The sequence below is a fragment of the Apodemus sylvaticus genome, chromosome 7 (genome assembly GCF_947179515.1).
Source record: "Apodemus sylvaticus chromosome 7, mApoSyl1.1, whole genome shotgun sequence".
Classification (NCBI taxonomy): domain Eukaryota; kingdom Metazoa; phylum Chordata; class Mammalia; order Rodentia; family Muridae; genus Apodemus; species Apodemus sylvaticus.
Genome location: NC_067478.1, coordinates 14,281,635 through 14,353,495, shown reverse-complemented (window position 1 = coordinate 14,353,495; position 71,861 = coordinate 14,281,635). Strand labels below are relative to the sequence as shown.

Genomic DNA, 71,861 nt, shown 5'->3' with positions numbered 1-71,861 from the left:
AGAGAGACATACTTTTTAAACTATGCTCTCTACTGTTTCAGATTGAAATTATCTTGAGGACTGCAGACCCCACCATTGGCTTTGCTACCACGGAGATGGAGGTTAGAATGTTAAGCGGTCAGCAAAACCAAAGCAACCTGAAGAGGGGATGACAGGCCACATGCAGGCCCTAAAAGAGCCAGAGGCCTTCTTTTGTTATACTTCCTCAGTTTTCTTCTTTCTTTCTTCGTTCCTTCCTTCCTTTTTCTTTTTCATTTCTCTTTCCTATATTTGATTTTGAGACAGGGTCTAACTCTCTAGCCCTGACTGACTATCCTGGATCATGATATATAGTCCATGGCTCAAACTTAGAGATCTGTCTGCCTCTGCCTCCCATGTGCTGGGATGAAAGATGTGTGCCCCAATGCCTGGCTTTGAACTTTCTGTTTGCAAGTTTGCTGAGGCAGAGGATGGCCCTGGCTTCTTTCTCTGAGTGACTGATTAGATGTTCAAATGTAGAAGCTGTTATAACTCTTTATAACAGACATGAGGCATTCCTACCCCAGATACCTTAACAGTGGATATTTTCCATTCATGATGGAGATCAGATTAATTTTACAATGTGTAATTGTTTAAGTGTGTGTGTGTGTGTGTGTGTGTGTGTGTGTGAGAGAGAGAGAGAGAGAGAGAGAGAGAGAGAGAGAGAGATATTGAATGAGAGAGAATATAATCCTATGATCCAGGGTGGTCTAGATTTCATTGTGGAGTTTAGGTTGGCCTCAAACATGAAATCTCTTGCCTGCAGAAGACAGAAAAGAACATTTGACCTCCTGGTACTGAGGTTACAGAAAGTTGTGAGCCACCATGTGTGTATTGAAAATCAAACCCAGGTTCTCTGGAAAAGCAGCCAGTACTCTTAACCATGGAGCCCTCTCTCAGACCCCTAAACAGATACTTTTTCTCATTGTATTTAAACCAGTATTTCAATAATGGACATCTGGGAAACGGACCATCAGGTGACCAGTAGAGAGATAAGCTGAAAAATATTTTCTGAGGCTCTGAGATTCCCCACACAGTGTGAGCTGAAGATGGTGGTCGCAGAAGCTTCCTGAGGACCATTAACAAGTGAGATGAGATGGGGTATGTGGGAAAAATACTCTGTCCCAGGCTTATTCTTTGCTTATCTAACAGTGCTAGAGCCCTGTTCTCTGCCAAGGCACAAGAAGACAATCCAACCCCTTGTCTCTGCCAGTGCCCAGCAGCTGCCCTGGCATCCCTGGACTTGAGAACCATCACATTGTTCTCTGTCTCTGCCCCAAGTCCTGTTCTCTTCGTGGTATACATCCTTCTCTGCTGTGTTGTATCTAACTAGGTAGCTCTGGTGACCTAGGCTCACTATATAGACAAGGCTGGACTTGAACTCACAGGGATCCACCTGTCTCTGCCTGCTTCAGAGTGTTGGGAATAAAGATGTGAACCACCATGCTGATGACATAAAACGGGAAAGAGGAGGTTGTCCAGAGCCTACTTAACAGATGGTGGGCATTAGGGAAAACAGTGGGGGTGGGGAGTGAATTAGAGCTTTCTTCAGTCCAGACCTCAAAGTATCAGAGATGCAGCAGCCGCCACCAGCCTTGAGCTTGAAGGGACAAAGACCAGCAGCTAGGGTGTGTGGAAGACTGCAGCTGAAGGAGGGATGACACCCAGGCACTGCATCTAGGAGGAGGAGGAAGGTGGCTGCTACAAGGGGATGCTGGGAAATAACGACCCAGGCTGCTCTTCCCACTGGCCAGACTTCTTTACACTTTTCTGTAAGCTCCAGGGTAGGGAAGTCTTCCTGGCATGGAGGTCAGCTCTGCAATACCGAGCAGGGTGGAAAGCAGCAGGAAGGGCAAATGGTCAGCAACCTGAGCACCTACTGTGCTCCCTCTCACACCAGCCCATAAGTGTCTAGCAGGATTTCTGTGTGAGGGCGTGGTTCCTGCCAGAGCAAGAATTGGCTCCAAGCCGCCTGGCTTCCGGGACCCTCCCTTTGCCCCATCCCTGGTTCTTGGGAGGAGCCACACATTCTACCTGGAGAACCTGGGACATTTCAACTTTCAGGCTAATAGTGTGTCTATGGCTGGGATCCAGTGTGACACCAAGCTTCAGGCTGTGGAAAACAAGTTTTTTCTTTTGCTTCATCGCAGAGTCAAAGACTTCAGTCAGAACAAGGCATAGGCCACTCCAGAGATGCAACAGCCGGCATACCTGCCTGCCTCACACCCACCGAGGGACATGGCAACATTTGGAGACCCCTGTAGAGTGACACTTCATTCCTGTCTAACCCAGGTTCCTCTTTGTGTTTGAATGTAATGGCACATGTATGTGTGATGTGGCCATGTGTGCTTGGGTAACACAGAAGCTCTGCCCTTGGAGGAAGTGTGCCCTGGTCAAAAGTCCCATGGACTCAGAGCATAAAAAGTGGGCTTTCACTGCACAGTGCCCACACAGAGAGAACAGACTTCTCACCCTCTGCTTCCTCTCCTATAAGTCATTTCCTGACTACCTGCCAGAGAAGTCACCATAGGAAAGCTGTTGCATGTGTGGGACCCTGCTGACCGGCTGGCTCTCCATGCCCAGGGGCCAGGCCTGCTGGGTGATCCACTCCACACAGGTTTCTTGGAAGAAAATGAGGAGAAGAGGAAAGGCAGAGAACAGAAGCTGTAAGTTCCACACTCGCCCTTCCTGAGGTGGAAGGTGGTAATGGGAAGGCAGAAACTGAGAGCCAGAGGACTTGGGTCCTTTCTGGGACTCAGTGTCCCCATAACAAACTACATAGGGAACCTTTCTGCCATTAGGGCCTCTCTGTCATAAGATAATTTTGTAACTGAAACAGAACATTAAAATCCAATCTCAGTCTCTCTCTGCCACCCTTTGCCTCCTCTCTCTGTCTCTGTCTCTGTTTGTGTCTCTATCTGTGTCTGTCTGTCTGTCTGTCTGTCTCTCTCTCTCTCTCCTCCCTTTCCACCATATTTCTGACTTCATATTTAACTCCACCTGCTTTTTAATCCATTGTCATCAAGTGAAGTATATGTGTGGTTTGGGGTTGTTTGTTTGGTTATTGACTTGTTTTTTGAGACAGGTTTTCTCTGTGTAGCCCTGGCTGCCCTGGGACTAACTCTGTAGACCAGGGTGGCCTCAAACTCAGAAATCTATCTGGCTCTGTTGGGACTAAAGCTGCACACCCCACCTTTTTAACAATCAGTGTTTTTGCTGATCAAAAGAGGACTGTGTACAATGACCCTAGCTCGCCTGACCATTGTATAATTTGCCAGAATCTATGCACAACCTGAAGAAAGAACCATCATGAAAAGAATAATCACTGTTTTGTTCTTGAGATCTGCAGAACTGAAAAATATATATGACCAGTGATTGGAGTCACATCTGCATACCTGTCACCTGATATCACACATGACAAGACACCCACCCACCCTGTCTCCAGTCACCTGTTTCTAGAAAATAATCAGCTTCCTGAAAGTGTTGGCCTCTTACTGGCCATGTTTTGACCAGCTAGCTCATCAATTGGTACAATTCTTTGTCATGCACACCTTGTCCCTTGCCTGGTTGGCTCTATCAGGCTCTAGGCAGAATGTGACACAGTGTGTCACAGTGCACTTGTGTTCAAGGAAACTTGAGGGAGTCAGTTCTTGTCTACCACATGGGTCCTGGGCTCAAAAACACACACAAACCCACAAACACACACAGAGCATCTGGCTTCATATTAAATGGCTTCCTCAGTGGGATTTTTTTTGCACAGTGCCAAGGCAGATCAATAAAATGGTTGGCTTATATTCACTTGTACAACTCTGCTTTTGACTCCACCCAAAACAACTGTAGGCTGACCCAAGCAAACTCACACAACCTTGCCAGCATAGACAGCCCAAGGCCAGCACATGTCTTAGATCACAGAGTTACCCAAGTCACATCATATGCTGTGGGGAGAAGCATTTTCTGAGTGCCAGCCACACAGCGACCCCTGCGCTTATTAGTACCTTCTCAGAGTCCAAATGGCCAAAGGAAAGTCCCAGGTAAGATAGTTGCTATGCTGTTCTAGTTGGATTTCTCAGGCTCTGATAAACACTGTGACCAAAAGCAACTTGGGGAAGAAAACATTTGCTTACAGGTCACAGCCCATCACCAGGGAAGCCACAACAGGAACTGAAGCACAGGTCATGGAGGGACAGCAGCATGGGGTTACCCAGCCTGCTTTCTTAACCACCCAGGAATCCTTCCTTAGGCAAAGGGAATGGAGTGGGGGTAGCACCACCCACAGTGGGCTGGGCCCCCACATCAATCATTAATGAAGAAAATGCCTTACAGTCCTGCCTGCAGGCCAGCCTGAGGGAGGCATTCCTTTAAATGGAGGCTCTCTTTTCTCAACTGACTCCAGCTTCATCAAGTTGGCAAAAATCTAACCAAGACAGTGTCACCCATTTTGCCTTGTTCTGTTTGCTTATTTGTTTCCAGACAGGGTTTCTCTGTACATCCCTGGCTGTCCTGGCACTCCTTAGTAGACCAGGCTGCCCACAAACTCAGAGCTCTGCCTGCCTCTGACACATGAGTGCTGGAATTAAAGGTGTGCACCATCATGACCACCTTGCTTTGCCTTGTTTTAAAAAATGGACTATTGATGTCATTTCCAGTATCTTCGACTCTTTGATCTACTGCTCTGTCCCAAGGCTAACAGCCTTAGATAGGTCTAATTTCTGCTGCCCCTGTGTTGCCATCAGTTCTGAATGACTGCTGCACAGGCTTCATGTGCAAAAATCACACCACACAATGTCTTTAGAAAGAGTGGATAGTGCACTGTTCATTATCACAGCAGTATGCAATGCAGACCCAGGAATGAGGCAGAAAAACCCAGGATTTCAGATTGCCATGTATTGGGGAACATTCTTCTCAGCAGAAGCATATTTCAGGGTGGCAGCCAGACTAGTGAATCCTTCTCATCTGTGTGAGCACAGGAAGCTTATAATGTAAGGACAAAAGCAACTAAAGCAAACACCTGCTCTTGTCAAGTCAATAGCAAAGATGTTGGGAGCCTCCCTGCACTTCAGCTACCAGGTGTGGGCGGCAAGGCCTTGCTTCTCACTCTGATGGGTTAGCTTCACTGGGGTCCTGGGAGGACAGTGGGAGGGGACCTGACAGGATTATTCAGAAGTAACCATGGTTGCTATGGCTGCAGTCAAGTCAAGGTCAATCCCTCCATTGTGATAATGTTACAGTGTGGGGTTTTTTTTAATTAATATATTTATTATAGCAGGTCTTTTAATATTTATTGCCATGAAAATATTTTCATGAAATTTCACAAATTCCTATAAACTATTAACATTACTTTGCTTTCTTCTTATGGAGTGACACATTTTAATTTATGAAATATTTGCAGTGCTTACAAAAAGCAAAAGAATACCTAATATTTTTATACTTAGAAAATCCATATATTATACTACTATATTTGAGATGTCTCATTGGTAGGCCATTAAGCTATGACATAAAATAATTGACAAAGATAAATTTAATCTCTCTTAATTCACTGAAAACAAACCATATTAGCCATAAATAATCCTTTACAAATCACTGTAAAACATTAATTGATTAAACTTTAGCATTTACAAATATATTTACTAAATCAATTAGTTTGGATGTCAAATAGAACTGTGCATTTAAATTGTCTTTTCATACTACAAAACAAAATGGAAAAAAACTGAAAAAGCAAAATGTACTTTAAGTAATGATTTGCAGAACCAGTTTTCATGCACGTATGTGGGGGAGGAGCCCGACACCATTTAAACAGAGACACATAAACAGAATACTTTCAAGAATACACTAAAGATATACACGGGGCATTATTGTAAAGAAAGGAGCTCTGCCCTAGCTCATCCGTCGGAGACGGAGCCCCTACACTTCAGCAGATAAGCCGCACCGACTGGAGGCCTGTTTGTGAACGTATTCCTCTAAGCAGCAGAAGACAGCCAGCTCCTCACACAGTGCTGTCATGGGTTCGCTTCACCCTGAGTGTGACTCAGTGTTAGACAAGCTCATGGGATAATTCAGAGAGCGAAGCTGAGCATGTTGAGCAAAAAAATCAAACCCCATCGCTTCTTTAATATAAAAATATGCTTCTCTTGAATAATGATGGGAGAACCTTCTATTTCCAAAAATTCAAAATGATGAAATGTTCATCTTTCCTTTTACACTCATGGTGGTGTAAAAACTGGCAATTATTCAAATGCCTTGCTCCTGGAATCTGCCTAGGGAGCAGAGTGCAGTTTGGCTGTGGCAGTAATACTCACCTTTCACATTTGGATTAATTTTACATAATCCAAAGCAACTGTTGTAAGCAGCTGGAGGAAAATCCATTTTAAAGCAAATTTCCTCCCTGGATTTAAAATAACATTTTAATTAAGCCCACAAAATATATACTGTATATGTAGAATTTATGTAGAGGTAAATTAAATTTAACCTTTATCTTTGCAAAAGTGCTTTGTATAAAAAAAGTGTGAGCATTTAAAAAAAAACCCTCTCTTTACTCCTTCCTTATGACTGCCACACCGACGCCGTCGATTTCTTCTCATATGTGTTACAGGAAGCACATACTCAAAAGTCTAAGAGGTTAGTTCAACTTCTAAATGGAGTCAGATACTTCATATCTACCTTGTGCTCGTGCCCAGAATGAGAGTCAACTATTTCACTTGTCTAGTTGAAGTGCAGTGCCAGGGATGCCCTCAGAGGTGAGTTTGCACACGGGGCATCATCTGTGAAGAACTGGGAGGTGAAGTGGGGGCATCAGCAAGCTGGGTGGAGTCGGCCAGCTGCAATTCCTCAAGTCTCTTTATACAATCATCACCCAAGGCCAAGAGCTCCATGCTGTGCTGCTCTGGGCTGGGCTGTTGCTGCCTGATCCTGGGATTCCATCGAATGAAGTAATTCACCCACAGTTCCAAGGGACACATACAGGCAACTGGATATAAACCCGATTGATTCTTTTGTGTAGCAGGGGTTTTCGCATTTGTCTTTATTGCTGTTAATTAACGGCCATACAGAAACTGACAGAAACAACAGCTTCTGTATCTTCTTTCTGTAAGTTTCTGTCTTTCTCGAGCCGATTCACAGTTGAATAAGAAAGTACCCAATTGGCAGCTGTACAGGTGATCAAATGGTAACCAAAATGTCTTCATTGGACTTAAAAGCTGCGGGGAGCTGTTTCCACATCTGCCACACACGGTCAGTGAACTGACGAAAAATAGGGGCTCGGTCAGCATCTGCATGGTTTCTATCACCATGTCCTGTTCTAGATGCAAATTTATATCTGAAACTTCACCACTCTTTCTGTACCAATATCTCAACGCCTTCAATACTTCTGTAGAAACTACCCAGCATCAGCATGGCCAGGGACATCAGCTGAGCAGTCCTGTCCCATCTGTCACTGCAGTCTACGAGCACTCAGCTCTTCCCTGAAGAAACTTTGTCTGCAGCTTGAGTGGCACCTGTCAGAAGAGGCTTGATGTGTTCTAACCCATGAGTAGACTCCAAACTGGACAACCAATGAGATTCTTCTATGTTGGGATAAACATATCCTTGAGTTTTTTAAAAGATTCTCATACAACGTGAATATTATTAATGTCTAAGAAATGAAAGTTCAGGGTTCTGCCCTGCACCATCACTTTCATATCCTCCTGTTGCCTTCCTGGCCCCTGCATTTACACAGGGCTGTGCATCATAAACCGTGAGCTTATGATGATGGACTGAACCTCTGAACCTGTAAGCCAGTCCCAATCAAATGTTGCCTTTATAAGACTTGCATTGGTCATGGTGTCTGTTCACAGCAGTAAAACACTAAGACATACACCCCACTCCTTCTTACCCACTTGACCTCCATGTCAGACTCTTGCTGCAAGACTAGATGGCAGATAGCAATTCCTAGTTACATTCCTGTCAGTACTGCAACCCCAGCAAACATACGACTCTTCCTCTAAATACTCCTTGCATAAGTCACAGAGGGAAGTCAGCCTGGACCAGTGTCTCAAGTGGACTGGGTGGGTTATTCAATGGATATTCTCAATGCAAACCAGACGCTGGAAAAAGATGTCGGACACTGTTACCATCTCCTGTCTACAGTAAACTTTTTTTTTTCCAGAGGCAGAAGGTAAGTGCTCTGAAACACAATAAAGGGTTTACGCAGCAAACACACAAGCCACTTATAGTCATCGTTGTCTGTGTCAAGCGGCAGGTACTGCCCACAGTTGTGTGCACTGCTTGTGGTGGGTAGCTGGTGGGTCTGTGTGTGCTCACTACACACCCTTAGCCAGCATGTTCTAAGGGCTACAACAACGAAACCTTTCTCAAACACTATACTCTAATAATGAGTCTCCTGTCACAAGGTTGGTCATTTTTTCTGTTTTTAAAGGTAGTTGTGATGCAGCCTGTGATGGACATATGGTTTAGCAGGCAGCATTATGTGTTCTTTAAATTGTGTCATGTAATTTAGGCAGAATAGATGCCAGAGAGACATTTGGGCTAACACCTATAATCCTACCACTTGGGAGGCTGAGGCAGGAGGATTGTGATAAGTTAGAGGCCAGCATGGACGAAACAAAGCAAAACCCAAAAGTGAAGAGCAAACTAGAAAGTTCCTGGGAAGAATTAATGTGGGCCACCTGTAAACGTTGGGTAGATCCGTGGGCGTGTTGCCGGTTGCCCGGGAGAGGTCAGCCCTTTTGGATTCATCATTTCTGCCCCTCCACCTTCTTTCTCCAGCTCTTCTCAGGGTGAGGCCCGCCAAAGAGAAAACATGTTCACACAAATGGGTGATGAAATATTGAAAACCACTTTGCAAACCTTTCAAACATTTATAACAGTTGAAATTAGGTTTAAAGAATCAATCGGCTCTTCTCTCTCCTTCTTCGTGGAAGTGTTGCCGGCGAGGGTAAATAGCTTTCTCTCATCTGGACTCTTGGGGGCTGAACTTCTGCAATGGAGATGCTCTGCTCTGCATTTCTCATGTTTCAGAGCACTGGCCCACTCCGCAGAAGCAGAGACTGGGGCAAGGTCCCCTTACCTTCCTTAAGGCAGCCTAGCCTTCCTCCACCTCAATGCTGGCTGCAAAGATCTCCTCCTTAGATGCTTCCAGTGCAGATTCCACTAGCAGGCCACCTCCCTGTCCATCAAGCAGGTGGCTAGAGGCCGAAGATTTTCAAGTGCTGTGTCACCCTGCTTGCCCTTCCTATAGGCTTCTGGATTTCCATTCTCAAGTCTGCAAGCAGATCCAACTGTTCTTTTCCCAGCCCTGTAGGCAGACTCCCTGGCCCCTCTCCCACCCATCCCCCTTCCCCTCTGTCCCCCCACCCCAGCCTTGTAGGAAGACCCAGGTGTTCCCTTCCCAACCCATTAGGCAGACCTAATGGGTTTTTCTGTCACCTCTAGGTACCCTTTGTGCCTCTGGGTGCCCTGGATGGATTTGGATTACGTAGGTCTCTAGCCCAGGTGCTGAGCAGCCTCTTCGGTAGTCAGTTTCTGAAAGCACGCCTTTGAAGAATCTCCAGTTAAAGCTATAAATAAGGGGTAGAGATATGGCTAGCAATTGTTGACCTGGAGGAGGGCACACAGGGCCTCTTGTGTTTCCTACGGACCCATCTTTGGTCCCCAGCACCCACCCCATGCAGCTTACCGCTGCCTGTGATCCCAGTTCCAGGGGAACTTATGCCTATTTCTGACCTCCTCGGGCATCTGTGCACACATGATGCACATGCATACAATCAGGCACACACATGCGTACATATAAAAAAAATACACAAATTCCTTTAAAAAAAACTATAAATAGGGATTGAAAAACAATTCTTTAAAGGGCCAGAGAGATCCAGCCCCACAATATAACCAGGAAACAAGTGTAGCCATAGAACAGCCAGACGTGCAAGCTGTGAGAAAAGGGCATCTTTTTTTATGTGATAAAAATAAAAATTCTGCTGCTGTCTATGAGTCTGATAAAGTTAAGCATTTCTGTGTCTTTAAATGCTGCAACTGAACCCTGGCATTAGTATTAGGACTCCAACCAGCTGGCTGCAAGTTCAGAGCTTCCCAGACCCCTCTGCTCAGGTTTGAAAATTCACCAGAATGACTAAGAGGAACTCTGAGGGGACTACATATGCTGCTGCAGTTCTAATAGAGGATGCCTGTCAGGTGCAACCCAACGAGATGCTCTTGGGGACGAAGGGCACTGTACTGGCTGGTTTTGTGTGTCAGCTTGACACAGGCTGGAGTTATCATAGAGAAAAGAGCTTCAGTTGGGGAAATACCTCCATGAGATCCAACTGTGAGGCATTTTCTCAATTAGTGATCAAGGGGGGAGGGCCTCTTGTGGGTGGTGCCATCCCTGGGCTGGTAGTCTTGGGTTCTATAAGAGAGCAGGCTGAATAAGCCAGGAGAAGCAAGCCAGTAAGTAACATCCCTCCATGGCCTCTGCATCAGCTCCTGCTTCCTGACCTGCTTGAGTTCCAGTCTTGACTTCCTTTGGTGATGAACAGCTGTGTGGAAGTATAAGCGAAATAAACCCTTTCCTTCCCCCCCCCCCCCCAAAAAAAAACAACCGTGAGCTTAGATGTTTGTTAGATAGTTTCCCTGATCACATCCAGGTATTTCTTGTCTTCTTTGTTTCTTTTACCACTCATACCAACAAGAGAGTGAGCTTGCCCATAATGACCAGCTTGTTTTCTGGGTGAATCCAAGACAGTCCAGGAATCTGATTTGGGGATCTAAAAGTTGCAGTTTTCCTAAGGTCATCATCTAAGGTCCCATAGGAAAGCACCAAAAGTACAGGGTATGTCTCACAGAGTTCATAGCACTTATTAATAAAAGTTATCCTCCAATGGTGATTGGGCAGGCCCTGCCTTCTGTATTCTTCAACTGGAGTATAAACAGTCCACCCTCCCTTGTTAAACTTCTCTTCATTTACAAATGCAAATAATGGCAGATTGTGTGCCACTGGAAAGACAGGTATTTTCTTTTTTCTTTTTTTTTTGGGGGGGAGGGTGTATTTTATTTATATTAGTACACTGTCACTGTCTTCAGACACACCAGAAGAGGGCATGGGATCTCATTATGATGGTTTGAGCCACATGTGGTTTCTGGAAATTGAACTCAGGATCTTTGGAAGAGCAGTCCGTACTCTTAACAGCTAAGCCGTCTCTCCAGCCCAGAAAGGCTTGTTTTATGAGGATCTCAAACATCTCTTCTGCTTGGCCTTCCTGCTTCAATTCGAACCTCAGGTTTCTCTAATCCGTTTCCAAACTTGTTAAATAAAGATGATAATTTCTTATGTGAATTCTTTCCTTAATGAAGCCATTGAAATGACATATGAAAATAACTTCTTTATCAGTGATTGGTAATTCCCTGGGAGTCCAGGCACGGTCTCACATCTTGATTGACTTCATCTTGAGATACCTTCATAATGGATGCATTCAACAAGGAGTGTGAATTATACTTAGACGCTGATGCAGCAGCCATCCTGGAACCTCAGGCTCAGGGAGCCACCCCTGTTGCCAGGCTGCTCAGTTTCTGAGCTTGGCTGATGGCCAGCCATGCTCGCCCCCTACAGTATGTTTAAAAGAAAATTAGCTGCCTCTGCATTTCTAGTCAAAGTGTTCATTATGTCCCAATACACAGAATCAACAGTCAGAAAAATCAGGAAATTTGGGGTTTTTTTTGTTTGGTTTGGTTTGGTTTGGTTTGGTTTGGTTTGGTTAGGTTTCAAGACACTTTCTCCGTGTATTCCTGGCCATCCTGGAACTTGCTGTGTAGACCCTGGCCTCGAACTCACAGAGATCCACCTGTCTCTGCTTCCTGAGTGCTGGGGTTAAAGACACCACCATTCACATCAGGAAATTTAAATGAAGTACCACTGCACACTTTGCCATCAATAAGGTAGATGGGGGTGACATCTCAGCTGTCAGAGGGTAAAGGCATTTGCAACTGACCCTCAGGTCTTGAGTTCTGTGCCCAGGACCCACTTGGTAGAGGAGGGAAACCAGTACTGCAAAGCTGTCCTCTCTCTTCCACAGGTGTGCCACTGCAAAAATTAATTTAAAATAATTTGTTAATTGGGCTGAGGAGAAGAGTCATGGATTAAGCAAACACACTATTGTTCTAGAAGGTGTGAGTTCCTCTGCCTGTGAAGCTTACAACCACTTGTAACTATAGCTCTAGGGGGATCTGTGTGTGATAGGTACCAGCCTCTGGGCTCCAGGGCACCCATAATCACATCCAAATGCCTTGCCCCTGTATATGTCATTTCCCCAGTGTCTGCCATCCCCAACATCTGCCATTCCCAACATCTGCCATTCCCAACATCTGTCATCCCCAACATCTGCTACCCCCCAGTTTATGATACCCCTCCATATACATAACTAAAATAATTTTAAAGAGTGTTTTGTTGTTGTTTAACCAAAGACGATCTAGTCATGGTGGATCATGGCTTCAACCTCAGTATTCAGGGGACTGAAGTAGGAGAGTTCTTGTGCTCACCAATGAATTGGACTACATCCTGAGTTCTGTCTTAAATGAACAGTCCTGTCAAACCATCCATCTCCCTGGGATGAGGGTCCTCAAATTCCAGGTGGGTAAGGATTCAACAGTGACAAACAGAAACAAACAGATCCAGTTTGAATATGAGTGTATTTTGCAGCTCTCAATCAGGGGATTTTATACATTAAAAACCAAACATAACAACTCTTAGAAACAATATCCAGCAAAATAATCACAGATACCAACAAAAATCATTTGGCATAGTAAGATACAAAAATCATATGAGCATTACAACTCTAAAACTACATGTTCAGTTAATCAGAAAGAAAACAGGTAACATTATTATTAATAATATAAATCATTAAAATATATCAATTCTAAAAGAATATATTCAATCTGGTGGTCGTCCAAGGCTAGTGCCATATTCCCACGAACAGGTTAACCTGTTCAGTGCTCACCATTCTGGTCTACATAGCAAGTTTCAAGGACAGCCAGGGTTATGTAGAAGGCTTGTCTCAAAAACAAAACGGGAAGCAGAGGCAGGAGCATGTCTGGTCTACACAGTGAGCTCCAGAACAAAACCCTATCCCAAAAAATCCAAAATGAACAAATAAAGTATACTGTACTGGTGACTTTTCTCATTGCTGTGACAGTTAAGTATCTGTGCTCTAAACTTTCCTGCCCCATACGATTAATTATTATTTAACATCTAATGCCTGATTTTTTATGTCTTCAGTGAATAAATTTAAATTATTTTAATTCTTTGTAATTAAAGCTTTCTTTACTGTATACTAAAACTCACCTCCGATGACACACATGTAGCCATATGAAATTTTATTGTTGATTAAGATTTATCAATCATAATAATTTTGTAAGCCGGGCGGTGGTGGCACATGCCTTTAATCCCAGCACTTGGGAGGCAGAGGCAGGCGGATTTCTGAGTTCGAGGCCAGCCCAGTCTACAGAGTGAGTTCCAGGACATCTAGAGCTATACAGAGAAACCCTGTCTCAAAAAAACAAAGAGAGAGAGAGAGAGAGAGAGAGAGAGAGAGAGAGAGAGAGAGAGAGAGAGAGAGAGAATTTTGTAAATTATTTGAAAATTAAAGCATTGGCTACCCCAGAGATAAGGTCATGTTAGTGACCCCAACTCTAGGGATGGTTTTGTACCCATCATTCTTGCTTAAGACCAGGGACTAGGCTACCAGGAACCTGTAACTAAGAAAAGGAAAGAAATGGAACAAAACAGAAAAATTGTTATGAGAACTACAGCTCAATATGTTTGCTCCGCCTGAGAGTTCCACAACCAGTTCCAGGAGACCTCCTTCTTTTGAAGTCTAATGCCTCAGTCTGTAGACCTTCTCACAGAGATTCTACTGGAGTTGATGTGGCAATCATCAAACCAACTAAACAAAAAAAATCCAGGTAGACAGTAAAAATGAAGTAAGGTTCTGAGCTTGTCAGTCATGTGATGGGGGTGACCAAGTTGTGGTCATTTACACTGAGTGTGCACTGTGACAGTGTGTCCCAGAAGGCAGGCAGCCACTAAGAGGCTGATGAATGGGTAGTGTATAGAGTGGGCACGTGTGGGACAAAGGGATGATTCATGCCCTGGGAGGGAAGGAGGAAGATTTCTTCACTGCTCAGAATGAGGTGGGTGGAGGCTAATGTTCAAGGTCAGACTGACTGCATTTGGAATCCCCTAGGAGACACACCTTGGGGACTCCATTGTGATGGAGTGTCTGCTCTTACACCAGTGAGCCCAAATGAACTGTCCCCTCAATTGCTTTTGTCAGGTGCGTAACTGTTACAGCAATGAGAAAAGTCACCACTATAGTATACTTTATTCATTTTGGTTTTGGGGGGATAGGGTTTTGTTCTGGAACTCACTGTGTAGACCAGACATGCTCCTGCCTCTGTTTCCCATTTTGTTTTTGAGACAAGCCCTCTACATAACCCTGGCTGTCCTAGAAAATTGCTATTTAGACCAGAATGGTCTTAAACTCAGATCCACCCACCTCTATCTTCTAAATGCTGAAGTTAAAGACATGTGCCACTATGCCCAGCAGGTTAAAGATTTATTTTTATTTTATATAAGAGTGGTTTTGCCTGTGTGCCTGTCTGTGCACTGCGTGCCTTCAGTACCCATAGAGGCCAGAAGAGGGCATTGGATTGGATCCTTTGAAACTGCAAGCTCCAGCATAAAAATTGTAAAACTCACATTGTGAATAGGTGTGTATACATGGATAAATCTCCATTTTTTTTGGTTTTTTTTTTGGGGGGGGGTGTTTTTTTTTGTTTTGGGTGTGCTAGGCAAGGACTTTACCATTAATATATATGTACATATAATATACATATATATATATACATTTATGTGTATATATGTATATATATGTGTGTGTGTATACATACATACATATATTATTATACATAAATATATACATATATCTTCATGTATACACACATATATATATATCTTCATATACACACACACACATATATATATTACCCTCAGCCTATTTCCAGAATTTTGTACTTAATATTTTCAGATAAAAAATGAAATGACATTAATTTTCTGTGATGATCAGTTTGCTCTGTGAATAACAGTTTGCAGCCCCAGGATATTCTGGGGAACTGAGGAAATGGAGGTCTCCTCATCCCTCCTCTCGTTACTCAGCTACAACTGTCCATTAGTGTTGTTCCTTTGTGGAATACTGACCACACAGGGAAGGGGAAGGTTAGATTAATTGGACTGAAAGGTACCTACTGACAGGGCTGCTGTGACTGAGGAAAAATGTGGGTCAGGCCTGGGCTAGTGAGGACAGACCAGAAGTGGACTGCGTAGTCATGCTGGTCTACATAGAAGCTAAGATCACCCTACATTGAGCATGTGTGTGTGTGCATGCAAGTGCACATGTGGTGAGAGTGTGCAAGTGCTCACGTTCACTCCAGAACATGCATGTGGAGCTCAGAGGCCAACTTCAGGATTAGATCTCTTTACTCTGTGTGGTTCCAGAGCCTGAACACGCGGGACATCAGGCTCGCCTCAAGCTCCCTCACCCACTGAGCCAACTGGTTGGCACAGCTTTTGTTTTTATAATCTTGCATCAAAATTATCTTGTTCACACTTTGGTCTTCCTTCTCCTTGAGCTTCATATGGTCTGTGAATTGAATCTTGGGTATTATATGCTTTTGGACTAATATCCACTTATCGGCTAGTACATACCATGTGTGTTCTTTTGTAATTGGGTTTCCTCACTCAGGGTAATATTTTCCAGTTCCATCCATTTGCCTAAGAATTCCATAAATTCATTATTTTAATAGCACTCAATTGTGTAAATGTACCACATTTCCCTTCTTAGAATGGTGATCAAATACCCATGGCTCACAGCCAACCAAAGGATTGAGCATAGGGTCCCCTATGAAGGAGCCAGAGATAGGACCAAAGAAGCTGAAGAGATTTGCAGCCCCATAGGAGGAACAATCATATATACCAAATAGTACCCATATAGCTCCCAGGGACTAAACTACTAACCAAAGAGTACATATGAAGGGTCCTATGGTCTAGCTCCATATGAAGAAGAGGATAGCCTTTTCAGACATCAATGAGAGGAGAGGCCATTGTTCCTGTGAAGGCTCAATGTCCCAGTGTAGGGGAAGGACAAGTCAGGAAAGGGATGGGGTGGGGTTGCTGAACAGGGGGATGGGGGATGGGTGAGTGGGTTTCGGAGAGAAACGAGGGATGGGGATAACATTTGAAATGTAAAGAAAGGAAATATCAAATAAAAGTATTACCTTCTTCATAAAACCTCCCCAAATTAATCAGTGACTATTCGTATCATGTTAGGACCTCAGCTGACGGAAGCCTGGTGCCAAGGGTGGGCATTGCTTCCATTTGGACTTTCTGGAAGATCATTTCTGTTTTGTTCTCAGAGCCAACTATCACCCTCATCCTTTTCCAGTGGACAAAGTCCCTTCCATTTATCTCCAAGAGCATTACTTTTCTGAGGATCTGGGTCTGATTTCTAATAGTTCTCCAATTTTATAGAAACATGAAGTTCATTATACAATTCCTTAAAATTCTATTAAGGCATTGTCTCTGTTTTTCCTGTTTTTTGCAGTTAGTAATATTTTTATTCCACAACTCAGAAAATTCCATTCTTTTTGGCCATATAGCCTTATTTACCTACATGAGAAAGGGTTTTGTCACACAGTCTAAGCTACCTTGAACTCCCTGTGATCAGGCTCAGCCTCCTGAGTGCTGGGTCTCCAGGCATATACTTCCTTTACTTAGACAGCAGGGAGCTTGTCATGTATGTATGTATGCAAGTGTGTGTGTGTGTGTGTGTGTGTGTGTGTGTATGTATGTATGTATGTATGTAAGTTTGTTTTGCCTGAATGTGTACCAGAAGCATGTAGTTTCCTCAGAGGCCAGCAGAGGGCATTGGATCCGTGGAATTGGATTGTCAGCTGTGAACTGCCCTGTGGTGCTGGGAATTGAACCTGGGTCACATGGAGCAGCTCTGGTCTTAAGTGCCAAGCCTTGTCTCTAATCCCTTGGTTTTAGTACTTTTGTGAGGCAGTGTCCTGTAACCCACGTTAGCCTTGAGCTTACCATATGGTGGAGGATTCCTTTGATGTTGCCTCTCAAGTGCCTTATCTATGGGGCTTCTTTCTTTGCATGTTTCTGTGTGGTTTGCATGTGTGTGCATGTGTGGTAATCTGAACGAGAATGGCTCCCATAAGCTTGTCCCCTGGTTGGTGGAACTATTTTGGAAGGATCAGGAGGTGTGGCTCTGTTAGAGGGGTTGTGTCACTGTGGACAGGCTTTGAGGGTTGAAAAGACTTGTTATTCCCATGGTTTCTCTTTGCTTCCTGTTTGCAGATGGAGATGTGCACGCTCCAGGGTTCCTGCTGCCATGCCTTTGCTCCACCCTATTGATGCTAATCCTTTTAAACCATGAGCTCATTTGAACTTTAATTTCCCATTTTAAGGTTTTTCAAGATAGGGTTTCTCTGTGTACATATAAGTACATAGCCCTGACTGTCCTGGAAGTCACTCTGTAAACCTTAGTGGCCTTGGACTCAGTTCTGGCTGACTTTGTCTCTGTCTCCCATGTGCTCTGTCTCTCCAAGTATGCTCTGCCACCACCTGGCTTTTAATAATTTTTTTCTCTTTTCCTTTTCTTTCTTTTTTTTTTTTTTTTTTTTTGTCTTTTTTTTTTATTTGATATAATTTATTTACATTTCAAATGATTTCCCCTTTTCTAGCCCCCCCCCCACTCCCCGAAAGTCCCGTAAGCCCCCTTCTCTTCCCCTGTCCTCCCTCCCACCCCTTCCCAGTTCCCCGTTCTGGTTTTGCCAAATACTGTTTCACTGAGTCTTTCCAGAACCAGGGACCACTCCTGCTTTCTTCTTGTATCTCATTTGATGTGTGGATTATGTTTTGGGTATTCCAGTTTTCTAGGTTAATAACCACTTATTAGTGAGTGCATACCATGATTCACCTTTTGAGTCTGGGTTACCTCACTTAGTATGATGTTCTCTAGCTCCATCCATTTGCCTAAGAATTTCATGAATTCATTGTTTCTAATGGCTGAATAGTACTCCATTGTGTAGATATACCACATTTTTTGTATCCACTCTTCTGTTGAGGGATACCTGGGTTCTTTCCAGCATCTGGCAATTATAAATAGGGCTGCTATGAACATAGTAGAGCATGTATCCTTATTACATGGTGGGGAATCCTCTGGGTATATGCCCAGGAGTGGTATAGCAGGATCTTCTGGAAGTGAGGTGCCCAGTTTTCGGAGGAACCGCCAGACTGCTTTCCAGAGTGGTTGTACCAATTTGCAACCCCACCAGCAGTGGAGGAGTGTTCCTCTTTCTCCGCACCCTCTCCAACACCTGCTGTCTCCTGAATTTTTAATCTTAGCCATTCTGACTGGTGTAAGATGAAATCTTAGGGTTGTTTTGATTTGCATTTCCCTAATGACTAATGAAGTGGAGCATTTTTTAAGATGCTTCTCCGCCATCCGAAGTTCTTCAGGTGAGAATTCTTTGTTTAACTCTGTACCCCATTTTTTAATAGGGTTGTTCGGTTTTCTGGAGTCTAACTTCTTGAGTTCTTTATATATATTGGATATTAGCCCTCTATCTGATGTAGGATTGGTGAAGATCTTTTCCCAATTTGTTGGTTGCCGATCTGTCCTCTTGATGGTGTCCTTTGCCTTACAGAAACTCTGTAACCTTATGAGGTCCCATTTGTCAATTCTTGCTCTTAGAGCATACGCTATTGGTGTTCTGTTCAGAAACTTTCTCCCTGTACCGATGTCCTCAAGGGTCTTCCCCAGTTTCTTTTCTATTAGCTTCAGAGTGTCTGGCTTTATGTGGAGGTCCTTGATCCATTTGGATTTGAGCTTAGTACAAGGAGACAAGGATGGATCAATTCGCATTCTTCTGCATGCTGACCTCCAGTTGAACCAGCACCATTTGTTGAAAAGGCTATCTTTTTTCCATTGGATGTTTTCAGCCTCTTTGTCGAGGATCAAGTGGCCATAGGTGTGTGGGTTCATTTCTGGATCTTCAATCCTGTTCCATTGATCCTCCTGCCTGTCACTGTACCAATACCATGCAGTTTTTAACACTATTGCTCTGTAGTATTGCTTGAGGTCAGGGATACTGATTCCCCCAGATTTTCTTTTGTTGCTGAGAATAGTTTTAGCTATCCTGGGTTTTTTGTTGTTCCAGATGAATTTGATAATTGCTCTTTCTAACTCTGTGAAGAATTGAGTTGGGATTTTGATGGGTATTGCATTGAATCTGTATAGTGCTTTAGGCAAAATGGCCATTTTAACTATATTGATTCTACCGATCCATGAGCATGGGAGGTTTTCCCATTTTTTGAGGTCTTCTTCCATTTCCTTCTTCAGAGTCTTGAAGTTCTTGCCATACAGATCTTTCGCATGTTTGGTAAGAGTCACCCCAAGATACTTTATACTGTTTGTGGCTATTGTGAAGGGGGTCATTTCCCTAATTTCTTTCTCAGCCTGCTTATCCTTTGAGTATAGGAAGGCCACTGATTTGCTTGAGTTGATTTTGTAACCTGCCACTTTGCTGAAGTTGTTTATCAGCTGTAGGAGCTCTCTAGTGGAGTTCTTTGGGTCACTTAGGTAGACGATCATGTCGTCTGCAAATAATGATAGTTTGACTTCCTCCTTTCCAATTTGTATCCCTTTGACCTCCTTATGTTGTCGAATTGCCCGAGCTAGTACCTCAAGTACAATATTGAAAAGATAAGGAGAAAGGGGGCAGCCTTGTCTGGTCCCTGATTTCAGTGGGATTGCTTCAAGTTTCTCTCCGTTTAGTTTGATGCTGGCTACCGGTTTGCTGTATATTGCTTTTACTATGTTTAGGTATGGGCCTTGAATTCCTGTTCTCTCCAAGACTTTAAGCATGAAAGGATGCTGAATTTTGTCAAATGCTTTTTCAGCATCCAATGAAATGACCATGTGGTTTTGTTCTTTGAGTTTGTTTATGTAGTGGATTGTATTGATGGATTTCCGTATATTGAACCAACCCTGCATTCCCGGGATAAAGCCTACTTGATCATGGTGGATGATCGTTTTGATGTGATCTTGGATTCGGTTGGCAAGAATTTTGTTGAGTATTTTTGCATCGATGTTCATAAGGGAAATTGGTCTGAAGTTCTCTTTCTTTGTTGGATCTTTGTGTGGCTTTGGTATCAGCGTAATTGTGGCTTCGTAGAAGGAATTGGGTAGTGTTCCTTCTGTTTCTATTTTGTGGAATAGTTTGAAGAGTATTGGTGTTAACTCTTCTTTGAAGGTCTGGTAGAATTCTGCACTGAAACCATCTGGTCCTGTGCTTTTTTTGGTTGGAAGACTTTCTATGACTCCTTCTATTTCTTTAGGCTTTATGGGACTGTTTAGATGGTCTAGTTGGTCCTGATTTAATTTTGGTATTTGGTATCTGTCAAGGAAATTGTCCATTTCCTCCAGATTCTCCAGTTGTGTTGAGTACAGGCTCTTGTAGTAGGATCTGATGATTTTTTGGATTTCCTCAGTTTCCGTTGTTATGTCTCCCTTTTCATTTCTAAGTTTGTTAATTTGGATACTTTCTCTGTGCCCTTTGGTCAGTCTGGCTAAGGGTTTATCTATCTTGTTGATTTTCTCAAAGAACCAGCTCCTAGTTTTGTTGATTTTTTGTATGGTTCTCTTTGTTTCTACTTGATTGATTTCGGCCCTGAGTTTGATGATTTCCTGCCTTCTACTCCTCCTGGGTGAAATAGCTTCTTTTTGTTCTAGGGCTTTCAGGTGTGTCATTAAGTTGGTAATGTATGCTCTCTCCATTTTCTTTTTGGAGGCACTCAGGGCTATGAGTTTTCCTCTTAGCACTGCTTTCATTGTGTCCCATAGATTTGGGTATGTTGTGTTTTCATTTTCATTGTGTTCTAAAAAGTCTTTAATTTCTTTCTTTATTTCTTCCTTGACCAAGGTGTCATTGAGTAGAGTATTGTTCAATCTCCACGTGTTTGTGGGTTTTCTGTTGTTTCTGTTGCTATTGAAGACCACTTTTATTCCATAGTGATCAGATAGGAGGCATGGGATTAGTTCTATCTTTTTATATTTGTTGAGGTCTGTCTTGTGACCAATTATATGGTCGATTTTGGAGAAGGTACCATGAGGTGCTGAAAAAAAGGTATATTCTTTTGTTTTAGGATAGAATGTTCTATATATATCAGTTAAATCTAATTGGTCCAAAGCTTCAATTAGTTTCATTGTGTCCTTGTTTAGTTTCTGTTTTCCTGATCGGTCCATTGAGGAAAGTGCAGTGTTGAAGTCACCCACAATTATTGTGTTAGGTGCAATGTGTGCTTTGAGTTTTAATAAAGTTTCTTTTATGAAAGAGGGTGCCCTTGCATTTGGAGCATAGATGTTCAGGATTGAGAGTTCTTCTTGTTGTATTTTTCCTTTGACCAGCAAGAAGTGTCCCTCAGAGTCTCTTTTGATGACTTTGGGTTGAAAGTCAATTTTATCTGATATTAAAATGGCTACTCCAGCTTGTTTCCTGAGACCATTTGCTTGTAAAATTGTCTTCCAGCCTTTTACTCTAAGGTAGTGTTTGTCTTTGACCCTGAGGTATGTTTCCTGTAAGCAGCAAAATGTAGGGTCCTGTTTACGTATCCAGTCAGTTAGTCTGTGTCTTTTTATTGGGGCATTGAGTCCATTGATGTTAAGAGATATTAAGGAATAGTGATTGTTACTTCCTATCATTTTTGACGTTATTTTTTAAATTTGATTGCTTAACTTATTTGGGTTTGATGAAAGGTTACTATCTTGCTTTTTTCAGGGTGGAGTTTCCCTCCTTGTATTGGTGTTGTCCTCCTATTATCCTTTTTAGGGCTGGGTTTGTGGATAGATATTGGGTGAACTTGGTTTTGTCGTGAAATATCTTAGTTTCTCCATCTATGGTGATTGAGAGTTTTGCTGGATATAGTAGTTTTGGTTGGCATTTGTGTTCTCTTAGAGTCTGCATGAGATCTGCCCAGGACCTTCTAGCCTTCATAGTCTCAGGTGAAAAGTCTGCTGTGATTCTGATAGGTCTTCCTTTATATGTTACTTGGCCTTTTTCTCTTACTGCCTTTAGTATTCTTTCTTTGTTTAGAACATTTGGTGTTTTGATTATTATGTGACGGGAAGTATTTCTGTTCTGGTCCAGTCTGTTTGGAGTTCTGTAGGCTTCTTGTATATTCATGGGCATCTCTCTCTTTAGGTTAGGGAAGTTTTCTTCCATAATTTTATTGAAGATATTTGCTGGCCCTTTAAGTTGTAAATCTTCACTCTCATCTATGCCTATAATCCTTAGGTTTGGTCTTCTCATTGTGTCCTGGATTTCCTGGATATTTTGGGTTACAAGCTTTTTGCACTTTGCATTTTCTTTAACTGTTGAGTCCATGGTTTCTATGGAATCTTCAGCATCTGAGATTCTTTCTTCTATCTCTTGTATTCTGTTGTTGATATTTGCATCTCTGTCCCCTGATTTCTTCCCAAGGCTTTCTATCTCCAAAGTTGTCTCCCTTTGAGTTTTCTTAGTTGTTTCTACTTCTGATTTTAGATCCTGGATGGTTTTGCTTAGCTCCTTCCCTTGCATGTTTGTGTTTTCCTGTAATTCTTTAAGAGATTTTTGTGTTTCCTCTTTCATGAGCTCAGCCTGTTGACCAAAGTTCTCCTGTATTTCTTTAAGAGATTTTTGTGTTTCGTCTTTCATGACCTCAGCCTGTTGAGCAAAGTTCTCCTGTATTTCTTTAAGTGTTTTTTGCATTTCCTCCTTGTTGGCTTTTGTATTCTCCTGGATTTCTTTCAATGATTTTTGTGTTTCCCTTGCAAGGGCTTCTAACTTTTGATCCATTTTCTCCTCAATGTCCTTCATGTGTTCCTGTACCAGCATCATGACCAGTGATTTTAAATCCAAATCTTGTTTTACTGGTGTGATGGGGTATCCAGGACTTGCTGGTAGAGGAGAATTTGGTTCAGATGTTGCCATATTGCCTTGATTTCTGTTAGTGACGTTTCTGCGTTTGCCTTTTGCCATCTAGCTCTCACTGGTGTTACTTGGTCTTGTCAGTGCTGGACTCACCAGTGCAAGCTGCCCCTTCCTTCCCCGTTGGCCTCTGGTGCACAGCTTACACTCTGCACTGCCTATAGACAGGGTGCTGTTGTCCAGGCTGTTCAGATCCCGAAGCAGGCACCTGAAGGCTCCCGCTGGGGCCCGCAGGATTTATTGGAGCACACCGACTTCTCCCAGCTGGCCGCCCGGAAGCCCCCACTAGCCTCTTGAGGGACCTGGAGATGTGGCGGCCACCCAGGCTGATCTGAAGCGGAGAGAGTTGAGCTGGGGGCTTCTGCCTGAGGCCTTGCCCCAGATTGTGTCTGTGGACCAGGTGGAACCCGTGTGCACCCCCAGGGAGCTCCGAAGGTGAATGTTGCTGTGACCTCCCCTGTGCTCCGCTCACTCCGCTGGGCAGCCGATTTCCCCAACCGGGCTGGCGCACACTAGGTTAGCCTTGTCGCCTGGGCCCTGAGTCCAGGCAAACGCCTGGGAGGCCAAGGTCCGAGCAAAGTTCCCCTAGGGCTATGTCTGTTATTTGGGTCCGCCAGGTGACCCGGATGGCGGGCGTGCGCGTCCGCGCTCCGCGAAAGCACCGGGAGAGTCTGTTGTGCTAATAACCTCCTGGGCTGGTTGACACACAGATGGCCCACCAAGCCGCCCAGTTCTTGGGGTCAGTCCTGTGCCTTTTGGGGCCTAGACCCCCGTTTTGTTAGCCTCAGGCTACGCTTGTTAGCAGTCTCTGCCCTCCCGAGCACTCTGGCTCCTGTAGGCAAAATGGCGGCGCGTGCACCGGCCGGGGCAAAAAAAAAACTCCTGGCTGGGTTGGCGCCCCGATGGCCACTCGAACAGCCCAGGGCCTGGGTGCAGGCCAACGCCCGTCTGGCTCAGACCCCTGCGGTGTTGGGCCTAGGATTATGTTTGTGTACCTCAGTCTGACCGATCTCTGGAGCCCGGGATCAAGATGGCGGTGAGTCTCTCCTGACTGGCGGGCAGCCGAGTTCTGAAGTGGCTTCCGTGCAGCGAAAGGCTCCGCAGAACCGCAGTTGCTTGCCGCCCGGCTGGTCAGCGAAGGTCAGTGGTCGTGGGCGCAGGGCCTAACTGGACCCTGTGTCGCCTTGGTTCCACTGCTGATGGCCCTTCAGCTGGAGCAGCCACTGCTACCGCCGCCGCCGCCGCCGCCCCCAGGTATTTTCTTTCTTTTCTTTCTTTTTTAAAAAAAGTTTTTTATGTGTGTTGCTGCTTTGCCCCTGTGTTTGTATGTCTGTGTGAAGGGTACCATATCCCTGGACCTGGAGTTACAGACAGTGGTTAGCAGCTGTCCGTGTGCTAGCAAATGAGCCCAGGTTCTCTGGAAGAGCAGCCAGTGGTCTTCACTGTTGACCATCTCTCCAACCCATATGCCCTTGATTTAAAAAGTGTTTTGAGAAAAAAAAGATGTCAAGATTTAAAAAGGAACACTGAGGAGAGGTATATGGGAAAGGTTAATGGAGGGGGGAAGGGATAATTATAGTCTCAAAGAAGTTTTTTTTTTAATTTGTCACATGTCTTCTCCCCTGATACGCTGCCTACAAGGCCTAGACATGTGATTCAACCCTATAGCAATGAAATGACAGATGTCACAGCCAAACTGGTTGTATATCTAGTCATAGTCTTTGTTTCAAAGATGGGTTCTCATGAAGTACCCCTGATTGGCCTGAAGTAGCTCTGTAGACCAGGCTTGCCTCAGAACTCAGATCTTCCCCCTGTCTCTGCCTCCCCAGTGTCAGGATTAAAGGTGTGCACTGCCACATGGGTCTCTTCAGTTCTTAGCAACACTGAAACCATCAGCCTGGGCTTGCAAATAGACCTTTATTATCATTGAGGAAGAGGACACACAACACACTCAGTTTTCAAGATCAGATTTCAAGGTATATGCCATGAGAAAGCAGGGGGCGGGACTATTTGTCATCACTCGAATGATGCTCACGTCGTCACATAGCGTTTTGCAAAGGACACTGCCAAAAGGGAAAAAACAAGATATCAGCACTCAAATGGGAGTGAGTTTTATCAACGGATGATTAAAGGACTGTCTTTTAAACACAGTCCTGAATCTGTTTAAAACATTTAAATATTTACTTGTCAGGGACTGGAGACACAGCTCACTGGTTTAGAGCACTGACTGATCCCAGAGGTCCTGAGTTCAATTCCCAGAAACCACATGTTGGCTCATAACCATCTGTAATGCAACCCGATGCCCTCTTCTGCTGTGTCTAAAGACAGCTACAGTGTACTCATATACATAAAGAAATAAAAAAATACTAGTTTGTGGTATATGTGTATATGTATGGGTGCCCTCAAGCATGTATGTGACTGCATGTGGGTATGTGCCTGTGTATACTTGAGTGGGTATGTTATTATGTGTACATGTCTGTGTGTGTGTGTGTGTGTGTGTCTCCGAAAGAGTGCGTATGCTCCTATGCACGGAGTGGGTAGATAATACCTTGTGGGAACCAGTTCTCTTTCACCAAGCAGGTTCCAGAGACTGAAATTATCAGACTTGGTGGCAGTTGCCTAAACTAATGAATCATCGCAGGTTAATATTTAGTAACTGTGCACATTGGCAAAGGAAGGCTGTCATTCATAGCATGAGTTCCAATCCCAGCCTTCTGCAGTAGACCTCTGCCACATTTCTCAATTCTCAGTTGGTCAGTACATTACCTAAGAACAGAGAGAGCAGCCGGGTGTGAGGCCACATACCTATAAATCACTTCAACTCAGGAGGCTGAGGCCAGAGAATTGACTGAGTTTGTGACACTTTGGGGTTAGTCTAGGCTAGATAGTGAGCCCTTGTCTCAGTAAAACCCAAAGATGTAAATGTATAAATTTATTTTAAAAATAACTAAGAATCTATAGAAAAAGCTCCATGACTTCGGTCTATGCAGGAGTTCTTAGCTAGAAACTCCCAAGTACCAGCAACCAAAGCAACAAGTAACAAATGCGACTGAATCACACTGCAAAGTCTCTCCACAGCATAGTGGAGGAACAAACAAACAAAACACCAAAACTAGCCGACCAACAAAAACAACAAACAAAAACATCAAGAGAACAAAGGGAACCCCGACAGAGTGGGGGAAAAAATTGAAATAAGGTCTCATTGTATAGCCCAGATTAACATTGAATTTGAATGTAGCATAGACTAGCCTTAGTTTCCTAAATGCTGGAATTATAGCTGTGTTCCATTATGTTCACAGGAAGAAATATCTTTCAAGTCATACATGTAAATAGGCAGGTACTCTTGACACTTGTTGAAAATGGACTCTGGGTGAACACCTTTAAACCCCACACTCTGGAGGCACAGACAGGTGCATCTCAAGGAAGAGTTCAAGGCCAGACTGATTCTAAGACTGCTGAGGCTACACAGAGATATCCTGTAGGAGGGAGGGGGACTCACTTTTCTTTCATTCTTTTGTTCTTTCTTTCTTTCTCTTTTTCATTTGGAGACAGGGTCATGGTGTCTTGGTAAATGTCAATCAACATTTACTTCAGCAACCTGGGTGCAGGGTTTGGGGCCTGTGCCACCACACCATGATCACTGAAAATAACTGGATGAAGGCAAGTAAACCTCCAAGGAAAATTAGCCAAATGGAGATAATGACAGCTCACTGATGAAGCAACCAAGTGGGGGCCACACTCAGGGGAACCATCCTGCCATTAAAGACAAGCTAGGAGGATGCAGTGCCCCCACTTCTACTGTGGGCCTGAGACTGTCGACATGACTGTGTGTGCTCAGATCCCAAGAACTGGTAATTCTTTCTTCTCCCTCCCCCCCTTCATTCCTAATACATAATCTCTCTATAGCCCTGGCTGTGATAGAACTCACTATGTAGACCAGGCTGGCCTAGAACTGACAAGATAGACACTGACTCTGCCTCCTGAGTACTGGAATTAAGGCCTGTGCTATGCTTGGCTGGTTCCTATTTTGTTTGTTTGTGATGCTCTTGCAATGAACCCAATTGGCTGCCAACCTTCCTAAATAGCAGAAGGTGACCTTGAACTTCTGGATCCTCCTGCTACTACTTCTTAAATGTTACACAGACACAGCACAGTGTCTGTTCTGTGTGATGCTAGAAATCATAAATTTAGACATGATTTTTTTGTAGAAAGTTCATTTCTCTTTGAAAAATACATTTTCACTTAGAACTTTTTAATATGTTTACCTTTCCTTTAAATGCATGAATGTGAAGGAGTCAGTCAGATCCCCTGGAACTGGAATCACAGAAAGTTGTGAGTCACCACGTGGATGCTGGGGATTGAACCCAAGTCCTCTGGAAGAGCAGCCAGTGCTCCTAACTTCTGGGCCATCTCTCCAGCACAGAAATGTGTGAAAATTAATGTGCAGTTGAAGTCAAGAAGCAGAGCTCACCTTTGTGATGGCAGACATCTCCTGTTCTGCAGCCTGTAACACCTCCTGAGCCGCGGGGTTCTCTCCTCCCATGCATACACCTCCAAAGAGCCATCATAAAAGGTGACGATGACATGAACGGGGTCCTACAAAGAACGCCCAACTGTGAGCAGGCTGGAGTCAATGTCAGATCAAAAGACAGGGAGAGGACCTAGGAGATGGCTCATCAGGTAGAGGCACCTGCTGAGCGAGCCTGGTGCTCTGAGCCCATGTGAAGGTGGAAAGAGAGAGACTAATGCCAGGAAGTCGGCCTCTGGCCTCTGCAAGTGCTCTCCCAAGTACAAGTACACATATGTGCACGACAACTGTATGAATTTTAAAAATATGTAAATCTATTTTTTAAAAAACACCATTGGAAGGGAAACATTCCAAACATACCACCCTTAGCATCAAGATCGCTTCTTGGCTGTATAGAAATGTCTGCAGACGGAGACCATTCATGTTGAAGAGCAGGAGAGACGACAGAGTTGAACAAACAATCACGTCCTTATCACTGACTCCCATCCATTTTGGGCTCTCCTGATAGTCTGACAATGAGAATCTTGCAATCAAATGTCCTGTTCCAAACACACACAAAATACAGAGGCAGTTTTTTCAATCATTTAAGCAAGAGCAAAATCCTTAATGCTTAGTTCCAAGTAAATCCCTACTTCCATAGCATGCTAGTCTCAGAGACAATGAACACAGTCCACTGGTCTGACAAGTCCAGGTCCTTGGCCACGGGGAGGCAGGCTGTGACACAGGGACAGTGTGGACAGTCAAAAGCTCAAACATTGGAAAGACAGCTGTACTGGGAAAGGGTAGTAGAACCAAGTCCCTAGTACAAGACAGAAATGGAAACATGTCTGCCCGAAAGAACTGTAGCTCGCTAGTGCAGTGACCATCAAACAGGCCCAAGTTCACATCTAGCCAAGGAGCCTCCTGCTCCCTTTACAGAAACATCATGTGCAGCAGCATCCTGTGGAGATCCACAATCCCTGCACAGACCAGGGATCTCCAAGGTCGAGGCCAACCTGGTCTACAGAGCAAGTTCCAGGTTAGCCATGGCTACACAGAGAAACCCTGTCTTCAAGCCTGGAAATACAAAACAATGACAAGCATTTATAGCTTACTATGAGCACTTATGGGAGACACTGGAGGAATCAGGATTTCCTTTTTGTTTGTGAGACAGTAACTTTTACAAAGCTCTCCTGACTCAGTCCCCTGATTTTGTGCATGTGCCATTGTATCTGGCTTGAGAATTTTCTAGGGTTTACCTTTAACAATTGTTTCCATCCCTATCTGTTCCAGCTTCATATCAAATGTGACAAATTTTGTGTTTATTGGGGGGACACTCATGGACATCAGGGTTATCCTGTCTTCTCTTCTTGGGGTCCAGAAGGCTCTTTTGCAAAATAAAAATTCAAGACTGGTAGACACAGGAGCAGAGAATTCTGATGTCCTCAGTAAGCTGTTCATGTAGAACACCTGCAGAGAGGATTGCCCAGTGGAATCAATGAAGAGTAACACCTCTTTAGCCTGGCACATGTGCCCTACAGTCAAGGGACTTCAAAAGAAATCCTGGAGTTGCCACATCTGTTCCTCACCCAGGACAGGGCAGAGCAGCCATCCGCTCCCACTCAGGGTCAGAATAACTCACAGTCTTCCCACCCCTCCCATCATATTCAGAGACAGAATGGAGTCCCTGACCCAGGTCAGAGCACCTTGTCATCCTACTGCAATGGACACATCAGGCAGAGCTTGGTTAAGTACATTTTCCCTGTGCAGAGGACTACTCCTGGGCTGTTCTATACTTATTTTTTAAATGAGTTATTGAGACTGTCACACTGTAACCCAGGCTGTTTTGAAGGTATATCAATGTATAGAATCAAATAAATATGCTTGGGTCCTGAGGAGTACTTGGCCTCTGAGTGGACCATCTCTCTCACAGTACCTAAGAACCATGCACCTGAGAGGTGGCAGCTAAGAGAGAAGGCAGTATAGAAAGCACTGGGTATGGTAGCATTTATGTGAAATGCAAAAGCTACAGATCAGTGTGTGAGCCAGTGATAGAAAAATGCTTTTAGTTCAGTTTCTGGGGACTGTTATTTCATCTACTTTTGGCCATTGGCTGAGCCACATGTCAAGGACACTTCACTGATAGACTTTTGCCATTGTAACTGGTCACGTGACTCCTTCCAAGCACTTTATTCTTCCCTGACGTCTGTAGGATGACTTTCCTTATGGTAGGGCTTAGGAGAGGGGGAGGGGTCTGCCTGGGCCTCCCTGAGAGCTGGACCTTCCCACTGTCTCCCACCTTCACCCTGGAGTTTCTAGAACAGACCTACCTTTGGCAAGATTTGTGGGTGTTTCCTAATCAGAAAGACCCATTTCTTCTGAGGAGAGCAGTAGATTTCATCAATACTGTATGGGAATACATTGACTCTGGAAATGAGGTGTAAGTCAGGGATCCTAAAGACATAGAGGTTACCCGAGGTATCTCCTACCTGAAATCAGAGCACCAGCACCTGGTCAGTGGGAAAAGGTTAAGCATGGAGGAAGCAGTGTTACCTGCTCTGAGATACACCACTGTGTCTTCAAGTCCAGTGATGAGATCCAAAGCTCTGACCAGCCTGCCTCACAGAGTGTCTGGGCTGATACTATGGAATAAGACTCTCTAGGTGTGGGAGGGGATAACTCCGTGGGAAACTATGCATAGAGAGAGAGAGAGAGACAGAGACAGACACAGAGACAGAGAGACAGAGACACAGGCAGAGCTGATACATCATACACATGCAGGCAAAACATTTACACATTTAATAATTTTTTTCCTTTTGGGTTTTTTCAGATGGGTTTTTCTGTGTATCCATGGCTGTCCTGGAACTCATTCTGGCCTCAAATACCTGCCTCTGTGTGATGCCCCACAACACTCTGCAGAATTTTTTTAAAAGAAATATTTGAGCCAGGCGGTGGTGGCACACGCCTGTAATCCCAGCACTCTGGGAGGCAGAGGCAGGCAGATTTCTGAGTTTGAGGCCAGCCTGGTCTCCAGAGTGAGTTCCAGGACAGCCAGGGCTACACAGAGAAACCCTGTCTCGAAAAATACCAAAAAACCACACACACAAAAAGAAAAAAGAAAATAAAAGAGACATTTGTAAGACATGGTAGCATATATCTTTTTTTCCCCAAATACTCCATCATGCTTTGATCATCTGTATTTTTAATTGATTTGATTTGTTTACATTTATTATTTTAAGAAGTACATACCATAAGTTATAATTTTGCCCTTCCCCATAACATCTCAGCTTACCTCCCTGTTTCCTACATCTTTCTGAGCTTTTTTTTGTTGTTGTTTTTGTTTTGCTGGATTTTTTTTTTTTTGAGACAGAGTTTCTCTGTATAGCCCTGGCTGTCCTGGAACTCACTTTGTAGACCAGGATGGCCTCCTTGAACTCAGATAAATCGCCTGCCTCTGCCTCCCAGAGTGCTGGGATTACAGGCATGCACCACCACTCCCCGACTTTTCTATGCTTTTAAGATTAAAGAAAGAAGCCATGGTTTGAGGCGCACCTTTGCAGGTGAGCTGGACTCTCTTTCCACTCTCCTGGCAGGAAGCCTCACAATTGAATCTAAACTAAAATGTCATGCTTCAGTTTTGTTTTGTTTTGTCTTGTCTTGTTTTATTTTTTGACATTTCTAATATATGGGCATTTTTGTCCCCTTTTGTTCTTTTTTATTAAGATATTTGCTTTATTTACATTTTAGATGTTATCCCTTTTCCCCATTTCCCCTCCGAAACCCCATATCCCATCCCCCTACCCCTGTACACCAACCCAATCGCACCAATTTCCTGAACTAGCATTCACCTATTCTGTGGCATCAATCCTTCATGGACCAATGGCCTCTACTCTCATTAAAGTCTGAAAAAGCCATCCTCTGCTATATATGTAGTTGGAGCCCTGGGTCCCTCCATGTGTACTCTTTGGTTAGTGGTTTAGTCCCTGGGAGCTCTGGGGATACTGTTTGGTATATACTATTATTCCTCCTATGGGGCTGCAAACCTCTTCAGCTCCTTGGTCATTTCTCTGGCTCTTCCATTGGGGACTTTATGCTCAGTCCATTGGTTGGCTGTGAGCCATGGGTATTTTGATCCCCTTTCTAAGAAGGACCAAAGTATCCACAATATGATGTTCCTTCTTCATGAGCTTCATGTGGTCTGGGAATTGTATCTTGGGTACTCGAAGCTTTTGGTCAAGAAGATATAAAATCACTTAGAAAAATTGTGTGTGTGTCTGCGTGTATGTGTTATATGTATTTTTATATTTGTGTATGTAGATTACATACCTGGGCATACATAGAAACCAGGGAAGGATGCTAGGTATCCTGTTAGATCACTCTTCTCCTGATTTCCTGAGAGAGTCTCTTATCAAACCTGGAGCTAGGCTGGCTTGGCCAGCAGCCATCTAGTCCCAGTGACCCTTGTGTTTCCATCCCCAACAGCACTGGAGTTACAGGCACATTTAGCCACATCCTACTTTTTATGTGAGTGTCAGGGATTTGAACTTGAGCATTCATTCATGCACAGCAAAGACTGCTGCTCACTGAGCCATCTCTCCCCAGATCCAGAAAAGAATTTTAAAATGATATTTTAAAAAGAATGTCTTAAGGAAATATACATGGAATAGGTCAAAGGCCATGTTTATGGTGTGATTGACTCTCAGGGTTTGCAGAGACTCCAAGAAGGCAAGTTGAGATGTGAAGTTAATAAGACCTCAAATTGCCAAGGGTTTGGTCTGTGTGAATACTCCAATTTGGGGGTCACTTACCAAGACAATTGGGCCATCGTTGGTATTGGCAGCTTTCAGTGATTGACAGTGAGAGAACAGGTTGTTCGTTGCCAGAGCTTCCCTACTCTTACAGTCCCACAGTTTGATAGTTGATTCTACATCTACAGTGACAGCCATGTGCATCTCAGGGAGGGTGGTCAACCACTTGATAACAACGGGATTTCCTGGACTTTCCCAAGTCATAACGCCCTGGGGAACAAGAGCATCATCATGTCTGAGCACCTCTAGTGCAACTGGTTTCACCCACCATCTATATTTTCTCATCCAGACTGGAAACCTGACTTCTTCCTTACAAGAAAAGATTATGAAAGCTCTAAGCATCCCTCATTGTACATGCACACACATAGAATACCAGCCCAGGGAGGCAGAAGCAGGAAGGTCACTAGCAGCTTCAGGCCAGTCTGGTCTACAATGCCAAGTTTCAGGACAGCTGGGACTACAAGAGTATCTGAAAAGAGAAAAAGAAACACAGGGCTAGAGAGACGGCTCATCAATTAAGACCACCAGCTGTCCTTAACCTAAGAGCATGGGTTCTATTCCCAGCACAAACATGGCAGCTCACAACTGTTTGTAATTGCAGTTCCAGAGGATCTGACACCCTCTCATGGACATACATGCAGCCAGAGGACCTTTGTACATAAAAATAAAAAGAAACACAAAAAGAGCAACAAATATCTAGATTATTTGGGACAGGAGTGGGCAGGAAAACAGGACACATGCATTATGCTCAGAGGCGAGCACACACTCACTGTACAGACCAGAAAGAAGAACATGGCTGCAAAGATGGGTCAGCAGGGAAGGGCACCCGCCACAGAACCTCATGACAGGAGGTCAATCCCCAGGGACCACATGGAAGGGAAGAACCACCTCCCACAAACATGGATGAAGAACAATCATCAGCCCTGTGCTCAGACCGAGTTCACTGTTTACTGACAGTGCAAGCAGGGAGGTCTACATAGGTCAAGGTCAGCTAGGACTACAGGGGAAGACCTTCTTACAGACAAACAAAACCACCCAAACTCAAGCATGGATTAATGTCCACTCAATTAAGTTCTTTTACCTTTTAAAATAATAAATAGTTGAGAGAACAGAGGTTAATCAACAAACACACATTGAGGTATCCAGCATTCCCCCAATTCTTTCTTATTGTGGTATAGCATGTAGCTATCTCACAAGTCAGGATACACAAGAGAAAAACCTCTTGCATAAACTGGCAGGGACTTCACAGTGGGAATCTGATGTCATTACACTGAGACAAACCATGAGAAATTATCTGAAAAGTCACAGGCAAGGATAGCACTGTGCTTTCTCCTGTGAGTAATAGGGTCTCCACCATCCCTCTCCCAGGGCATCACATGGGCCCCTAGCACTCACAAACCCATCAAGAATAGAGACTCTACCACACAGGTGTGCTGCTGCCAGGACATGCAATGCTGCCACAGCCTTACCCTGTTTCCTCCCCTAAGACACACAGCCCAGGAAGGTCCCAGGAGAACTGTGCTCATGCAAGTCACACACTGTTCTGTTTAGCACCTGGGGTGAGGTACCCCAAATCTGGGTAGACATTATCAGAGAAGGAGTCACATGGAGAACAGCTGTGTCCATTGCTCAAAGCGCTGCCCAAGAGAGCACAGCTCCACTGTGCAGCCCTGTCCACAGAATAGAGTGAGTGTCCATTCTCCTAGTACCACAGACAATGAGAGGGCAGGTGATGAATTGAGGGAGGGCATCACCCCCCCATCCATGACAGCTGATGGCCTCTAAGCACATCTGCAGAGTATTTCCCTAATTCATCATCAGTGTGGGAGGACTCAGCCCACTATAGGAGGTGCTACTGCCAGGCTGGGGTCCTGGGTGCTATGAGGAAGCTAACTGAGCAAGCCACGGAGAGCGAGCCAGAGAGAGTGACCAACCCTCCATGGCCCCTAATACAGTTTCCGCCTCAGCCTCCTCTGGTGACTGTAACCTGTGAGTCCTTTCCTCCACATTACTTTTTTGGGCACAGCCTTTTAACACTGCAAAGGAAGCACACACACACAAACTTGTAGCCAACCTATATTATGTGGTAAATGTCAGCTCTCAAGACTCTCCAAATATCCAGAAATGAGATCAAGCTGGATGATGGGATTTCTGACAGATAAATAAAAGTCATTATTCCTCAGGAAATTCTGAAAGCAGGTCCCATCTGCCAAAAGGTATTTTTAGCCTTGTTTTTGCTATTGTCATAATGTTACACCGTACTCTTTATTTACTAGATACATTCTAAAACAAACTAACATAGATTGTCTAACTCAGATATACTTAATAGATATTGGCTTTCAATTTTGTCAGAAATCTGCTAAATGTAATGTTAAGTGTTTTAGCTTACTATAATAGACAGAGACTCCCGAATCCTCACAGTGAGCCCCCTACCCCCTAGATCTCTGAGTGATATGGGCACAGTGACACGACTGCCTAGACTGTGGTGTGATAACCACTGAGAATCACTGCTCCGTTGCCTTGTCTGCTGCCAAGGCTTGGACAAACTATGGACAAAGGGAGGGTACCAGGAGTTAAATGTCTCATATTGCCTAAGACAAGTGAGTCATTTCTCCCATCTTCCTCCTACACAGGAAAAAGCTTCTCATCTTCTGGGTCCGATGACCAGACATCCTCTACCTGAGTGGAGATGGCATTGTCCACTGAGGTCCCACCAGATGGATGACACTATTGTCTCCAAGGGAAACAATGGAGATGACAAGGTAGCTGGAGCTGTGGCCCTTAGGGGTCTAGACCCATCCCACCCACCACAAAACATTCTTACACTCCCCCAAGGTCATTACTTCTTTGAAATCCTTCTCATAAATGACACTAACCTGTCATTTCTTTTGTCTTCTGCTTCAGACCCTGACCTTGTCCTAACTCCTTAGTGTCACACAACCTGGACACATTAAAGATCGCTGGCTATGTGTACCCCCAGGAACTAACTCACAACTGCCACTTACAGCTTCTCCAATGGCTCTGTCAAGAAACCTTAATCACCTTTCACCAGCTGCCCTGACTCTGGTGCTGCCAAGATGCCATATCTTTTGTCTATCATGCTTATCTATAGTTGACATGAAAAAGAAAAGAGTGCTCTACCTATATGGCAATAAACAAAGTGTAGAAGGATCAGGGAGCTGTCTCATTCATAGTACCCTGGAACACCACCCTGAAGGGGCCTGGTGGACATGGTACAGGCTCATGATTCCAGCAGGCAGAGGTTGGCAGATCTCAGACTTCAAGACCAGCCTGGTCTACAGAGCAAGTTTGCTCCAATGCTTTTACACAATGAAACCCACTTTCAAACCAAAAACAAACAAATCCTAGAGTAAAGGGCCAGACTGATGGTTCATCAGTTCAGAGCAATCAATCCTCTTGCAGAGGACCCTAGTTGGGTTCTTAAAGCCTACACAACACCTAACAGCCTCTGGCCTATGCCAGCCAGCATTACCACAGGCACACACACATATAAAATAAAAAATATATCTTAAAAAAAATACCTAAGAGTAAACCCAACTTTATATGTGAACAATCTCTATGATGGAAACTTTGAAACATTGACAGGCCTGGAGAGATGGCATAGCAGAGGACCTGAGGTCAGGGCCCACAGCCGCAGAGCCCACACCTTACAATCATATGCAACTCTAGTTTTTAAGGGACCTGACACCCTCTTGTGACTGCCAGAGACAGCAGACACACATGTATTACATACACATATATGCACGGAAAACGCTCATACATATAAAATAATTAAATCTGTGGAAAAACCTAACAAGAGGAAAAAATCAGGTGTGGTTGTTCAGACCTTTGATCCGAGCCTATGGGAAATCAAGACAGGTGGATCAATATATGGACTTCCAGATAGCCAGGTCTGTTCATGGGGATCCTGTCTCATCCTCACCACCAACAAAAAATGAAATCAGAATTCATATCCAGGTAATTTTCCTACTCATCAGCCAGCTTACCTCATGAATATCCCAGGTGCAAATCCTGTTCACGGAAGTCACCATACAGATGACGGACTTGGCTTGTCCGTTTCTTGTTAAGTCACACCCTGAGAGATAACATGCATATGCCCGGACCCCTGCAAAAAAAAAACAAAAAACAAACAAACAAACAAACAAACAAACAAAACACCAATATGTGGACACAAGACAGTCGATGCATCACACAAACTGAAGGAGCTATGCTTCCTTTCCCTCTGCCATGTTGAAGGCTTGTATAAAAGCTGTGGAATGGAAGATGTGAGAGGCAGCCAAGCAAGCTGCAGGCTGCTCATTTGTTCAGAGACATTTCCTCTTTAATCTGTTTATAGATTCAAAATGAGGGCTGGGGGCTGGAGCTGTAACTCAGTGGGCAGGGTGCTTGGTTCTGTTCCTAGAGGCCTATGGACTGTGACTCAGTACTCATGTGGAGGCAGAAGGAGCCAATGTTCAGGTCATTGAGTTTGCTACATGAAGGGTTTGAGGTCAGCCTGTGGTACATGAAATCCTGTTGAGAGAGGGGGGGGAGGGAGGGAAGGAGGAAGGAAGGAAGGAAAAAGAAACAAAAGAAAAAAGCCACTGTAAAGATGTATCAGTCCCAGAGAAGAAAAACAACAGATCATGAGTTTGAGGCCAGCCTAGTCTACAGATCAAGTTCCAGGTTAGCCATGGCTATGAAGTGAGGCCTTATCTCAAAATTAACAGAAAAGATAACAGTTTCCACAAGTTGTCTTCTGACAAACACACTGTGCCATGTACACACATCACACACACACACACACACACACACACTATAAGCAATAAATGTAAAAACTTAAAAAGTATTTCTCAATAATTTAAGTGTTCCGAGAAAGTTTTTTGAAAAAGATAAATACTAAAGCCAATTTAGTAATTTCCCAATTAAATTCTCTCTGCACACTGGGAAGGGTTCGAACCTTCAGGGAAAGGGAGGGATAGGGGAGGTTTTACAATGTGGAGCAACCACTCAGCAGATCACAGATTGGTTCCATGGCTAGGCTAGCACAGCAGCCCCATCCTGTTAAACTACAATTCCCTGCCTGTTATTAAATGAGAATGTAGGACAGCACAGAATGGGAAAAACAATGTGGGCATCACTACTAGGGTACCCCAGCCCATACCATACTCTGCAGGAATTTCCTTGTAAGTGAAATCTTCTGGCTTTGCCCGGGACTTGGCATGTTCTTGCCATGTTCGGAAAACATAGAACTGCTTCCATGTCTCTGTGCCTAGGAGGTGTGGGTTGGCCATGTCACAGAAGAGCCATCTCTTCTTACAGAACTTCCTGCAATTCACAGTTGCAATCCCATCAGGCTGAACGCAGTCCCCTCACCTTAGAGCCATGGTTACAGTGCTTTATTTATTCACTAACCACCCTCCTTCAACAAAGGTCCAGGTCCAGAATCAGAAGGCCTCTTCTTCCCTTCCTGCCCCATCTTGCCCCCTCTTCCCACCACACCCTGCCCCTCTCCTTACCTCCACAGGACATCACTGCTTGCAACTGCATTCCAGCTCTATGGGACAGAAAAGAATCCTTAAACCAACAACCGCCTCCCTCTCCTGCTCTCAATTTGTTCTGTGCTGGGCCTACACAGGTTAATCAAACACAGTCCTAGCTCTCCAGGCCCAGTCAGCCTGGAGAGACCTACCCCAGCAAACACAAGTCACCTTGTGAGGGCTCAGAGGAAGGAGGGCCAGCTTCTGAAGGTCTGACATGGAGTCTCAAGGATGTCAAGCGTCAGCAGCGCATCTCCACAGGGCAGCTGGTTCTTTTCCTTTAGCAGAATTTTGTTATCTCTGTTACTGTTCTGAGATTGGGTGTCTAGTAGCCTGGGCTGGGTTTAAGTTCATGTGATTGAGTCTGACCCACACTCCCGATCAACTTGCTTCCACCTCCCAAGTGCTTCAATTGCAGGTGTGAGTCACCGCTCCTGCCTCATTGAACCAGATTTGAGGTCTTCAGAGTGGATAATACTAACCCGTGAGCTTTAGATATATCTGTTTGCTATTCTGTAGGCTGGTGCTCCTGTTGGTTCAGAGAAGCAACTGAGCCCCCAAGACACAGATATGTGTGAGAGCTCAGTAGACAGTTGTGAATGAGTTAAGTTTTAGGGAGGGAGGGAAGGAGGGAGGGAGGGAGGGAGGGAGGGAGGGAGGGAGGAAGGAAGGAAGGAAGGAAGGAAGGAAGGAAGGAAGGAAGGAAGGAAGGAAGGAAGGAAGGAAGGAAGGAAGGAAGGAAGGAAGGAAGGAAGGAAGAAAGGAAGGAAGGAAGGAAGGCTGTGTCAGTGTTATGCTGGGGTAGCTGAGACTCCATGTTGAGCAGGAAAGGTCAAAGCGGCCTTATGTAGGATGCACCCCATGGAGGACTCAGCCCAGGAGCTTTTACCTTGTTCACTTGGGCAACCTGTAGCAAACTGAAGGCATCCAGATAGGAGAGGATTTTCATCATCGGCACACTGGGCAAATGGATCTCCATCTTCTGTGGCCTACGTCCACCCTGACCCTTCTCTCTCCTCCCCAGCTTGCTCACATTTTAAAGGCTTGGCCAAAGGGTCAGCAGGATGGCCACCCACAGCTCATCAGGCTTTGATTGGAGCAAGCTGCAGGTGTGTAGGCTCTCAGCCTGCCCCCACTCACTGGAGACAGAAACACTCAGCTGAGAGCGCTCACACCTAAACTACTCCACAGTGTCTTTCATTGCATAGATGAGCTCAACATCCCTACCCTGACACTGTGGAGACAAAAAAGTCCATTATCTTGGGGTAGCCCAAGGCCAGCACAGGTCTCCAGGTCATATCATTTGCTGTGGGGAGAAGCATTTGCTGAGTGCCAGCCACCCAGAGACCCCCTGTCCTTGTTATGTCCTTCTCAGACTCCAAATGGCCAAAGGCAAGTCCAGGTGAGATAGTTGCTATGCTGTTGTAGTTGGATTACTCAGGCTCAGATGAACTCTATTACCAAAAGCACCTTGGGGAAGAAATCATTTGCTTACAGGTTACAACCCATCACCAGGGAAGCCACAACAGGAACTGAAGCTGAGGTCATGGAGGAACAGCAGCATGGGGTTACCCAGCCTGCTTTCTTAACCACCCAGGAATCCTTCCTTAGGCAAAGGGAATGGAGTGGGGGTAGCACCACCCACAGTGGGCTGGGCCCCCACACATCAATCATTAATGAAGAAAATGCCTTACAGTCCTGCCTGCAGGCCAGCCTGAGGGAGGCATTCCTTTAAATGGAGGCTCTCTTTTCTCAACTGACTCCAGCTTCATCAAGTTTTCCAAAATCTAACCAAGACAGTAACTGTTTGTAACTACCAGTTCAGGGTCCTGCAAATCCAGAAGGGCAGTTCACATCACCCATTTTGCCTTGTTTTGGTTGCATGTTTGTTTCAAGACAGGGTTTCTCTGTGTAGCCCTGGCTACTCCCTTTGTAGATCAGGCTGGCCTCGAACTCTGAGACATGCCTGCCCCTGAGACATGAGTGCTGGAATTAAAGGTGTGCACCATCATGACCACCTTGCTTTGCCTTGTTTTAAAAAATGGACTATTGATGTCATTTCCAGTATCTTCAGTTCTTTGATCCACTGCTCTGTCCCAAGGCTAACAGCCTTAGATAGGTCTAATTTCTGCTGCCTCTGCTGTTGCCATCCATTCTGAATGACTGCTGCACAGGCTTCATGTGCAAAAATCACACCACACAATGTCGTTAAAAAGGGTGCAGTTTGGCTTTGGCAGTAATTCCCACCTTTCGCATTTGGATTAATTTTACATAATCCAAAGCAACTGTTGTAAGCAGCTGGAGGAAAATCCATTTTAAAACAAATCTCCCCCCTAAATTTAAAATAACATTTCAATTAAGCCCACAATATATACTGTATATGTAGAAATTATGTAGAGGTAAATTAAATTTAAACTTTATCTTTGCAAAAGTGCTTTGTAAAAAAGTGTGAGGATTTTGCAGAACCCTCTCTTGACTCCTTCCTTATGACTGCCACACAGACAGATTTCTTGTCGATTTTTGTCATATGTATTACAGGAGGCACATACTCAAAAGTCTAAGATGTTAGCTCAACCTCTACATGGAGGGAGATACTTTTTTATTGAATATAATCTTCATTTACATTTCAAATGGTAAAACCTTTCCAGGTTTCCCCCCTCCCCAAAAACCCCCAACCCCTCCTCCCATCCCCTGCCTCCAAGTATATGTCCCTCCCCCAAGCCACTCCCACCTTGCCCCCTGATTTCCCTTTCCTGGGGCATCTATTGAGCCTTCACCTGACCAAGGACCTCTCCTCCCACTGATGCCCAGCAAGGTATTCCCTCTGCCACATTTTTGGCTGGAAGCATGTGTACCCCTTGGTTGATGGTTTAGTCCCTGGGAGTCCTGGGGTGTCTGGGTGGCTGACATCGTTGTTCTTCCCATGGGGATGTAAACCCCTTGATCTGGAGGCAGATACTTTAAATCTACTTTGTGCACATGCATTTACATGGGGCTGTGCATCATAAACTGTGAACTTAGACGTTTGTTAGTTTCTCTGATTGCATCCAGGTTATTTCTCGTCACATTTGTTTCTTTTATCACTCCTACCAACAAGAGAGTGAGCTCCACCCATAATGACCAGCTTGTTTTCTTGTGTGAATCCATGACAATCAAGGAATCTGATTTGGGGATCTAAAAGTTGCAGTTCTCCTAAGGTTGTCATCTGAGGTTCCATAGGAAACCACCAAAAGTGCAGGGTATGTATCACAGACTTCATAGCACTTATTAATAAAAGTTATCCTCCAATGGTGATTGGGAAGGCCCTGCCTTCTGTATTCTTCAACTAGAGTGTAAACAGTCCACCCTCCCACATTAAATTTCTCTTCATTTACAAATGCAAATAATGGCACAATGTGTGCCAGTGGAAAGGCAGGTATTTTTTTAAAAAATTTTTTGGATTTATTTTATTTACATAAGTACACTGTATCTGTCTTCAGACACACCAGAAGAGGTGTTCATTATGATGAACACAGGATGAAATCCTATGATTATCATAGAATTTCATTATGATGGTTTGAGCCACCAGGTGGTTGCTGGGAATTGAACTCAGGACCTCTGGAAGATTGTTCAGTACTTTTAACTGCTGAGCCATCTCTCCAGCACAGAAAGGCATGTTTTATGAGGATCTCAAACATCTTCTCCTCTGGCCTTCCTGCCTCAATGCAAACCTCAGGTTTCTCAAATCTGTATCCAAACTTCTTAAATAAAGACAATAATTTGCAATGTAAACTCTTCTCTTTATGGGGCCATTGATAGGACATATGTAAATAACTTCTTTATCAGTGATTGGTAATTCCCTGGGAGTCCAGGCACAGTCTCACATCTTGATTGACTTCATCTTGAGATACCTTCTTCATGGATGCATTCAGCAAGGAGTGTGAATTATACTTAGACGCTGATGCAGAAGCCATCCTGGAACCTCAGGCTCAGGGAGCCACCCCTGTTGCCAGGCTGCTCAGCTCCTGAGCTCAGCTCATGGCCAGCCATGCTTGCCCCCTACAGTATGTTTGAAAGAACACAACCTCCTGAGTTTTTAATCTTAGCCATTCTGACTGGTGTGAGGTGAAATCTCAGGGTTGTTTTGATTTGCATTTCCCTAATGACTAATGATGTTGAACATTTCTTAAGGTGCTTCTCAGCCTTTCAAAATTCTTCAGGTGAAAATTCTTTGCCTAGCTCTGTACCCCATTTTTAATAGGGTTATTTGGCTCTCTGGAGTCTAACTTCTTGAGTTCGTTGTATATATTGGATATTAGCCCTCTGTCCGATGTAGGGTTGGTGAAGACCTTTTTTCAATTTGTTGGTTGCTGTTTTGTCCTTTTGACAGTGTCCTTTGCCTTACAGAAACCTTGTAATTTTATGAGGTCCCATTTGTCTATTCTTGATCTTAGAGCATACGCTATTGGTGTTCTGTTCAGGAACTTTCCCCCTGTACCGATGTCCTCAAGGGTCTTTCCCAGTTTCTTTTCTATTAGCTTCAGAGTGTTTGGCTTTATGTGGAGGTCCTTGATCCATTTGGAGTTGAGCTTAGTACAAGGAGATAAGGATGGATCAATTTGCATTCCTCTGCATGTTGACCTCCAGTTGAACCAGCACCATGTGTTGAAAAGATTATCTTTATTCCACTGGGTGGTTTTAGCTCCTTTGTGAAGATCAAGTGACCATATAGGTATGTGGTTTCATTTCTGGGTCTTCAATTCTATTCCATTGATCTATTTGCCTGTCGCTGTACCAATACCATGCAGTTTTTAACACTATTGCTCTGTAGTACTGCTTGAGGTCCGGGATACTGATTCCCTCAGAAGAGGAACACTCCTCCACTGCTGGTGGGATTGCAAGCTTGTATAACCACTCTGGAAATCAGTCTGGCGGTTCCTCAGAAAACTGGGCACTATACTTCCGGAGGACCCTGCTATACCACCCCTTGGCATATACCCAGAGGATTCCCCAGCATGCATTAAGGACACATGTTCCACTATGTTCATAGCAGCCTTATTTATAATAGCCAGAATCTGGAAAAAAAACCAGATGCCTCTCAATGGAGAAATGGATACAGAAAATGTGGTATATTTACGTAATGGAATACTACTCAGCAATTAAAAGCAATGAATTCATGGAATTTTTAGACAAATGGTTGGAACTGGAAAATATCATCCCAAGTAAGGAAACCCAATCACAAAAGAACACACATGGGATTCAGTCGCTGATAAGTGGATATTAGCCAAGAAGCTCTGAATACCCAAGACACAATTCACATATCAAATGATTCCCAAGAAGAAGGAAGGAGAGGGCCCTGGTCCTGGAAAGGCTTGATGCAGCCATATACGAGATTACCAGGGCAGAGAAGTGGGAGGGGGTTGATTGGGGAATGGGTGGAGGGAAGAGGGCTTATGGGACTTATGGGGAGGGAGGAACCAGGAAAGGGGAAATCATTTGGAATGCAAACAAAGAATATAGAAAAGAAAAAAGAAAAGAAAAAAATTACAAGCTGCCTCTGCATTTCTGGTCAAAGTGTTCATTATGTCCAAATACACAGGAAATAAACAGGCAGAGAAATCAGGAAATGTTTTGTTTGGTTTTGTTTTGTTTTTATTAAAAGAGTTTCTCTGTGTAGTCCTGGCTGTCCTGGAACTTGTTGTGTAGACCCTGGCCTCGAACTCACAGAGATTCAACTGTCTCTGCTTCCTGACAGCTGGGGTTAAAGGCACCACCATTCACATCAGGAAATTTAAATGAAGTATCACTGCAGACTTTGTCATCACTAAGGTGGAGGAGATGACATGTCATCTGTCAGAGGGTAAAGGCACTTGCAACTGACCCTCAGGACTCGAGTTCTGTCCCCAGGACCCACTTGGTAGAGGAAAGAAACCAGCACTGCAAAGCTATCCTCTGGCTTCCACAGGTGTGCCATGGCAAAAATTAATTTAAAATGATTTGTTAATGGGATTGGGGAGAAGAGTGATGGATTAAGTGCACACACTATTGTCTAGAAGGTGTGAGTTCCTTTGCCTATGAAGCTTACAACCACCTGTAACCATAGCTCCATGGGGATCTGTGTGTGATAGATACCCGCCTCTGGGCTCCAGGACACCTATAGTCACATGCATATGCCATACCCCTGAATATGGCACCCCCCAGCATATGCCACACCAACATCTGAATCCCCATCTGCTACCCCAGGATATGCCACCCCCAACATCTGTGATCCCTAACATCTGCGATCCCCAACATCTGCCATCCCCAACATCTGCTACCCCAGGATATGCCATCCCCAATATCTGCTGTGCTCCAGCATATACCACCCCTCCATATACATATAACTAAATTATTTTTAAAGATTTTGTTGTTGTTGTTGTTTAATGAAATACAAGCTGGTCACCGTGGCTCATGGCTACAACCTCAGCATTGGCTGAAGTAGAATTCTTCTACTCACTAAGTTATTGGCCTACATTGTGAGCTCTGTCTTAAATGAACAATCCTAACAAGCCATCCCATCCTCAAACCAAACAAACAAAGAAAACCTCCAGGTAGACACTGAAAGTGAAGTAAGATTCTGGGCTTGTCAGTCATGCAATGGGGGCTGCCCTCCAGTAACCCCGCTGTTAGCAACAAGGCAAGGCAGGTGCCTTCATGTGCCTTCAAATGTCCTTTTGTGCTTCAGATAAAACTAGAAACAAGCACAAGTATTTGTCCTCTAGCTTTAGGCTCCTTGAGCCTGTGTTCCTTAAACTGACCCAAGAATACAGACCCAAGTCTGCAGTCCATGACTTCTGGAGGAGGACTTTCAATTGAGCGTGCTCAAGAAACACCTGACCCTTAAGTGCTTCCCCTATGAACGTGCACAGGATCCCAGAACAAGGCCTCCCAGTTCCTTTCTGTGAGGAGGCTCTTCTCTGCCATGCCCTTTTGTTTTGGCCTTGTACTCAACAGGACAGGAACCAGCTGTGGTCATTTACACTGAGTGTGCACTGTGACAGTGTGTCCCAGAAGGCAGACAGCCACTAAGAGGCTGATAAATGACTAGTGTATAGAATGGGCACGTGTGGGACAAAGGGATGATTCATGCCCTGGGTGGGAAGGAGGAAGATTTCTTCACTGCTCAGAATGAGGTGGGTGGAGGCTAATGTTCAAGGTCAGACTGACTGCATTTGAGATCCCCTAGGAGACACACCTTGGGGACTCCATTGTGATGGACTGTCTGCTCTTACACCAGTGTGCCCAAATAAACTGTTCCTTCTGTTGCTTTTATCGGGTTCTTAACTCTCACAGTAATGAGAAAAATTACCAGTACACTATACCTTATTTATTCATTTTGGTTTTTTTGGGATAGGGTTCTGTTCTGGAACTCACTGTGGAGACCAGACATACTCCTGCCTCTGCTTCCCATTTTGCTTTTGAAACAAGCCCTCTACATAACTGTGAATGTCCTAGAAACTTGCTATGCAGACCAGAATGGTCTTAAACTCAGATCCACCTACCTCTATCTTTGAATGCTGAAATTAAAGGTATGTGCCACTATGCCCAGCAGGTTAAAGATTTATTTTTATTTTATATATGAGTGTTTTTGCCGGCATGCACATCTGTGCACTGCATGCATGCAGTACCTACAGAGAACAGAAGAGGGCATTGGATTGGATCCTTTGAAACTGCAAGCTCCAGCATAAAAACTGTAAAACTCACATGGTGAATAGGTGTGTGTACATGGATCAATCTCAGGGTTTTGGATATGCTAGGCAAGAACGTTACCATTAAGATATATATGTATATATATACACACATATATGTATATATACATATACACATATATTATTATACAAAGATATATACATATATATCATATATATACACACATATATCCTCACATATATATATATATTCACATACATATATAATATCCTCATCTTATTTCCAGAATTTTGTATTTAATATTTTCAGATAAAAAATGAAATGACATTAATTTTCTGTGATGATCAGTTTGCTCTGTTGAGTAACAATTTGCAGCCCCAGGATATTCTGGGGAACTGAGGAAATGGAGGTCTCCTCATCCCTCCTCTGCTTACTCAGCTACAACTGCCTGATGCCCATTAGTGTTGTTCCTTTGTGGAATACTGACCGCACAGGGAAGGGGAAGGTTAGATTAGTTGGACTGAAAGGTGCCTACTGACAGGGCTGCTGTGACTGAGGAAAAACGTCGGTCAGGCCTGGGCTAGTGAGGACAGACCAGAAGTGGACTGCGTAGTCATGCTGGTCTACACAGAAGCTAAGATCACCCTACATTGAGCATGTGTGTGTGTGCATGCAAGTGCACATGTGGTGAGAGTGTGCAAGTGCTCACACTCACGCCAGAACATGCATGTGGAGCTCAGAGGCCAACTTCAGGATTAGATCTCTTTACTCTGTGTGGTTCCAGAACCTGAACACGCGGGACATCAGGCTCACCTCAAGCTCCCTCACCCACTGAGTCAACTGGTTGGCACAGCTTTTGTTTTTATAATCTTGCATCAAAATTATCTTGTTCACACTTTGGTCTTCCTTCTCCTTGAGCTTCATATGGTCTGTGAATTCTATTTTGGGTATTATATGCTTTTAGGCTAATACTCCACTTATCGGCGAGTGCATACCATGTATGTTCTTTTGTAATTGGGCTACCTCACTCAGGGTAATATTTTCCAGTTCCATCCACTTGCCTAAGAATTTCAAGAATTCATTACTTTTAATAGCTGAGTAGTACTCCATTGTGTAAATGTACCACATTTCCTTTCTTAGAATGGTGATCAAAATACCCATGGCTCATAGCCAACCAAAGGATTGAGCATAGGGTCCCCAATGGAAGAGCCAGAGATAGGACCAAAGGATCTGAAGAGGTTTGCAGCCCCATAGGAGGAACAACATTATGAACCACCCAGTACCCAGAGAGCTCCCAGGGACTAATCCACTCACCAAAGAGTACACATGGAGGGACCGATGGTTCTAGCTACGTATGTAGAAGAGGATGGCCTTGTCAGACATCAATGAAAGGAGAGGTCATTGGTCCTGTGAAAGCTCAATGCCCCAGTATAGGGGAATGAGAAGCCAGGAAAGGGGTGGGGTGGGGTTGCTGAGCAGGGGGATGGGGGATGGGTGAGTGGGTTTCAGAGGGGAACAAGGGATGGGGATAACATTTGAAATGTAAATATAGCAACTATCTAATAAAAATATTATCTTCTTCATAAAACTTCCCCAAATTAATCTGTGACAACACGTAGGATGCTAGGACCTCAGCTGACAGGAAGCCCAGTGCCAAGCATGGGCAGTACTTCCATTTGGACCTTCTGGAAAGTCTTTTCTGGTTTTGTTCTGTCTCAGAGACAACCATCACCCTCATCCTTCTCCAGTGGACACAGACCCTTCCGTTTATCTCCAAGAGCATTACTTTTCTGAGGGTCTGGAATCTGATTTCTAATAGTTCTCCAATTTTGTAGTAACACTGAAATTCATTACGAAATTCCTTAAAATTCTATGAAGGCATTCTCTCTGTTTTGCCTGCTTTTTTCAGTTCATAATATTTTCACTCCCCAACTCAGAAAATTCTCTTTTTAGCCATATAGCCTTATTTACAAACACACAGTCTAAGCTACCTTGAACTCCCTGTGATCAGGCTCAGCCTCCTGAGTTCTGGGACTCCAGGCATTTATGACCCTTACTAGATAACCAAGGAACTTGTCGTGTATGGATGTATCTATGTAGGTATGTGTATGTAATACTTTTTGCCTGAATTTGTACCAGAAGTCAAAAAAACTATTTGTTTTGCCTGAATGTGTACCAGAAGCATGCAGTGTCCTCAGAGGCCAGCAGAGGGCATTAAATCCCTGGAACTGGATTGTCAGCTGTGAACTGCCCTGTGGGTACTGGGAATTGAACCTGGGTCATGTGGAGGAGCAGCTCTGGTCTTAAGTGGCAAGCCTTGTCTCTAGTCCTTGGTTTTAGTTCTTGGTGAGGCAGTGTCCTGTAACCCAGGTTAGCCTTGAACTCACCATATGGTGGAGGATTCCTTTGCTTTTGCCTCTCAATTGCCTTATCTATGGGATTTCTTTCTTTGCATGTTTCTGTGTGGTTTGCATGTGTGTGCATGTGTGGTAATCTGAACGAGAATGGCTCCCATAAGCTTGTCCCCTGGTTGGTGGAACTATTTTGGAAGGATCAGGAGGTGTGGCTCTGTTGGAGGGGTTGTGTCACTGTGGACAGGCTTTGAGGGTTAAAAAGATTTGTTATGACTATGGTTTCTCTTTGCTTCCTGTTTGCAGATGGAGAAGTGCATGCTCCAGGGTTCCTGCCGCCATGCCTTTGCTCCACCCTATTGACTCTAATCCTTTTAAACCATGAGCTCAATAAACATTAATTTTCCATTTTAAGCTTTTTCAGGGCAGGATTACTCTATGTATATACATGCACATGGCCCTGACCGTCCTGGAACTCTTTGTAAACCAGGCTGGCCTTGAACTCACTTCTGGCTGACTCTGTCTCTCAAGGGCTCTCTGTCTCTCCAAGTGTGCTCTTACACCACCTGGCTTTTAATAATTTTTTTCTGTTTTCTTTTAAAAAAAATTATGTTGCTATTTTGTCCCGATGTATGTGTGTGAAGGGTACCATATCCCTGGACCTGGAGTTATAGACAGTTGTTACCTGCTATCTGTATGCTAGCAAATGAACCCAGGTCCTCTAAAAGAGCAGCCAGTGGTCTTGAATGTTGACCATCTCTCCAACCCCTATGCCCTTGATTTAAAAAGTGTTTTGAGAAAAAAAAAGTCAAGAATTCAAAAGAGAAAGTGAGGAGAGGTATATGGAAAAGTTTAATGGAGGAAGGGGAAAGGGATAATTATAGTCTCAAAGAAGGTTTTTTTTTTTAATTTGCCACATGTCTTCTCTCCTGATAAGTTGCCCACGTGGCCTGGTCATGTGATTCAACCCTATAGCAAGGAAATGACAGATATCACAGCCAAATTGGTTGTATATTTAGCCACGGGTTTTGTTTCAGAGATAGGGTCTCATGATGTAGCACTTGTTGGCCTCAAATTGGCTGTGTAGACCAGGATGGACTCAGAACTCAGATCTTCCCACCTGCTTCTGCCTTCCCGGCGTCAGGATTAAACATGTGAACCACCACATGGACCTCTTCACTTCTTAGCAACCCTGAAATCACCACCCTGGGCTTGCAAATAGACATTTATTATCATTGAGAAAGAGGACACACAACACACTCAGTTTTCAAGTTCAGATTTCAAGGTATATGCCATGAGAATGCAGGGGGCGGGACTATTTCTCATCACTCGAATGATGCTCACGTCGTCACATAGCGTTTTGAAAAGGAGGCTGCCAAAGGGAAAACACCAAGATATCAGTACTCAAATGGGAGTGAGGTTTATCAACTGATGATTAAAGGACTGTCTTTACACCACAGTCCTGAATCTGTTTAAAACTTTTAAACACTTATTTGTCAGTGGCTGGAGAGATGGTTCAGTGGTTTAGAGCATTGACAGCTCTTCCAGAGGTCCTGAGTTCAATTCCTAGCAACTATATGTTGGCTCACAACCATCTGTAATGCAAACCGATGCCCTCTTCTCGTGTGTCTGAGGACATCTACCATGTCCATATATATAAGATAAAGAAATAAAAAATACTAGTTTGTTGTATATGTGTATGTGTATGGGTGCCATCAAGCATGTATGTATCTCTGTGTGGGGATGTGCCTGTGTATACCTGAGTGGGTATGTAATTGGGTCAGACTTGGTGGCAGTTGCCTAAAGTGCTGAGCCAGCTCAGGTTAATTTTGAGTAACTGTGCACATTGGCAAAGGAAGACTGTCATTCATAGCATGAGTTCCAATCCCAGCCTTCTGCAGTAGACCTCTGCCACATTTCTCAATTCTCAGTTGGTCAGTACATTACCTAAGAACAGAGAGAGCAGCCGGGTGTGAGGCCACATACCTATAAATCACTTCAACTCAGGAGGCTGAGGCCAGAGAACTGACAGAGTTTGAGGCAGTTTAAGGTTAGTCTAGGCTAGATAGTGAGCCCTTGTCTCAGAAAAATCCAAAGATGTTAATGTATAAATTTATTTTAAAATTGAGTTTTATTCCCTTAGCCAAACTTGGTCCACTCAGAGTGAATACAGCAATGCATCCCCTCCCCACTAGGGGGCGTGGAGATGGTGGGGCACATGTCAATCATTCTGTTCTTTCCCACTGAAGGAAACCTCTACCAGATCACTCAGGGGCTCATAAGTGTCCGGCCTGTCCCAGGCAAGTACACAGCCTCCTGCCTGTGGCGGTGCAGACTCTGGACAAAACCTGTCAGCCATACCCATATTCTCCTTTGCACTGAGGTGGTGAAAATGGCACTCCTATGTCCCTCCACCTGGCATGTTGACAACACATCAAAACTCCCTAAAATTGGGGGGTAAAGTTCATTATCAGAGTTCATCCTTTACATGTGAAAGACCAGGGTTTTACTCTCCCAGCACAAGAAAGTCAAAATACCTTCCCTAAATTGGTAAGTCTACTGGATAGTCTATAGGATCAAGGCCAAACATACTAAGATCCAACACTTTATACTAGATTCACCAAGATTGAGTTTCTAATTATCAAACAAAAGACTTGAAATCAGAGGGACATTACACATGATCATCTATAGAATGACAGACCCCAATGGCAATAGATCTTTCATCACACCAGAGAGGCCAGGAGGACATGGTAGAGCCCTTTCCAAATCCTGAAGGAGAAGAAACTAATACCTATAAAAATAACCGAGACTGAGTGAGAGGGGAAAGGTTCTGGAATTCAAGGCAAGCCTTGGATATATAAAGTTTTAGGCTAGCCTTAACTACATAGCAAGTTTGAGGTCAGTCTGGGGGTATACAAGTTGTCTCAAAACCACAACATACATGCATGTATTCAAATAAACACACACACACACACACACACTTTACATATCCAAGGCCTTCTTAACCAAAAAAACAAACAAAAAAAATGAAGCTATCACTGTATGAGATTTTAAATTCTGTCACAGCAAGATCTTGTGCTCCAAGCAGGATGAAGGACACTTCCATCAAACAGATGCATCAGAACCTAGGAGAAGAACCTGCAGTTTTATCGCTTAATTTTTTTTTAAGGGCAAGGAATTGGCTCTCCAATAAATGTTGTCAGGATGATTCAAAAGCCAGCATATTCTTATACCTCCCTCTACTAAACAATTCAATATTCAACTCATAACACACGGAAGGAAAGACTAGATCTGAGACAGGAAAATGACTAAAAGAGAATGTGTAGAAAAAGCTCCATGACTCGTGTCTAGGCAGGAGTTCTTGGCTAGGAATTCCCAAGTACCAGCAACCTAAGCAACAAGGAACAAATGGGACTTAAACTGCAAACTCTCTCCACAGCATAGTGGAGGAAACAAACAAAACACAAAAACCAACAAATGAATAACAAAAACAAAGACACAAAAACAAGAGAACAAAGAGAACCCTGACAGTGTGTGGGAAAAAAATTGAAATAAGGTTTCATTCAATGCCCAGATTAGCATTGAATTTGAATGTAGCATAGGTTAGACTCAAACTCTAAGTAGTTCTTCTGCCTTAGTTTCCTAAATGCTAGAACTATAGCTTTATGCATCTATGTTGAGAGGGAGAAATATCTTTAAGTCATACATATAACTTACATTGGTAAATTGTCACATGCTGTGGACCCTTGTTGTAAAGGGACTCTGGGCAAACACCTTTAGTCCCTGCAGTTTGGAGGCACAGACAGGTGGATCTCAAGGTGGAGTTCAAGGCCAGCCTGATTCTAAGACTGCTGAGGCTACACAGAGAAATCCTCTAAGAGGGGGGACTCGTTTTTTCTTTCTTTCGTTCTTTCATTCTTTCTTTCTCTCTCTCTTTTTTTGAAGACAGGGTCATGGTGTCTTGGTAAATGTCAATCAACATTTGCTTCAGTAGCCCGGGTGCAGGGTTTGGGGTCTGTGCCACCACACAATGATCACGGAAAATAACTGGGATGAAGGCAAGTAAAACTCCAAGGAAGGGTGGCAGCAGCAGCTGTGGTGGTGGCGGCAGCAGCTCGTCCAGTGGAAGGGCCACCATCAGTGGAACCAAGGCGACAGGGTCCTGGCAGGCCCTGTGCCTGCTACAACTGACCGTCGCTGGCCAGCCCAGCTGCAAACGGTGGAGTTACAGCACTTTTCACCGCACTGAAGCCACATCAGAACTCTGCCTCCCCCTAGTCAGTTACGAGACACAGGTGTTGGACTGCACCCAGTCCCTGGGCTGTCCAGTGGGCCATCTGTGTGCCAACCCAGCGAGGAGGCTGTCAGCCCGGCAGGCTATCCTGGGACTTGCAGAGGGCTTGGGCAGCACCATCTTGGCTACCTGACAGAACCAGTTAGCAGTCATAGCCCGAGGCAAACATTGCTCAGGCCTAAGCCTGTCAGGCTTTTGCCTAGACTCAGGGCCCGAACAGCTAGGCTGGCCTTGTGTGCACCAACCCAATTGGGGGATCGGCTGCCCGGCAGAGTGATCAGCACTCAGAAAAGGTCCCCGCAGCATACACCATCAGCACTCCCTGAAGGAATAAACAGGCATCACCTGGTTCACAGAGACAATCTGGGGCAAGGCACACTAGGGCTCCAAGGGCACCCAAGAGGAGAGCAGCACATCAGCAATCTGAGACAGGGGAAACCCAGCCATCCAGTGTTGCAAACATAGCCCTACAGCCTCACAGGAGACTCAAACACCAGCCAGAGACAAGACCAACTAACACCAGAGATAACAAGATGGCAAAGGCAAACGTAGGAATGCTACCAACAGAAATCTAGGCAATATGGCAGCATCTGAACCAAACTCTCCAACAACAGCAAGTCCTGGATACCCAACACACCAGAAAAACAAGATTTGGATTTAAAATCACTGGTTATGATGCTGCTAGAGGAACACAAAAAGGACATAAATGAATCTCTTAAATAAATACAGGGGAACATGAATAAGCTAGAAACCCGTATAATGGAACACAAAAAAATCACTTAAAGAAATTCTAGAGAATAAGGCTCAAGAGATAGAAACCAATAAAAAAGAAATGCAAAAAAAAAAAAAACTTAAAGAAATGTAGGAGAACTTGAGTCAACAAGCAGAAGTCATGAAAGAGGAAACGCAAAAATCTCTTAAAGAACTAAAGGAAAATACAAACAAATGAAGGAACTGAGCAAAACCATCCTGGATCTAAAAACAGAAGTAGAAACAACTAAGAAAGCACAAAGGGAGACAACTTTGGAGATAGAAAACCTTGGGAAGAAATCAGGGGCCATAGATGCAAATATCAACAACAGAATACAAGAGATGAAAGAATGAATCTCAGATGCCAACGATACCATAGAAACCATTGACTCAACAGTCAAAAAAATGCAAAATGCAAAAAGTTTGTAACCCAGAACATCCAGGAAATCCAGGACACAATGAGAAGACCAAACCTAAGGATTATAGGTATAGATGAGAGTGAAGATTTACAGCTGAAAGGGCCAGCAAATATCTTCAACAAAATTATGGAAGAAAACTTCCCTAACCTAGAAAGATGCCCGTGAATATACAAGAAGCCTACAGAACTCCAAACAGACTGGACCTGAGCAGAAATACTTCCCATTACATAATAATCAAAACCCCAAATGTACTAAACAAAGAAAGAATATTAAAGGTAATAAGAGAAAAAGGCCAAGTAACATATAAAGGAAGACCGATCAGAATCACACCAGACTTCTCACCAGAGACCATGAAAGTTAGAAGATCCTGTGTGGATCTCATGCAGAATCTAAGAGAACACAAATGTCAGCCAAGATTACTATACCCAGCGAAACTCTCAATCATCATAGATGGAGAAACCAAGATATTCCATGACAAAACCAAATTTACACAATATCTTTCCACAAACCCAGCCCTACAAAGAATAACAGGAGGAAAACTCCAATACAAGGAGGGAAACTACACCCTGGAAAAAGCAAAATAGTAACCTTCTTTCATCGAACCCAAAAGAAGATAACCACTCAAATATAAAAATAACAACAAAAATGACAGGAAGTAATAATCACTATTCCTTAATATCTCTTAACATCAATGGACTCAATTCCCCAATAAAAAGACATAGACTAACAGACTGGATAAGGAAACAGGCCCCTACATTTTGCTGCATACAGGAAACACACCTCAGTGTCAAAGACAAAAACTACCTTAGAGTAAACGGATAGAAGACAATTTTACAAGCCAATGGTCTTAGGAAACGAGCCGGAGTAGCCATTCTAATATCAGATAAAATTGACTTTCAACCTAAAGTCATCAAATGAGACATGGAAGGACACTTCTTACTGGTCAAAGGAAAAATCCACCAAGAAGAACTCTCAATTCTGAACATCTACGCGCCAAATGCAAGGGCACCCTCATTCGTAAAAGAAACTTTACTAATGCTCAAAGCACACATTGCACCTAACAATAATTGTGGGTCACTTCAACACTCCACTATCCTCAGTGGACCGATCAGGAAAACAGAAACTAAATAGGGACACAGTAAAACTAATTGAAGCTTTGGACCAATTGGATTTGACTGATATTTATAGAACATTTCACCCTAAAGCAAAAGAATATACCTTTTTCTCAGCACCTCATGGTACCTTCTCCAAAACCGACCATATAATTGGCCACAAGACAGACCTCAAAAAATATAAGATCGAACTAATCCCATGCCTCCTATCAGATCACTATGGAGTAAGAGTGGTCTTCAATAGCAACAAAAACAACAGAAAGCCCACAAACACATGGAGGCTGAACAATGCTCTACTCAATGACACCTTGGCCAAAGAAGAAATAAAGAAATCAGAGACTTTTTAGAATTTAATGAAAATGAAGGCACAACATACCCAAATCTTTGGGACACAATGAAAGCAGTGCTAAGAGGGAAACTCATAGCCCTGAGTGCCTCCAAAAAGAAACAGGAGAGAGCATACAATAGCAGCTTAATGGCACACGTGAAAGCTCTGGAACAAAAAGAATCTAATTCACTCAGGAGGAGTAGAAGACAGGAAATCATCAAACTCAGGGCTGAAATCAATCAAGTAGAAACAAAGAACCATACAAAGAATCAACAAATCCAGGAGCTGGTTCTTTGAGAAAATCAACGAGAGATAAACCCTTAGCCAGACTGACCAAAGGGCACAGAGAAAGTATCCAAATTAACAAAATTAGAAATTAAAAGGGGGATATAACAACAGAAACAGAAGAAATCCAAAAAATCATCAGATCCTACTATAAAAGCCTATACTCAACACAACTGGAGAATCTGGAGGAAATTGACAATTTCCTAGACAGATACCAAATACCAAAATTAAATCAGGACCAAATAGATCATCTAAACAGTCTCATAACCCCTAAAGAAATAGAAGGGGTCATAGAAAGTCTTCCAACCAAAAAAAAAGCACAGGACCAGATGGTTTCAGTGCAGAATTCTATCAGACCTTCAAAGAAGACCTAACACCAATACTCTTCAAATTATTCCACAAATAGAAACAGAAGGAACACTACCCAACTCCTTCTATGAAGCCACAATTACGCTGATACCAAAACCACACAAAGATCCAACAAAGAGAACTTCAGACCAATTTCCCTTATGAACATCTATGCTAAAATACTCAATAAAATCCTTGCCCACTGAATCCAAGAACACATCAAAACGATCATCCACCATGATCGAGTAGGCTTCATCCCAGGGATGCAGGGATGATTCAATATATGGAAATCCATCAATGCAATCCACTACATAAACAAACTCAAAGAAAAAAACCACATGGTCATTTCATTGAATGCTTAAAAAGCATTTGATAAAATTTAGCATCCTTTCATGCTTAAAGTCTTGGAAAGAACAGGAATTCAATGCCCGTACCTAAACATAGTAAAAGCAATATACAGAAAACCGGTAGCCAACATCAAACTTGAGAGAAACTTGAAGCAATCCCACTAAAATCAGGGACTAGGCAAGGCTGCTACCTCTCTCCTTATCTTTTCAATATTGTATTTGAGGTACTAGCTCAGGCAATTAGACAACATAAGGATGTCAAAGGGATACAAATTGGAAAGGAAGAAGTCAAACTATCACTATTTGCAAATGATATGATTGATAGTCTACCTAAATGACCCAAAAAACTCCACTAGAGAACTCCTACAGCTGATAAATAGCTTCAGCAAAGTGGCAGGTTAGAAAAGCAACTCAAGCAAATCAGTAGCCTTCCTATACTCAAAGGATAAGCAGGCTGAGAAAGAAATTAGGGAAATTATACCCTTCACAATAGCCACAAACAGTATAAAGTACCTTGGTGTGACTCTGACCAAACAAGTGAAAGATCTGTATGACAAGAACTTCAAGACTCTGAAGAAGGAAATGGAAGAAGACCTCAGAAAATGGAAAAATCTCCCATGCTCATGGATTGGCAGGATTAATATAGTTAAAATGGCCATTTTGCCAAAAGCAATATACAGATTCAATGCAATACCCATCAAAATCCCAACTCACTTCCTCATAGAGTTAGAAAGAGTAATTCTCAAATTCATCTGGAATAACAAAAACCCAGGATAGCTATAACTATTCTCAACAACAAAAGAAATTCTGGGGCAATCAGTATCCCAGACCTCAAGCAATACTACAGAACAATAGTGTTAAAAACTACATGGTATTAGTACAGTGACAGGCAGGAGGATCAATGGAATAGGATTGAAGATCCAGAAATGAACCCACAACTATGGCCACTTGATCCTCGACAAAGGAGCTTAAAACATCCAGTGGAAAAAAGATAGCCTTTTCAACAAATGGTGCTGGTTCAACTGAAGGTCAGCATGCAGAGGAATGCAAATTGATCCATCCTTATCTCCTTGTACTAAGCTCAACTCCAAATGGATCAAGGACGTCCACATAAAGCCAGATACTCTGAAGCTAATAGAAAAGAAACTGGGGAAGACCCTTGAGGACATCAGTACAGGGGGAAAGTTCCTGAACAGAACACCAATAGCGTATGCTCTAAGATCAAGAATAGACAAATGGGACCTCATAAAATTACAAAGTTTCTGTAAGGCAAAGGACACCATCAAAAGGACAAATCAGCAACCGACAAATTGGGAAAAGATCTTCACCAACCCTACATCAGATAGAGGGCTAAAATCCAATATATACAAAGAACTCAAGAAGTTAGGCCTCAGAAAGCCAAATAACCCTATTAAAAAATGGGGTACAGAGTTAAACAAAGAATTCTCACCCAAAGAATTTCGGATGGCTGAGAAGCATCTTAAAAAATGCTCAACTTCATTAATCATTAGGGAAATGCAAATCAAAACAACCCTGAGATTTCACCTTACACCAGTCAGAATACCTAAGATTAAAAACTCAGGAGACAGCAGGTGTTGGCAAGGATGTGGAGAAAGAGGAACACTCCTCCATTGCTGGTGGGGTTGCAAATTGGTACAACCACTCTGGAAATCAGTCTGGCGGTTCCTCAGAAAACTGGGCATGTCACTTCCGGAGGATCCTGCTATACCACTCCTGGGCATATACCCAGAGGATTCCCTAACAGGTAATAAGGATACATGCTCCACTATGTTCATAGCAGCCCTATTTATAATAGCCAGAACCTGGAAAGGACCCAGGTATCTCTCAACGGAAGAATGGATACAAAAAAATGTGGTATATATACACAATGGAGTACTATTCAGCCATTAGAAACAATGAATTCATGAAATTCTTAGACAAAAGGATGGAGCTGGAGAAGATCATACTAAGTGAGGTAACCCAGTCTTAAAATATTAATCACGGTATACACTCACTAATAAGTGGATATTAGCCTAGAAATTGGAATACCCAAAACATAATCCACACATCAAATGATGTACAAGAAGAATGGAGGAGTGGCCTGGTTCTGGAAAGACTCAATGTAGCAGTAGAAGGCAAAACCAGAACAGGGAAGTGGGAAGTGGGAAGTGGTGGATGGGAGAACAGGAGGAAGGAAGAGGACTTATGGGACTTTCGGGGAGTGGGGGGCCAGAAAAGGGGAAATAATTTGAAATGTAAATAAAAATATATTGAATAAAATATATTTTAAAAAAACTCCAAGGAAAATTAGCCAAATGGAGATAATGACAGCTCACTGATGAAGCAACCAAGTGGGGGCTGCACTCAGGGGAACCCATCCTGCCATTAAAGACAAGCTATGAGGACACAGTCCCCCCACTTCTACTGTGGGCCTGAGACAGTTGATTTAACTATATGCGCTGAGATCCAAAATATTAACAATTCTTTCTTTTCCTTCCCTTCATTCCTAATACATAATCTCTCTATATAGCCCTGGCTGTGCTGGGACTCACTCTGTAGTCCAGGCTGGCCTAGAACTGTCAAGATAGACACTTGACTCTGCCTCCTGAGTACTGGAATTAAGGTGGGTGTTATGCTTGGCCAATTTCTAGTTTGTTTGTTTGTGATGATTTTGCAATGAACCCAAATGGCTGCCAAACTTCCTAAACAGTAGAAGTTGACCTTGAACTTCTGGGTCCTCCTGTTTCTACTTCTTAAATATTACACAGACACAGCACAGTGTGTGTTCTGTGTGATGCTGGAGATCATAAATTTAGTCATGTCTTTTTATAGAAAGTTCGTTTCTCTTTTAAAAATGCATTTTTACATAGAACTTTTTAATATGTTAACCTTTAATTTAGATGCATTGGTGTGAAGGAGTCAGATTCCCTGGAACTGGAGTCACAGAAAGTTGTGAGTCACCACGTGGATGCTGGGGATTGAACCCAAGTCCTCTGGAAGAGCAGCCAGTGCTCCTAACTGCTGGGCCATCTCTCCAGCCCAGAAATGTCTGAAAATTAATGTCCAGTTTAACTCAAGAAGCAGAGCTCACCTTTGCTGTGTCAGAGATTTCCTCTTTGGTAACCGATAACACCTCCTGAGCTGCGGGGTTCTTTCCTCCCACATGTACACATCCAAAGAGCCATCATGAAGGGTGACAATGACATGAACGGGGTCCTGCAAAGAACACCCAGCTGTGAGCAGGCTGGAGTCAATGTCAGATCAAAAGACAGGGAGAGGACCTAGGAGATGGCTCATCAGGTAGAGGCACCTGCTGAGCGAGCCTGGTGCTCTGAGCCCATGTGAAGGTGGAAAGAGAGAGACTAATGCCAGGAAGTCGGCCTCTGGCCTCTGCAAGTGCTCTCCCAAGTACAAGTGCACATATGTGCACGGCAACTGTATGAATTTTAAAAATATGTAAATCTATTTTTTAAAAAAACACCATTGGAGGAGAAACATTCCAAACATACCACCCTTAGCATCAAGATCTCTTCTGGGCTGTACGGAAATGTCTGCAGACGAAGACCGTTCATGTTGAAGAGCAGGAGAGAGGACGGAGTTGAACAAACAATCACGTCCTTATCACTGACTCCCATCCATTTTGGGCTCTCCTGATATTCTGACAATGAGAATCTTGCAATCAAATGTCCTGTTCCAAACACACACAAAATACAGAGGCAGTTTTTTCAATCATTTAAGCAAGAGCAAAATCCTTAATGCTTAGTTCCAAGTAAATCCCTACTTCCATAGCATGCTAGTCTCAGAGACAATGAACACAGTCCACTGGTCTGACAAGTCCAGGTCCTTGGCCATGAGGAGGCAGGCTATGACACAGGGACAGTGTGGACAGTCAAAAGCTCAAACATTGGAAAGACAGCTGTACTGGGAAAGGACAGTTGAGCCCAGTCCCTAGTACAAGACAGAAATGGAAACATGTCTGCCCAAGAGAACTGTAGTTCCCTAGTGCAGTGACCATCAAACAGACCCAAGTTCACATCTGGCCAAGGAGCCTCCTGCTCCCTTTACAGAAACATCATGTGCAGCAACATCGTGTGGAGATCCACAATCCCAGCACAGACCAGGGGATCTCCGAGGTTGAGGCCAGGCCTGGTCTACAGAGCAAGTTCCAGTTAGCCATGGCTACACAGAGAAACCCTGTCTTCAAGCCTGAAAATACAAAACAATGACAAGCATTTATATGAGCACTTGCAGGAGACAATGGAGGAATCAGGATTTCCTTTTTGTTTGTGAGACAGTAACTTTTACAAAGCTCTCCTGACTCAGTCTCCCAATTTTGGGCATATACCATTGTATCTGGCTTGAGAATTTTCTGAGGTTTACCTTTAACAATTGTTTCCGTCCCAATCTTTTCCAGCTTCATATCAAATGTGACAAATTTTGTGTTTACTGGGGGGGCACTCATGGACATCAGGGTTATCCTGTCTTCCCTTCTTGGGGTCCAGAAAGCTCTCTCACAAAATGAAAATTCAAGATTGGTAGACACAGGAGCAGAGAATTCTGATGTCCTCAGTAAGCTGCTCATGTAAAACACCTGCAGAGAGGATTGCCCAGTGGAATCAATGAAGAGTAACACCTCTTTCGCCTGGCATATGCGCACTCCAGTCAAGGGGCTTCAAAAACAACCCTGGAGTTGCCACATCTGTTCCTCACCCAGGACAGGGCAGAGCAGCCATTGCTCCAGCTCAGGGTCAGAATAACTCACAGTCTTCCTGCCCCTCCCATCATATTCAGAGACAGAATGGAGTCTCTGATCCAAGGTCAAAGGGCGCCTTGTCATCCTACTGCAATGGACACATCAGGCAGAGCTTGGTTAAGTACATTTTCCCTGTGCAGAGGACTACTCCTGGGCTGTTCTATACTTTTTAAATGAGTTATTGAGACTGTCACACTGTAACCCAGGCTGTTTTGAAGGTATATCAATGTATAGAATCAAATAAATATGCTTAGGCCCTGAGTAGTACTTGGCCTCTGAGTGGACCATCTCTCTCACAGTACCTAAGAACCATGCACCTGAGAGCTGGCAGCTAAGAGAGAAGGCAGTATGGTATGGTAGCACTTATGTGAAATTCATCAGCCACAGGTCAGTGTGTGAACCAGTGATAAAAAAAAAATGCTTTTAGTTTGGGGGCCAATGTAAGTTTCTGGGGACTGTTATTTCATCTACCTTTGGCCATTGGCTTAGCCACATGTCAAGGACACTTCACTGATAGACCTTTGCCATTGTAACTGGTCACGTGACTCCTTCCAAGCACATTATTCTTCCCTGACGTCTGTAGGATGACTTTCCTTATGATAGGGCTTAGGAGAGGGGGAGGGGTCTGCCTGGACCTCCCTGAGGGCTGGACCTTCCCACTGTCTCCCACCTTCACCCTGGAGTTGCTAGAGCAGACCTACCTTTGGCAAGATTTGTGGATGTTTCCTAATCAGAAAGACCCATTTCTTCTGAGGAGAGCAGTAGATTTCATCAATACCGTACGGGAATACCTTGACTCTGGAAATGATGTGCAAGTCAGGGATCCTAAAGTTGTAGAGTCTACCCAAGGTATCACCTGCCTGAAATCAGAGCATCAGGACCCTGTCAGTAAGAAAATGTTATACATGAAAGAAGCAGTGTTACCTGCTCTGAGATACACCACTGTGACATTATCTTTAAGTCCAGTAAGGAGATCCAAAGCTCTGACCAACCTGCCTCACAGAGGGTCTGTGCTGATCCCATGAAATAAGACAATCTAGACCTGGGAAAGATGACTCAGTGGGTAACTGTGCAGAGAGAGAGAGAGGGGGGGGGGCAGGGGACAGAGACAGAGACAGAGACCCAACAGGTAGAGAGTCAGAGACAGGCAGAGTTGATACATATATATATACATGCAGGCAAAATATTCACACACAAAATAATTTTTTTACTTTTGGGTTTTTTCAGATGGGATTTCTCTGTGTATCCCTGGCTATCCCAGAACTCACTCTGTAGACCAGGCTGGTCTCAAACTCAAGAGATTCACCTGCCTCTGTGCCATACACCACCATACCCTGCAGAATATTTTTAAAGAAACATTTGTAGGACATGGTAGCATATATCTTTTCCCCCAAATACTCCATCATGCTTTGATCGTCTTCATTTTTTATTTTGTTTGTTTACATTTATTTTTTAAGAAGTACACACCATAAATTATAATTTTGCCCTTCCCCATAACATCCCAGCTTACCTCCTCGTTTCCTACCTCTGAGCTTTTAAGATTAAAGAAAGAAGCCATGGTTTGAGGCTCACCTTTGCAGGTGAGCTGGGCTCTCTTTCCACTCCTCCGGCAGGAAGTCTCAAAATTAAAATCTAAACTAAAATTCACTCTTCAGGAATTTTTTTAAACTTTTCCAGTATGTGAGGTTTTTTCCTCCCCTTCTTCTTTTTTATTAGATATTTGCTTTATTTACATTTCAGATGGTAACCCCTTTTGCCATTTCCCCTCTGAAAACCCCATATCCCCTCTCCCTCTCCCCCTGCAGACAACCCTACCCCACCACCACTTTCCTGACCTGGAATTCCCCTGTTCTTGGGCATAAAGCATTCACAGGACCAATGGACACACTTCTCATTGATATCTGAAAAGGCCATCCTCTGCTATATATGGAGTTGGAGCCCTGGGTCCCTCCATGTGTACTCTTTGGTTAGTGGTTTAGTCCCTGGGAGCTCTAGGAGTATGGTTTGGTATATATTATTATTGATCCTATGGGGCTGCAAAACTCTTCAGCTCCTAGGATCCTTTCTCTGGCACTTCTATTGGGGACTTTATGCTCAGTCCATTGGTTGGCTGTGAGCCAAGGGTATTTTGATCCCCCTTCTAAGAAGGACCAAAGTATCCACAATATGGTATTCCTTCTTCTTGAGCTTCATGTGGTCTGGGAATTGTATCTTGGGTACTCCAAGCTTTTGCTCAAGAAGATGTAAAATCACTTAGAAAAATTGTCTGTATGTGCATGTGTTATATGTATTTTTATACTTGTGTATGCAGACTACATACCTGGGCATACATGAAAACCAGAGAATGATGCCAGGTATCCTGTTAGAATGTTCTTCTCCTGATTTCCTGACAGAGTCTCTTATTGAACCTGGAGCTAGGCTGGCTTGGCCAGCAGCCGTCTAGTCCCAGTGACCCTTGTGTTTCCATCCCCAACAGCACTGGGGTTACAGGTACATTTAGCCTCATCCCATTTATATGTGAGTGTCAGGGGTTTGAACTCAGGTCTTCATGCTTACACAGTCAAGACTGCTACCCACTGAGACATCTCTCCCCATATTCAGGAAAGAATCTTAAAATGATGCTTTTAAGAGAATGACTTAAAGAAATATACATGGAATAGATCAAAGGCTAAGGGATGGCCATGTTTATGGTTTACTGTGATTGACTCTCAGGGTTTGCAGTGACCCCAAGAAGGCAAGTTGAGATGTGAAGCTAAAAAGACCTGAAATTGCTAAGGGTTTGGTCTGTGTGACTACTACAATTTGGGGGTCACTTACCAAGACAATCGGGCCATCCTTAGTATAGGCAGCTTTCAGTAATTGACAGCGAGAGAACAGGTTGTTTGTAGCCAGAGGTTCCCTGCTTTTACAGTCCCACAGTTTGATAGTTGATTCTACATCTACAGTGACAGCCATGTGCATCTCAGGGAGGGTGGTCAACCACTTGATAACAGCAGGATGTCCTGGGCTTTCCCAGGTCATAATGCCCTGGGGAACAAGAGAATCATCATGTCTGAGCACCTCTAGTGCAACTGGTTTCCCCCACCAGCTTTATTTGGAAGCCTCGCCCAGACTGGAAACACTTCTCACTTGCAAGGAAAGAGTATGAACACTCTAAGTATTCCCCACTGGACATGGTAGCACATGCCTAGAATCCCAGCCCAGGGAGGCAGAGGCAGGAAGGTCACTAGCAGCTTCAGGCCAGTCTGCTCTACAATGTCAAGTTACAAGATAGCTGGGACTACATTACAAGAGTATCTGAAAAAAGAAAAGAAACATAGGACTAGAGAGATGACTCAGCAGTTAAGACAGCCAGCTGTCCTTAATATAGGGGTATTGGTTCTATTCCCAGCACAAACATGGCAGCTCACAACTGTTTGTAATTGCAGTTTCAGGGGATCTGACACCCTCTCATGGACATACATGCACCCAGAGTACCTATTTACATAAAAATAAAACAAAACACAAAGAAGAAAATCAAACATCTAAATTATTTGGGGCAGGAGTAGACAGTAAAACAGGACACATGCATTATGCTCAGAGGTGAGCACACACTCACTGTACTGACCAGAAAGAAGAACATGGCTGCCAAGATGGCTCAGCAGGGAAGGGCACCCGCCACAGAACCTCATGACAGGAGGTCAATCCCCAGGACCACATGGAAGGGGAGAAGCACCTCCCACAAACATGGATGAAGAACAATCATCGGCCTTGTGCTCAGAGCGAGTTCACCGTTTACTGACAGTGCAAGCAGGGAGGTCTACATAGGTCGAGGTCAGCTAGGACTACAGGGGAAGACCTTCTTACAGACAAACAAAACCACCCAAACTCAAGCATGGATTAATGTCTACTCAATTAAGTTCCCTTACCTTTTAAAATAATAAACAGTTGAGAGAACAGAGGTTAATCAAGAAACATACATTGAGGTGTCCAGCATTCCCCCCATTCTTTCTTATTGTGGCGCAGCATGTGGCCATCTCACAAGACAGGATACACAAGAGAAAAAACTCTTGCATAAAGCAGCAGGGACTGCACAGTGGGAATCTGACGTCATGAGGCTGAGACAAGCCCTGAGTACTGTCCTCAAGAACCACAGGCATGGCCAGCCCTGTGTTCTTTCCCGTGGGTAATAGGGTCTCCACCATCCCTCTCCCAGGGCATCACATGGGCCCCTAGCACTCACAAACCCATCAAGAACAGAGACTCTACCACACAGTTGTGCTGCTGCCAGGTCATGCAATGCTGCCACAGCCCTACCCTGTTTTCTCTCCTAAGACACACACAGCCCAGGAAGGTCCCAGGAGAACTATGCTCAATGCAAGACACACCCTGTTCTGTTTAGCACCTGGGGTGAGGTACCCCCAAATCCTGGTAGACACAATCAAAGAAAGAATCATGTGGAGAACAGCTGTGTCCATTGCTCAACACCCCAAGAGAGCACAGCTCCACTGTGCGGCCCAGTCAAGGAGTGGGTGTCCATTCTCCTAGTGCCACAGACAATGAGAGGGCAGGGCCAGCTCCTGACCACCACAGGTGATGAATTGAGGGAGGGCATCACCCCCCCACCATCCATGCCAGCGGATGGCCTCTTAGCACATCTGCAGAGTATTTCCCTAATTCATCATCAGTGTGGGAGGACTCAGCCCACTATAGGAGGTGCTACTGCCAGGCTGGGGTCCTGGGTGCTATGAGGAAGCTAACTGAGCAAGCCATGGAGAGCGAGCCAGAGAGAGTGACCAACCCTCCATGGCCCCTGCTACAGTTTCTGCCTCAGCCTCCTCTGGTGGACTGTAACCTGTGAGTCCTTTCCTCCAGGTTACTTTTTGGCCACAGCCTTTTAACACTACAAAGGAAGCACACAAACACACAAACTTGTAGCCAACCTATATTATGTGGTAAATGTCAGCTCTCAAGACTCTCCAAATATCCAGAAATGAGATCAAGCTGGATGATGGGATTTCTGACAGATAAATAAAAGTCATTATTCCTCAGGAACTTCTGAAAGCAGGTCCCATCTGCCAAACAGTATTTTTAGCCATGTTTTTGCTATTGTCATAATGTTACACAGTACTCTATTTACTAGATACATTCTAGAACAAATAAACAAACACAGATTGTCTAACTCAGATATACTTAATAGATATTGGCTTTCAATTTTGTCAGATATCTGCTAAATGCAATGTTAAGGGTTTTAGCTTACTATAATAGACAGAGACTCCTGAATCCTCATAGTAAACCCCACCCACACCCTCTAGATCTGAGTGATATGGGCACAGTGACACGACTGCCTAGATTGTGGTGTGATAACCACTGAGAGTCCCTGGTCCATTGCCTTGTTTGCTGCCAGGGCTTGGACAAAACTGGACAAACAGAGGATACCAGGGAGTTAAATGTCTCATATTGCCTAAGACAAGTGACTCATTTTTCCCATGTTCCTCCTTCACAGGAAAAAGCTTCTCATCCTCTGGGTCTGATGACCCGACATCCTCTGTCCCAGTGGAGATGGCATTGTCCACTGAGGTCCCACCAGATGGATGACACTATTGTCTCCAAGGGAAACAATGGAGATGACAAGGTAGCTGGAGCTGTGGCCCTTAGGAGCCTAGACCCGTCTCACCCACCACAAAACATTCTTACACTCCAACATCATCACTTCCTTAACATCCTTCTCATAAATGACACTAACCTGTCATTTCTTTTGTCTTCTGCTTCAGACCCTGACATTGTCCTAACTCCTTAGTGTCACATAACCTGGACACATTAAAGATTGTTGGCTATGTGTACCCCCAGGAACTAACTCACAGCTGCCACTTACAGCTTCTCCAATGGCTCTGTCAAGAAACCTTAATCACCTTTCACCAGCTGCCCTGACTCTGGTGCTGCCACGATGCCATATCTTTTGTCTATCATGCTTATCTATAGTTGACATGAAAAAGAAAAGAGTGCTCTACCTATATGGCAATAAACAAAGTGTAGAAGGACCAGGAAAGCTGTCCCACTCACAGCAGCCTCGAACGCAATCTTGAAGGGGCCTGGTGGACATGGTACAGGCTTATGATCCCAGCAGGCAGAGGTTGCAAGATCTCACAGTTCAAGCCCAGCCAGGTCTACAGAGCAAGTTTGCTCCAAGGGTCTTACACAATGAAACTCTGTTTCAAACAAAAGCAAACAAACAACAAACAAACAAACAAATCCTGGAGTAAGGGGCAGGAGTGATGGTTCATCAGTTCAGAGCAATTAGTGCTCTTGCAGAGGACCCTAGTTGGGTTCCCAAAGCCTACACAACACCTCACAGCCTCTGGCCTCTGGCAGCCGGAACTACCACAGGCACACACACATATAAAATAAAAAATATATCTTAAAAAAGAATATCTAGGAGTGAATCTGACCTTGTATGAGAACAATTTCTATGATGGAAACTGAAACATTGACTGGCCCTGCAGAGATAGCTTAGCGGAGGACCTGAGTTCAGAGCCCACAGCTTACAATCATTTGCAACTATAATTTTTAGGGCACCTGACACCCTCTTGTGACCACCACAGGCAGCAGACACGCATGCATTACACCCCATTAAATTCTCTTTACAATTAAATCTGCAAAAAATGTAACAAGAGGGAAATATCAGGTGTGGTGGTGCAAACCTTTGATCCGAGCCCATGGGAAATCAAGATAGGTGGATCGATACAGGGACTTCCAGGACAGCCAGCACTGTACATGGTATCCTGTCTCATCATGACCCATAACACTAAGATGAAATCAGAATTCACATCCAGGGAACTTTTGCTACTCATCAGCCAGACTCACCTCATGAATATCCCAGGTGGAAATCCTGTTCATGGAAGTCACCATACAGACAATGGACTTGGCATTTCTGTTTCTTGTTAAGCCACACCCTGAGATATAACATGCATATGCCCGAACTCCTGCAAAGACAAAAAATCCAACAATATGCGGACACAAGACAGTTGGGGTGTGACTCAAACCAAAGTAGCTATGTTTCCTTTCCCTCTGCCATGTTGAAGTCTTGGATAAAAGCTGTGGAAAGGATGAAGTGAGAGGCAGCCAAGCAAGCTGCAGGTTGGTCATTTGTTCAGAGACATTTCCTCTTTAATCTGTTTCTATAGATTCAAAATGGGGGCTGGGGCTGTAACTCAGTGGGTAGGGTGCTTGGCTCTCTTCCTAGAGGCCTATGGACTGTGACCCGGTACTCATTTGAAGGCAGAGGGATCCAAAGTTCAGGTCATTGAGTTTGCTACATGAAGGGTTGAGGTCAGCCTGTGGTACATGAGATCCTGACTTAGAAAGAAAGAAAGAAAGAAAGAAAGAAAGAAAGAAAGAAAGAAAGAAAGAAAGAAAGAAAGAAAGAAAGAAAGAACAAAGAAACAAACAAATAAAGGATCAAAGAATGAAACAAAGAAAGAAACCAGAAAGGAAAAAGAAACAAAAGAAAAAACCACCTGTAAAGATGTACCAGTCCCAGAGAAGAAAAGCAACAGATCATGAGTTTGAGGCCAGCCTAGTCTACAGATCAAGTTCCAGGCTAGCCATGGCTATTAAGTGAGGCCTTATCTCAAAACAAACAGAAAAGATAACAGATTCCACCAAGTTGTCTTCTGACACACACATATGTACACACACACACTGTGCCATGTACACACATCACATATATTCATACTAAAATCAATAAATGTAAAAAATTAAAAGTATTTCTCCATAACTTAACTATTATGAGGAAGTTTTTTTGAGAAAAATAAATACTAAAGCCAATTTAGTAATTTCCCCATTAAATTCTCTTTACACACTGGGAAGGGTTCGAACTTTCAGGGAAAGGGAGGGATAGGGAAGGTTTTACAATGTTGAGCAACAACTCAGCAGATCACAGATTGGTTCCATGGCTAGGCTAGCACAGCAGCCCCATCCTGTTAAGCTACAATCCCCTGCCTGTTATTAAATGAGAATGTAGGACTGCACAGAATGGGAAAAAACAAGTGGGCATCTCTTCTAGTGTACCCAAGCCCATACCATACTCTGCAGGAATTTCCTTGTAAGTGAAATCTTCTGGCTTTGCCCGGGACTTAGTGTGTTCTTGCCATGTTCGGTAAACATAGAACTGCTTCCATGTCTCTGTGCCCAGGAGGTGTGGGTTGACCTTGTCACAGAAGAGCCATCTCTTCTGACAGAACTTCCTGCAATGCACAGTTGCAATTCCATCAGGCTGAACCCAGTCACCCCACATTAGAGACAAGTTTACAGTGCTTTATTCACTAACCATCCTCCCACAGCAGAGGTCTAGGTCCAGAATCAGAAGTCCTCTTCTTCCCTTCCTGCCCCATCTTGTCCCCTCTTCCCATCCCACCCTACCCCTCTCCTTACCTCCACAGGACATCACTGCTTGCCACTGCATTCCAGGTCTATGGGAGAGAAAAGAATCTTTAAACCAACACCTGCCTCCCTCTCCTGCTCTCAATTTGTTCTGTGCTGGGCCTACACAGGTTAACCAAACAGAGTCTTGGCTCTCCAGGCCCAGCCAGCCTGGAGAGACCTACCCCAGAAAACACAAGACACCTTGTGAGGGCTCAGAGGAAGGAGGGCCAACCTCCGAAGGTCTGACATGGAGTCTCAAGGATGACATGTGTCAGCAGCACATCTCCACAGGGCAGCTGGTTCTTTTCCTTTAGCAGAATTTTGTTACCACTGTTACTGTTCTGAGATAGGGTGTCTAGAAGCCTGGGCTGGGATTAAATTCATGTGATTGAGTCTGATCCACACTCCTGATCATCTGGTTTCCACTTCCTAAGTGCTTCAATTGCAGGTGTGAGTCACCACTCCTGCCTCATTGAACCGGATTTGAGGTCTTCAGAATGGTTAAAGCTGACCCATGAGCCCTAGGTATATCTGTTTGCTATTCTGTAGACTGGTGCTCCTGTTGATCAAGAGAAGCAGCTGAGTTCTCAAAACACTAATGTGTCAGAGCTGAGTAGACAGATCTAAATAAGGTAAGTTTAAGGAAAGAGGGAAGGAGGGAAAAGGGGGAAGGAGGGAAAAGGGGGAAGGAGGGAAAAGGGGAAAAGGGGAAAAGGGGAAAAAGGGGAAAAGGGGAAAAGGGGAAAAAGGGGAAAAGGGGGAAAAGGGGGGAAAGGGGGGGAAAGGAAAGGGGGGAAAAGGAGAAGGGGGGAAAAAGGGGAAAGGGGGGAAAAAGGGGAAAGGGGGGGAAAAGGGGAAAGGGGGAAAAAGGGGGAAAGGGGGAAAAAGGGGGAAAGGGGGAAAAAGGGGGAAAGGGGGAAAAAGAAGGGAAAGGGGGAAAAAGGGGGGAAAGGGGGGAAAAGGGGGGAAAAAGGGGGGAAAGGGGGAAAAAGGGGGAAGGGGGGAAAAGGGGGGAAAGGGGAAAAAGGGGGAAAAGGGGGGAAAAGAGGGAGAAAGGGGGAAAAAGGGGGAAAAAGAGGGAAAAAGGGGGAAAGGGGGGGAAAGGGGAGGAAAGGGGGAAAAGGGGGAAAGGGGGGAAAAGAGGGAAAGGGGGAAAGGGGGGGAAAGGGGGAAAAAGGGGAAAAAGGGGAAAAAGGGGAAAAAAGGGGAAAAAAGGGGAAAAAAGGGGGGGAAAAGGGGAAAAAAAGGGGAAAAAAAGGGGAAAAAGGGGGAAAAAGGGGAAAAAAGGGGAAAAGGGGGGGAAAGGGGGGGAAAGGGGGGGAAAAGGGGGAAAAAGGGGGAAAAAGGGGGAAAAAGAGGGGAAAAAAGGGGGGAAAGTGGGAAAAAGGGGGAAAAAGGAGGGAAAAAGGGGGGGAAAGGGGGGGAAAGGGGGGAAAAAGGTGGGAAAAGGGGGGAAATGGGGGGGAAAGGGGGGAAAGGGGGAAAAGGGGGGGAAAAGGGGGAAAAGGAGGAAAAAGGGGGGAAAGGGGGGGAAGGGGGAAAAGGGTTGAAAAGGGGGGAAAAGGGGAGGGAAAGGGGGAAAAGGGGAGGGAAAGGGGGAAAAAGGGAGAAAAGGGGGAAAAAGGGGGAAAGGGGGGAAAAGGGGGGGAAAAGGGGGGAAAAGGGGGGGAAAAGGGGGGGAAAAGGGGGGAAAAGGGGGGAAAAGGGGGGAAAAGGGGGGAAAAAGGGGGAAAAAAGGGGGGAAAAGGGGGGAAAGGGGGAAAGGGGGAGGAAAAGGGGGGGGAAAATGGGGGGAAAATGGGGGGAAAGGGGGGAAAGGGGGGAAAAGGGGGGGAAAAGGAGGGGAAAGGGGGGAATGGGGGGAAAGGGGGGAAAGGGGAAAAGGGGGGAAAGGGGGGGAAAGGGGGAAAGGGGAAAGGGGGGAATGGGGGAAAGGGGGGAAATGGGGGGGAAAGGGGGGTAATGGGGGGATAGGGGGGAAAGGGGGAAAGGGGACAAAGGGGGAAGGGGGGGGGGAAGGGGGGAAAGGGGGGAAAGGGGGAAAGGGGGAAAAAGGGGGGGAAAGGGGGACAATAAGGGGGGAAGGGGGGAAAGGGGGGAAGGGGGGGAAAGGGGGAATGGGGGGAAAGGGGGGGAAAGGGGGAAAGGGGATAGGGGGAAGGGGAAAGGGGAAAGGGGAAAGGGGAAGGGGAGGGGAAAGGGGAAGGGGAAAGGGGAAAGGGGAAGGAGGGGAAAGGGGAAGGGGGTTGGGGAAAGGGGAAGGGGAAAGGGGAAAGGGGATGAAGGGGAAAGAGGAAGAGGAGTGGAAAGAGGAAAGAGGAAAGGAAAGGAAGAAGGCCATGCTCTGTGAGTGTGATGCTGGGGTAGCTGAGACTCCATGTTGAGCAGGAAAGGTCAAAGCGGCCTTATGTAGGATGCACCCCATGGAGGACTCAGCCCAAAAGTTTTTTTTTACCTTGTTCACTTGGGCAACTTGTAGCAAACTGAAGGCATCCAGATAGGAGAGGATTTCCATCATCGGCACACTGGGCAAATGGATCTCCATCTTCTGTGGCCTACGTCCACACTGACTCTTCTCTCTCCTCCCCAGCTTGCTCACATTTTAAAGGCTTGGCCAAAGGGTCAGCAGGATGGCCACCCACAGCTCATCAGGCTTTGATGGGAGCAAGCTGCAGGTGTGTAGACTCTCAGCCTGCCCCTGCCCCCACTCACTGGAGAGAGAAACACTCAGCTGAGAGTGCTCACACCTAAACTCACTCCACAGTGTCTTTCATTGGGTAGATAAGTTCATCATCCCCTTCCTGGCACTGTGGAGACCAAAAGTCCATGCTTGGGGCAGCCCTGATGATGTACT

At 44.3% G+C, this 71,861-nt stretch overlaps 2 protein-coding genes and 1 pseudogene across 2 annotated transcripts; all 3 read right to left on the bottom strand.

The window, feature by feature from the left end:
- Nucleotides 1-6,746: 6,746 nt before the first annotated feature.
- LOC127689518 (myotubularin-like) lies at nt 6,747-11,520 on the bottom strand (annotated as a pseudogene).
- Nucleotides 11,521-25,045: 13,525 nt separating this feature from the next.
- Nucleotides 25,046-38,928, bottom strand: LOC127688497 (F-box/WD repeat-containing protein 15-like). The gene is made up of 10 exons (XM_052187181.1): nt 38,839-38,928; nt 37,929-37,966; nt 37,574-37,737; nt 36,417-36,535; nt 32,410-32,619; nt 29,932-30,090; nt 28,861-29,071; nt 27,983-28,161; nt 27,566-27,690; nt 25,046-25,157 (listed from the first exon to the last, which is right to left on the bottom strand). Exons 1-10 carry the CDS (start codon nt 38,926-38,928, stop codon nt 25,046-25,048), a joined length of 1,407 nt encoding a protein of 468 aa, XP_052043141.1.
- Nucleotides 38,929-49,228: 10,300 nt separating this feature from the next.
- Nucleotides 49,229-71,552, bottom strand: LOC127688496 (F-box/WD repeat-containing protein 15-like). Its single transcript, XM_052187179.1, has 10 exons — nt 71,463-71,552; nt 69,017-69,054; nt 68,666-68,829; nt 67,448-67,566; nt 63,422-63,631; nt 61,306-61,464; nt 60,232-60,442; nt 59,361-59,539; nt 58,943-59,067; nt 49,229-49,340 (listed from the first exon to the last, which is right to left on the bottom strand). Exons 1-10 carry the CDS (start codon nt 71,550-71,552, stop codon nt 49,229-49,231), a joined length of 1,407 nt encoding a protein of 468 aa, XP_052043139.1.
- Between the last annotated feature and the right edge of the window lie 309 nt (nt 71,553-71,861).

Coding starts and splice junctions, on each gene's coding strand:
- LOC127688497 (XM_052187181.1), bottom strand. CDS start 38,928: ATGGAGATCCATTTGCCCAGTGTGCCGATGATGAAAATCCTCTCCTAT. Junction 37,967..38,838: donor AGGTTGCCCAAGTGAACAAG/GTAAAAGCTCCT, acceptor TCTGTCCCATAG/AGCTGGAATGCAGTTGCAAG. Junction 29,072..29,931: donor ACCCACAAATCTTGCCAAAG/GTAGGTCTGTTC, acceptor TCCTCTCTGCAG/GTGTTCTACATGAACAGCTT.
- LOC127688496 (XM_052187179.1), bottom strand. CDS start 71,552: ATGGAGATCCATTTGCCCAGTGTGCCGATGATGGAAATCCTCTCCTAT. Junction 69,055..71,462: donor AAGTTGCCCAAGTGAACAAG/GTAAAAAAAAAC, acceptor TCTCTCCCATAG/ACCTGGAATGCAGTGGCAAG. Junction 59,540..60,231: donor GACGGAAACAATTGTTAAAG/GTAAACCTCAGA, acceptor TGTTTGGAACAG/GACATTTGATTGCAAGATTC.